At 34.1% G+C, this 72089-nt stretch overlaps 3 protein-coding genes across 3 annotated transcripts; 2 read left to right on the forward strand and 1 right to left on the reverse strand.

Moving 5' to 3' along the window:
* Window positions 1-4726: 4726 nt before the first annotated feature.
* LOC138327118 (uncharacterized) lies at window positions 4727-5659 on the reverse strand. The gene has a single exon (XM_069273101.1). It carries the CDS (start codon window positions 5657-5659, stop codon window positions 4727-4729), a length of 933 nt encoding a protein of 310 aa, XP_069129202.1.
* Window positions 5660-8138: 2479 nt separating this feature from the next.
* On the forward strand, window positions 8139-17206 carry LOC138328041 (heat shock 70 kDa protein 12A-like). Its single transcript, XM_069274629.1, has 5 exons — window positions 8139-8256; window positions 9128-9490; window positions 10450-10680; window positions 11208-11328; window positions 16373-17206. The coding sequence occupies exons 2-5, from the start codon at window positions 9146-9148 to the stop codon at window positions 16990-16992; spliced, it is 1317 nt and encodes a 438-aa protein (XP_069130730.1). The 5' UTR covers window positions 8139-8256; window positions 9128-9145; the 3' UTR covers window positions 16993-17206.
* A 34202-nt stretch (window positions 17207-51408) lies between these two features.
* LOC138328042 (homeobox protein CDX-1-like) lies at window positions 51409-58480 on the forward strand. Its single transcript, XM_069274630.1, has 2 exons — window positions 51409-52156; window positions 57383-58480. Exons 1-2 carry the CDS (start codon window positions 51655-51657, stop codon window positions 57856-57858), a joined length of 978 nt encoding a protein of 325 aa, XP_069130731.1. The 5' UTR covers window positions 51409-51654; the 3' UTR covers window positions 57859-58480.
* Window positions 58481-72089: the final 13609 nt, after the last annotated feature.

Below are 72089 nucleotides of genomic sequence, written 5' to 3' on the forward strand. Positions count from 1 at the left end.
GATATTCTCAAGACGTAAATCGGTACCACAACACCAGTTGATGTTATGGAATACAGAATTAGATTTATAAGAATTGTTTACATATCTAGGTACAGAACATAATGTTAATGGTAGCGTTTTTAAAGAAAGGGAAAAAACCTGCTGAACATACAATTAAATTGGTGTTTGCTATTTATAAGAAATAAAGGAATGTATCTCTTCCTGTTCATCTTAAACTGAAAATATTTGATTCACTTGTAATGACAGTTTTAGTATACTCATCAGAGGTATGGGGATTTGAAAATAAAAAAATGTTGTAGAAAAATTCAGTTGTAATTTTGTAAAACAATCCTGAAGTTAAGAAAGTGTACAAACAATTTCATGGTCTATGGTGAGCTAACAAGTTATCCGGTTTGAATTGAAGTTCGGATACAATGTATATCAATCAACTTGCTGTTTTACAAAAGAATAGTTACAAAACTTGTTAAAAGTAGACCAATTGACCAATTTATTCAAAAATCACGTGGTGATATTGATAAGTCTTCTAGAGGACAGACATATTCTATATTTAAGACATTTTGTCATAGAAAAGTACGCCTCTTGTCTTTCTCTGCTGCAAACGATACTTGTTAACTGATACTGTGGTCCCTGGAACTTGATGACAATAGTCATTAAGAATGGATATTTTCATTAACATCAAATTAACAAGGAAAATGCTGAATGTGTTATAAAATCATTTGACATATAACATCATAGGAAATATTAGAATAGGCTTCCAAGATTTTAGTATTTGTCTCTTATTTTACACCTTGGTGTCCAAGGAATCCTCAAAAGTCCAAACTGGAAGGAACACCAGCCAAATTTATTTCTTATTGTACAAAACTACAGTAGTATTGACCTTAAAAATAAATTTCTCCTATCATCAAGACCGAGCCATTTAGTACTTTCAGTACTTTGATTTATCTTTTCTATTTATTTCCCATTGAAGTTGTTTAACTTAAGTTAGTCATTACCATGAGGAAACCACTTTGATTTATTTGATGTGTGTAATATTCTGAATCAGTTTAACTTAAATGATGGAAATGGTTTGTTTTGTTCTACACACCGTGTGATACAATTGTACAGTGTATGTACATGTACATATTAAGCAACAGTTCTCAAGAGAAGTACTTCCCACTTGGATCATAAAATATAAAAACAAAATCTGAATGTTTTTTTGATGCTGTGAAACAGCATTTTTAGGTACGCTCGGCGAACCTGTTCACATTTAAAAAATAAAACCGCTCCGCGATGAAAATTAAATGTTGTTTTGTTGATGGTATGAATAAATCGAACCTCAGTATTCAAAAATACAAACATTGAATTTGTACATACAAATGCACCATAGACAGTGTGTTTTAAGTGTTCAGTTGGGACTCTATAATTTTGTTCTCCCTACGCGTCATGTCTACTCCCAAAAATGACGAACAACGCCTTCTTCGATGTCTTCCTCTGCGGCAGACTTTCGGTCGATTTTGGATTGTGTATGTTTTTTTTCAATTTTACGTAATTCATGCTACTGATCGATTAATGTAATAAAATGTTAACGAAGATAATTGCAAATGAAAAATCTTATAAAGTTTCTTAAGTTTTTTTGTTTTGGTTGCATTGACGAACTATATCTGATGATATTGTTGCGCAGTAAAAGTGAATAGTTTTGAGTACGAGTATTCTCCCTTGTTCTGGCACTGGGAGTTGTGTCTTTTGTTTAGTGACAACTGCGTTATATTGAAATGGAAAAAAGTACTAAATTTATCAACATAAACTTACAAAATATAATGATAATACATATCTACAAAATTAACTTAAATTGCCGTGTAATGTACGGTAGTCTTACGAAGACTTGCTAAAGTCCGATGCATTGCATGAAGTTTTCTTGATGTTAGCGTTCTTATGAATTCAAAAGAAATTTGAGTGTTTTAAGTAACCAAATAATGTACCTTTTATTTAGCAAAGGTATCTGGCCATGATTTATTATTAATCAAAAGTCGGCAAAATAAAAATCACTATAAAATGTTCTTCACGATAATTTGTCGCCAACCAGTTAACCGTTTGGCTTACGAAGACTTGCTAAAGTCCGATGCATTACATGAAGTTTTCTTGATGATTAGCGATTAGCGTTCTTGTGAATTTAAAAGAAATCTTAGTGTTATACGTAACGAGATAATGTACCTTTTATTTGGCAAAAGTATTGGGCCATGATTTATTAGTCAAAAGTCGTCAAAGAAACCAAAACATATCCGGAAATGGTAATATTTCTAATGTTACATTTTCCCGAAAATATTCTTAAATATTAAGTGGATATTAAGATACGCATATGTTAATTTATATTATTTTTTTGTCTTTGAAGAGACATTGATGAAATTGATAATTTAGTTATTAATAAAGAATTATAAGAAATGATACTCAGATTCTGACCGGTTTTTGGTGTTGAAATCGTTATTTCAGAAATACATTGTAATTTAAATATAAAATTTAATTCGGTTATTTCAGGAAAATGAGTCATTCAACTTATTGTTCATGAAACAACTTTAAATATCATTAAATAAATACGGTACACCGTAAATATCTTTGGTTAAACTCCAAAATTCAACACTGCATACTTAGTATACTAAATTCAATAGTTAAATGAAAAACCAATTTCTTTATTCCTTTGTTTGAGCCCTTCATTCACAGCATCTATGAGTGGCCTTGACACTTTGATTTATTCAGATAATTCGATGGTCAGATAATGTAAGACGAAGACAAAGTTGAGCAAGTTTCAGGGTTTTCAGGGGTTGTTGGATTTCTTGATGGGTCGCTCATACGCTTGGCATCTGCAATAAATGGTGATATCGACTATTTTAACAGGAAGGGATTTCCCTCAATGCAATTGCAGGTACAAAGCCAAAACTGTAAGTTCTTAACTATACAAATTATTTCGACTATGAGTAGATAACTCCAGTACTATTATAAGACCCTTCTTAACAATGCATTTAACTTTGATGTCTAGTTTTGAACTGTAAAATATGTATTCAATTTTATAAAAACACGGCATATCTCATTATGTAGATTTTAAACAAGTTCATTGCAGTATCTACAAGTATATACAAAAACCAAGTAAAACGAGTAATTAGTGTTTTCTATTTGTTGTAGGTACCAGTGCCTATACAGGATGGCCAGGCTGTACCCACGACGTAAAAGTGTTGCGCAGTTCTAAGTTGTTTGCTAAAGCTGAAGGAGGAGAATTATTAAGCATTGGGGAACATTTATTTGCAGACAATGCCTATCCACTTAGGAACTGGCTTATAACACTTTTAAAAAACGATGGTAATCTTGCACCACAACAAAAACGCTTCAACAAAAAGTTTTTCTGGGCTAAAGCAGGCAGTAGAAAGAACTCTTGGTCATTTAAAAGGTCGTTTCAGGCGCCTGAGGGAAATCCCACTTCACAATCCAGAAGAAATAAACAATCTCATTATAGCAGGTTGCATTTGTCACAATTTAGTGGGGGAGGAGAAATAGGTTCCCATGTACCCCTCTGCCAGTTTTTCGAAACATGGTTTTTTATGACCAGTATGATGTCTAGTTTCATTTTATGCTTGTTGCCATTGACAACTAATGTGTCATGGGGGTCATATGGCGGCCATCTTGGATTTCGGGTATCAAAAATGGCCAAAATGACACATTCGCAAACATGCGCATAGATAGAGAGCCAGACAACATTCAGAGCAAATAAACACATTTTGTGATATAATTGAAACATGCTGAATACGATTAAATCGTAATAATGATGTTACGTCTTCTCATTTTGGTAAAATTTGTGTATTCTATGTTGCGACGATGTATCAAGGCATTGCACGTCGTCTCCAGCTTCTCAATACAGCTTGGAAAATAAAGATAACAAGTACATCATTTTTGTCTGTTTTACTTAATCACACGATAAAAAACGTAACAGTGACATGATAAAAAATGAACTTTCTGTTGATGACAAGAATAAAAAAATATTTGTCTTTGAAATGAAAAAAAAAATATAATTGTAAAACTTGTCAACACTAGAAAACAGTCAATAATTGGGACATGAAAACAGTTTCAATTAGTGGTATCACTTGTATTTTGCTTAAATTCGCGCTAATACAGGTCCAGCATTCTGTCGAAGCATTGTTTTATTTCTTCATGCATTTTTTGCATGTTCTCTTTGAAGCTTTCATACTGACTCTGCATACAGTCCAGTACATCGGAGGATTTCCTTTTGTTACATTCTTCTTTTTAGATTTATTTTCTGCTTCAGAGTGTCCACTTGTGCTAGGCTGGGGTTCATCTGCATCAGTGTCTAAGGTAGATGATGCCCTTGTACTAGCTTTGTTGCCATATAAGTTGTCAAAGGCTGTTTTATGTCTAAAGTAGCGACTTTCAGAGCCGGAAGGGGCGTCGATTATTTCTTTCCATTTCTTTTCCAATGCGGCCTACATTGTACTTATTTAAAAACCTGTGGTGGGGTGATAATGCAATTTATTGTTTTCAATTCATCTGTAATTTTTGTCCAAACCTTTTAATGATTTCGATTTTTGATAAAATCATCAGGCATTCCATGCCTTAGAAAAACTAATTTGTCTTCTTCGTTGTCTCTCCATACATGAAAAGAATTGAGACTGCTTTGTCTGGTAGTGCCACTACTTTTTCCAGTGGATAAGTCATTGCTGCTTTGTCTGGTAGTGTCGATACTTTGTTAGTCCAGTGGATAAGTCATTGCTGCTTTGTCTGGTAGTGTCGCTACTTTGTCCAGTGGTTGAGTCATTGCTGCTTTGTCTGGTAGTGTCGCTACTTTGTCCAGTGGTTGAGTCATTGCTGCTTTGTCTGGTAGTGTCGCTACTTTGTCCAGTGGTTGAGTCATTGCTGCTTTGTCTGGTAGTGTCGCTACTTTGTCCAGTGGTTGAGTCATTGCTGCTTTGTCTGGTAGTGTCGCTACTTTGTCCAGTGGTTGAGTCATTGCTGCTTTGTCTGGTAGTGTCGCTACTTTGTCCAGTGGTTGAGTCATTGCTGCTTTGTCTGGTTGTGTCGCTACTTTGTCCAGTGGTTGAGCCATTGCTACTTTGTCTGGTAGTGTCGCTACTTTGTCCAGTGGTTGAGTCATTGCTGCTTTGTCTGGTAGTGTCGCTACTTTGTCCAGTGGTTGAGTCATTGCTGCTTTGTCTGGTAGTGTCGCTACTTTGTCCAGTGGTTGAGTCATTGCTGCTTTGTCTGGTAGTGTCGCTACTTTGTCCAGTGGTTGAGTCATTGCTACTTTGTCTGGTAGTGTCGCTACTTTGTCCAGTGGTTGAGTCATTGCTACTTTGTCTGGTAGTGTCGCTACTTTGTCCAGTGGTTGAGCCATTGCTACTTTGTCTGGTAGTGTCGCTACTTTGTCCAGTGGTTGAGCCATTGCTGCTTTGTCTGGTAGTGTCGCTACTTTGTCCAGTGGTTGAGTCATTGCTGCTTTGTCTGGTAGTGTCGCTACTTTGTCCAGTGGTTGAGTCATTGCTGCTTTGTCTGGTTGTGTCGATACTTTGTCCAGTGGTTGAGTCATTCCGGCTTTGTCTGGTAGTGTCGCTACTTTGTCCAGTGGTTGAGCCATTGCTACTTTGTCTGGTAGTGTCGCTACTTTGTCCAGTGGTTGAGTCATGGCTGCTAGTGCTTTGTATGGTGGTTGATAAGTCAGCCTCAGGTGTGTAAAGTCTGACACTTGAGGATGTTATCAAGCTTTCAATAAGACTCAAATTCACAGCTGAATCTGTTAGTAACAAATAAAAAGACCAAGTCAGTAGAAGAAATAATCAAAATTACTGTGTAAAAAATACGACCGGTCGTTAGCAACATTAGACAGGTGGTCGTTATGCACAGTGCAATTAAATAGTAAAAACGCACGGGGAGTCTAAAAACCGGTCGTTATAGACAGGTGGTCGTTATAGACAGGCGGTCGTTAGAGCAGGTTTGACTGTAATGTCAAATGACTTTCCCTCTAGCTAAACCAAGTACCTTTCTGTCTTAACGTGTCTCTGTCTTAATCATGTACATAAATGATGTCATTAAATAAAAGGTAACCTTACCTGTTGTTGATGAACAAACAATTTCGCTGATGTACTTTGTATAGGTCACTTGGTACTTGATGCCCGTTCTGAGACACTGAATTTATCTTTCACTTAATGATGCCATTTAATATCCATGTTACGCATTTAAAGTAATGTTCATCAATAGTTTTTTCCTTACATAAACAAACTGTAAGTATTAATTGTTATAAACAACTATCTTAAAGATGCTCCACCGCTGACAAATGGTATTTTTTCACTATCAAAAACAGGATCAGACGATTTAGCATTTTTCTTCAGTTACAATAGTTACTTACTTCACACCATTACCACCATTGAAAAGTTTGAGCTTCTAATTTTACTTCAAGTTAAAGATATGAAAAATAATTAATTGCATCCCGAAAAAATTCCGTGTCACTATATCCGATATTGAAGGACGTACTGAATGCGCATGCACCAAAGGCGAAATAAATTATTTTATATTATTTTTTGTGTTAATTAGACATATATATATACGATTAAACACCAATTATTGTTCAACTGAGGAATATTATTTATGCTTTGTCGGCGGTGGAGCATCTTTAAACTACTGGTAGTTTGAAACTAATTGTAAACTGAATGTAATTAACAGACATTTTTTCATTTCAAAATATTTTTATTAAAGCTGACAATGCATGTTAAAAATATGCATTTGAAATTTTAAAAAAATATATATTAACGAAATTTTTTTTTAATTGTTTGTGAGACATCCCCTAGTTATGACAGTGCGGTATCTAAGGAAGTGGCAGCCATTTTTCTTTTGCTCTGCTTAGTAACCTTCACTGGCCAACCCCCTATATAAAGCACGGGACACTTGACACACGTGTATCATTCTAAACATGTCTTGTCTCAGATACACATGCCCCGATATTGCAAATAACAATGTCAAATTGAAAATAAACACTGCACTCACCTGACAATATTTCATTGAAGTAATAGATGAATGTGTTGTCAGCTATATCCCAACATATGTCCAATACAACTAATAAAACAATTCAATATACACTAAGTTTTACACGTACATGTACAACGACACGTGTGTGTCCTTGCTAGTTGTCGCTCGTTCGGGTCAGGTACGTAGTCACGTGTATATGGTCAGTTGAGTGCATCGGGTACGATGATATACGTGTAGATATGTGGACGGATTATTGTTTGGATTTCTATTCACTTGCGTTGGAATTTTATTTTGAGAAACATCTAAATGACAACTTAGAGGAGTTGACATGTTTTCTTGCTGAAAAAAGTCCCATATCATTTTACAGGTGAGGGTTTTGTTTACCTATTTGTAGGTGATATAACCTGTGGACTGCTAGGTGTATAGGTACATGAATGAGCGCACGTGTGTCGATTCACGCGCTATATATAGGGCCGGGGTCGGTGAGTCGTCGGAATGTAAAACAAAAATGGCTGTCCTCAACCGGGGAATGTCTCATAAACGATTCTTGAAAAAACGAGTATACTTATTTAAAAAAAATCATTTTAATAATTTTAACTTGCATTGTCAGCTTTAAATCGTTAGATTTAATAGGGATTGGGCAGCAGGCTATGCCTATATAAGCCCTCTCCCTGTGGATACATACATGTACATCTCAAAATCATATATATAATAATATATAATTAACAGACATTAGATTTAGTATATCTTTTCACATGTCCATTGAAACAACAATATGAAAATTCAAATGTATTTTGATTATATACGTGCGCTTCGTCCGTTATTGTTTTGCAATTGATAACTCCCTGTGAAAGATGGGCGATCACGATGGGAGCACACGCCCAAGCAAAATACGATATTTGTTTCTCTAGATGTTTTGTATCCTGGTCTTGTCATATGTTTCAATTTATCACAGATACTGTGATGAAACATGAGTTATGATACACGTAATATAGACGGCTCCATTGATATAAGTATTTAGTAGTGCAACATAAATACGAATGAGGGAGTACACATTATTTGGGAAATTCTATGAATATTACTCACCGTTACTCAAATAAGAAATAGAAAGACGCTATGAAGCTTCTAGGAAATAGATATCGGTCATGGGTTATATTTCCGTCGTTTGTAAAGATTTTACCAAGGGGGATAACACTGTGTCATGCGCAAACAAAACTTTTTTAACATTATCATATTGCCAAGACGCTGTTCGTGTTTCAGGTAAGAGCTTGCTTGTCAGAAATTTGGTAGAAAATATAATTGTTGGTTAATTACTGTTTGGTAGTTAAGGAATGTTAAAAACTGTCTCCATTAGCAATATATACATAACTCGGTGGTAAAATTGTAAAACAGTAAACGTAAAAATGGCATGAACATCGATGTACATGTACTTTAATGTATTCAGTTTAAAATACAACAAATTTTATCTATAGTGTGTGCCCACAGTGTGTGCAAACAATCGTTGTCACGATCGCTGCATTTCAATTGTATAGAAATATCTCACGAAACAGTTATATAAACAATGAACATGTAATACAGTCCTTTACATCGGAATCGATTGAATGGCCGACATTATCTCGATACAAACACAACGTTTTATTCAACATTCTACCACGGTACAATACAATAACGGATATGTATGTAGTATTAAATTACCTACATTGCGGTTTAACCGGTGTTCAATAACATGTCATTATCATGCAGGTAGCTTCACATGCTATTCAAACAAACGTAGAAAAAATCAAGTAAGTTCATCACAACTTGCGTGAAATACATGCACTGACGTCTTTCTGTACGTTTAGATTCAGTTTTTTTTTTCTCTATCTGACACAATTTCGTATATAACAAGAGGTCAAGTGATCGTTGATTGGATCCAAATAACACATCTTGAAGGAATAGGATAATGTAATATTCATTTTTGTGTATCCTAGATTTTCTATCATCCAATCATTTGTAACGTCTACTGTGGATGAACATTTTATATAAATCATGGTATACCAGATTTCCTTTTGTAGATGTCTTTTTTATATTATTTATGTAATTCATTATTATTTCGACCATTTGTAGACTCAAACTTTTGAATGAATTGTAGCTATTTGGACTGTATACTATGGCAACAGGCGGACTATCAAAGTACTTATTCGTAGCAGCCATCGATATTGGAACTACGTATTCTGGGTACGCATTTGCATCTACAAAAGAACTGAAGAAAGTAAAGGACTATGGCCCTACTCCAATTGAAACCATTGTGTGGAACTCAGGGTCAAGGTCATTGTTATCCAGTAAAGCTCCGACTGCTTTGTTGCTGAAACCAGATAAAACATTCCAATCCTTTGGATACATGGCTGAAAATGACTATTCTGATCTGGTTAGTGAGGAAGAAGACGACGAAGGACACTCGTACAAGGATTACTACTACTTCCACAGATTTAAAATGGATCTTCATAACAATCAGGTAATTCTTGTGAATGTATTTGCAGTTATGCGTCCAAAACTGTTTGCTCGATGATTGGCTGATAAAACGTTTTTTATAGTAGGCACTGACTCTATAAGGTCGGCTGGGTTACCGACAGATTAAATAACGAATATACATGTATAGGCGTTAAAGTATACAAAACGAATTGTAAAACGTTGATTTTGATTATATATAATGTGTCATAATAATTAACACTCGAGTTTATATCTTGAAAAAAACATTTAACACCACCAGTTAGTGATCTATACAGTACTCAGCTGGGAAAAGGCAAGTGTGCGATTTTCAACTGGGACAGGAGAGTTATAGTATGATATCCATGATACCACTAGATTAATGAGATTTGAGAGACCAGGGTCGGCATCATTAAGAAATAAAATCCTCAGACAAAATTAAGAATTTACTCAACTTAGTAAATTACTCAAATGTTCCACAATAAAAATAACTTCAGAAATTTCTCAGCTGAGTAAATTAAAAGGATTATTTTGAAGAATCTATAAGTGGCTGTGAAACTCTTCTGTGTTGTTGTAAACAAAACATTGTCTTCTGCAAGCACCCGTCAGCTGTGCACTCCGGTTGGGGTGTATTTTGCGGCATGTCAGCACGAGACGCAACACGAATATATACCACAGCCTCCTAAAACAGTGCAGACAGGAGATGCCGTCTAATAGCATTTTACAAGACGTTTTCCTAACCAGCAAACTAACGGAAAAATTTCAGTATATACATATTTACAAGGCTCTCAAAGAAGTTTTTCTGAAATCTGGTATATATATATATATATATACTTATGTATATCCATTATGCTACTGATACCTATTAGAATCATTTAATTGATAATATCATTTACGTGGATACAGTGATGGACATTTAATAATTGTTAGGTCATGCAGTCAGGTTGTTACGTAACAGTCTTTTAACTCAATGAATTTATATTTCAGAGCGTTAGAGAGACATCTAAGATGAAAGATGTCACTGGTAAAGATCTTCCTACCATTGACGTGTTTAGCCATTCAATCAGGTTCCTTAAAGACCAATTATATGATACAATATGTACTAGAAAGGAAATAGTGCGTGGGGAGTTGAACGAAGGGGACATTCAATATGTACTGACTGTACCGGCTGTATGGGATGAAAAGGCTAAAGAGTTCATGCAGAAGGCGGCAAGAAATGTTTGTAATACTCTCTGTTTAATTTTCCTCTTTTGTTTCATTTTTTTAAAGCTGACAATGTAAGTTAAGCAAGTATTGAAATGAGATTTAAAAGAAGTATTTTTAAAATTATTTATCAGACAATATTTAACTGTTGCGGTAATTGTGGTTTTTTTTCTACCAGCATTCTGATGCGCATGTGTTTATGACTGTCCATTACAGTTAGGATATTTATTTTGAGGGGTTTATCCCGCGTTTGCATGTTACAATTTATCAGTCCTTGAGGTATATGTTTCGCCGTTAAAAACAAATATGTTAAAGTAACCAAACAACATAACGCTACAATCCTAAATGGTACATTAATATGAAAATATGAATGAATTTTTATATTGGTATAGGCCCATACCTTACTAAAACTATTATTTTTTGTTCCTATGTTTGAGAATCACTTTTTACTTTGTATAGCATGAAAATTGAAAAAAATAAACAAATTTTAAACTTTTAACATTAAAGTATCAACTTAAAATCAATCTTCATATTGAATATAGGCCAATATTGCAGAAGAACATCTGATGATTATCACTGAACCGGAAGCGGCGTCATTGTACTGCCAGCATATTGACAAAGACATCAGCCTATTGAATACATACCTGATGGTAGACCTCGGAGGTAGGTAGTACTAACTGTAGAACACATACCTGATGGTAGACCTCGAAGGTAGGTAGTACTAACTGTAGAACACATACCTGATGGTAGACCTCGGAGGTAGGTAGTACAAACTGTAGAACACATACCTGATGGTAGACTTCGGAGGTAGGAAGTACAAAATGTAGAACACATACCTGATGGTAGAGCTCGGAGGTAGGTAGTACAAACTGTAGAACACATACCTGATGGTAGACCTCGGAGGTAGGGAGTAAAAACTGTAGAACATATACCTGATGATAGACCTCAGAGGTAGGTAATACAAACTGTAGAACACATACCTGATGGTAGACCTCGGAGGTAGGAAGTACTAACTGTAGAACATATACCTGATGGTAGACCTTAGAGGTAGGTAATACCAACTGTAGAACACATACCTGATGGTAAACCTCGGAGTCACATGTAGGAAGTACTAACTGTAGAACACATACCTGATGGTAGACTTCGGAGTCACATGTAGGAAGTACAAACTGTAGAACACATACCTGATGGTAGACCTCGGAGTCACATGTAGGTAGTACTAACTGTAGAACACATACCTGATGGTAGACCTCGGAGGTAGGTAGTACTAACTGTAGAACACATACCTGATGGTAGACCTCGGAGGTAGGTAGTACTAACTGTAGAACACATACCTGATGGTAGACCTCGGAGGTAGGTAGTACTAACTGTAGAACACATACCTGATGGTAGACCTCGGAGGTAGGTAGTACTAACTGTAGAACACATACCTGATGGTAGACCTCGAAGGTAGGAAGTACTAACTGTAGAACACATACCTGATGGTAGACCTCGGAGGTAGGTAGTACTAACTGTAGAACACATACCTGATGGTAGACTTCGGAGGTAGGTAGTACTAACTGTAGAACACATACCTGATGGTAGACTTCGGAGGTAGGTAGTACAAAATGTAGAACACATACCTGATGGTAGAGCTCGGAGGTAGGTAGTACAAACTGTAGAACACATACCTGATGGTAGACCTCGGAGGTAGGAAGTACAAAATGTAGAACACATACCTGATGGTAGAGCTCGGAGGTAGGTAGTACAAACTGTAGAACACATACCTGATGGTAGACCTCGGAGGTAGGGAGTAAAAACTGTAGAACATATACCTGATGATAGACCTCAGAGGTAGGTAATACAAACTGTAGAACACATACCTGATGGTAAACCTCGGAGTCACATGTAGGAAGTACTAACTGTAGAACACATACCTGATGGTAGACTTCGGAGTCACATGTAGGAAGTACTAACTGTAGAACACATACCTGATGGTAGACCTCGGAGTCACATGTAGGAAGTACTAACTGTAGAACACATACCTGATGGTAGACCTCGGAGGTAGGAAGTACTAACTGTAGAACACATACCTGATGGTAGACCTCGGAGGTAGGAAGTACTAACTGTAGAACACATACCTGATGGTAGACCTCGGAGGTAGGAAGTACTAACTGTAGAACACATATCTGATGGTATACCTCGGAGGTAGGGAGTACTAACTGTAGAACACATACTTAATGGTAGACCTCGAAGGTAGGAAGTACTAACTGTATAACACATACCAGATGGTATACCTCGGAGGTAGGAAGTACTAACTGTAGAACACATACCTGATGGTAGACTTCGGAGGTAGGAAGTACTAACTGTAGAACACATACCTGATTGTAGACTTCGAAGGTAGGAAGTACTAACTGTAGAACACATACCAGATGGTATACCTCGGAGGAAGGAAGTACAAACTGTAGAACACATACCTGATGGTAGACCTCGGAGGTAGGTAGTACTAACTGTAGAACACATACCTGATGGTAGACCTCGGAGGAAGGAAGTACAAACTGTAGAACACATACCTGATGGTAGACCTCGGAGGTAGGTAGTACTAACTGTAGAACACATACCTGATGGTAGACTTCGGAGGTAGGAAGTACTAACTGTAGAACACATACCAGATGGTATACCTCGGAGGAAGGAAGTACAAACTGTAGAACACATACCTGATGGTAGACCTCGGAAATAGGGAATACAAACTATAGAACACATACCTGATGGTAGACTTCGGAGGTAGGAAGTACTAACTGTAGAACACATACCAGATGGTATACCTCGGAGGAAGGAAGAACAAACTGTAGAACACATACGTGATGGTAGACCTCGGAAATAGGGTATACAAACTGTATAACACATACCTGATGATAGACCTCAGAGGTAGGTAGTACAAACTATAGAACACATACCTGATGGTAGACATCGGAGGTAGGAAGTACTAACTGTAGAACACATACCTGATGGTAGACCTCGGAGGTAGGAAGTACTAACTGTAGAACACATACCTGAATGTAGACCTCGGAGGTAGGAAGTACTAACTGTAGAACACATACCTGATGGTATACCTTGGAGGTAGGAAGTACTAACTGTAGAACACATACCTGATGGTAGACCTCGGAGGTAGGTAGTACAAACTGTAGAACACATACCTGATGGTAGACCTCGGAGTCACATGTAGGGAGTACAAACTGTAGAACATATACCTGATGGTAGACTTCGGAGGTAGGAAATGCTAACTGTAGAACACATACCTAATGGTATACCTCGGAAGTAGGAAGTACTAACTGTAGAACACATGCCTGACGGTATACCTCTGAGGTAGGAAGTACTAACTGTAGAACATATACCTCATGGTAGACTTCGGAGGTAGGAAGTACAAACTGTAGAACACATACCAGATGGTATACCTCGGAGGAAGGAAGTACTAACTGTAGAACACATACCTAATGGTAGACTTCGGAGGTAGGAAGTACAAACTGTAGAACACATACCTGATGGTATACCTCGGAGGTAGGAAGTACTAACTGTAGAACACATACCTGATGGTATACCTCGGAGGTAGGAAGTACTAACTGTAGAACACATACCTGATGATAGACCTCGGAGGTAGGTAGTACAAACTGTAGAACACATACCTGATGGTAAACCTCGGAGTCACATTTCGGGAGTACAAACTGTAGAACATATACCTGATGGTAGACTTCGGAGGTAGGAAGTACTAACTGTAGAACACATACCTGATGGTAGAGCTCGGAGGTAGGAAGTAAAAACTGTAGAACACGTACCTGATGGTAGACCTCGGAGGTAGGTAGTACTAACTGTAGAACCATAGCTGATGGAAGACTTCGGAGGTAGGAAGTACAAACTGTAGAACACATACCTGATTGTATACCTCGGAGGTAGGGAGTACTAACTGTAGAACACATACCTGATGGTAGACTTCGGAGGAAGGAAGTACAAACTGTATAACACTTACCTGATGATAGACCTCGGAGGTAGGTATTACTAACTGTAGAACACATACCTGTTGGTAGACCTCGGAGGTAGGAAGTACTAACTGTAGAACACATACCTGATGGTAGACCTCGGAGGTAGGAAGTACTAACTGTAGAACACATACCTGATGGTAGACCTCGGAGGTAGGTAGTACTAACTGTAGAAAACATACCTAATGGTAGACCTCGGAGGTAGGAAGTGCTAACTGTAGAACACATACCTGATGGTAGACCTCGTAGGTAGGTAGTACAAACTGTAGAACACATACCTGATGATAGACCTCGGAGGTAGGTAGTACTAACTGTAGAACACATACCTGATGGTAGACTTCGGAGGTAGGTAGTACACAGTGTAGAACACATACCTGATGGTAGACCTCGGAGGTAGGTAGTACTAACTGTAGAACACATACCTGATGGTAGACCTCGGAGGTAGGTAGTACACAGTGTAGAACACATACCTGATGGTAGACCTCGGAGGTAGGTAGTACTAACTGTAGAACACGTACCTGATGGTAGACCTCGGAGGTAGGTGGAACACAGTGTAGAACATGTATGTTGATTGATGATACAACTGAACATTATACTTTTTTTTTTCGGGCATGTTCTATATAGGAAACAACCAACTAAAGGATAAAATACCTTCGAAATTGTTCCCGTGTCTACAAGATTGCGCCCAGGATAGAATTTTGATCTGGCCACTGATTGGCTACTTTATTAATTAGTATGAAATCTAAAAGTATTATTCTGAGATAACAATGATATAGAATTGGAAATCCAGGTTGAAATTCAGGTTCAAAATATCAAATTGGATTATAAATAGGCAAAACACTATGATTTCATGATGTTTTACTGCAAACTGCACCTTATTTCAAAATGGTTACCCTGGGTGGAGTTTGAGCTGAAGGACCCAAGCTTTTTTTAGTGTTATATGACACAATAGCTAACTGATAGTCAATTGTTTTAATAATACATTACAAAACTTTAACAAACTTTAACACTGTGGTCTATGTAAAATTATTTAGTTGATTGCTATCTATGATCAATTATAATTCCATTTTCCATTTTACTGTGTATTTTTTTCTATTAAGACTGAACTAGGCATATCTTTCAGTTAGAAATACATTTTAAGATAGAGAGACTTAATTAATTGGTTGCTGATTTCTTCTCACCTTATGCGATTCCAATCTGTATCAGAAAAAAATGTGGCTAGTTGAGGCAAAACGTCGAGTAGTTCCAATGATTTCATGAGCATTGGAAAAATATTGAAGAACCGGCAGACACTTGGTTTGACTGTTGACCGGCGAGGATAAGCTGCGACAAGTTTAAGATTGCGCACGACGTTGTATGATACAATGATACAAATATGTTTCTGTACTATTCAGGTATCAAAACAGTTGTTTCTTGCCTAATCACTCATATATTGTCAGTTTATGACATATGGACACATATAAAAACAAAAAATATAATCAAACTTTTGAAAACGTAATATGTCTTATATCTAAATATGATAGCCCACACACTGTTTACCTGTTTAATCTACATTGTGTATCAGCATTTTCTGTAACATTTGTCAAAGTCAGAAAAAAATATCAGATCATTAAGTGATTCCGTAGTTATCCGTATCACCATCCTATCAATACCACCTATATCCTCCAAATGAAATACATTTATTTTCTCTGTAGGAGTTTTTGACGTAACCATAATTAAGAAAAAGTCTTCCGAAAAACAGAGAGAAGTCATGGAGATTCTTCCTGGTACATCTGGAGGGAATTATGTAGACCATGCATTTGGACAATTTCTTTCCGACATTGTTGGAACACGAAATCTAGATACATTTAAAGACCATTATATGGAAGATAACATTGACATTTGCCGTCAGTTCGAAGGGAAAAAGCGTTGCTTCGCCGCAGGAAGTAAATCAAACGAGAAAATGGTATATATATCTGTTCCTCGTGCTCTAGAAAGCTTAGTTAAAGCAGACAGAAGTCTGAAAGGGATGGACATTGCCATCAAACGAAGCCCCTACGCCCAACAGATATCATATGTTCGCCACAAATTACATATTCCTGAATCAACGTTCAGTGGATTTTTTCAGCCAACCATTGATTGCATCATTACACTCACGGAGAAAATGTTCTTCGGTGATAACGTCATTGACGCCGTAGTATTAGTTGGTGGGTTTGCCGAGAACACGCATGTGCAAACTTCCTTTAAAGAGAAATTTTCGCGGTCAAGAGTATTCATTCCCGAGGAAGGCACACTAGCTGTGTTAAAGGGGGCCTCCGCTGTCATACAGATATAAAATAAGTATCCCCCATAGGATATGTATCCGGATGCTTATCCTATCCTTCCCTAAAAGGTCTATTTTCTTTGATGAAAATATATATTGTGCTGCTAGGTAGACCTTACATGTAAATGGAAATAGTCTATGTAAATAATAAATATTTTAAGGACGCAGGCAGGAAGTGCAAATCACTTCTGAGGGAACGCATATTAGAAAATATAAGAAAAAACAATCTTTAACATTCAATTTTACAAACTGACAACTTCGGTTTGCAGCAAACATTTTTTTAACCCTATGTATCCGCGTGAATGCGATGCTTTGAAGTAAGCATATTATGTAATTGAATTATTCACACGCTCTTATGACCCGACGAACGTAATCTTTATCCGGTAGAAGTCCAGTGCTATATATCGCACTTTATTTCATACGTTCAAGTGATTTGTACCAGCTTCCTATATAATCAGCGGACCAAAAAACGGAATATCTGTTACGGAAAACATCTTTCTCCTCAAATGGGGGTTTGGGACAAGGAAGAGTGTGAATATGTAAATAAGAAATAAACAGAAAATTCGGCTCCGTCATTTCCATAAATTGCATTTTTTACCTTTGCACAATTAATGGTTACACAGACATCTGGCTGCCCCCTTCTGGCCTTGCCTTCAGTCACATTAAAAATGATAAAAACATAATCACATTAAATTCATTCTCTTCATAACTTTTAGCAATGTTTTAGTACATAAACTGTATATACCAAAGAGTAACTTGTTGCTTTTCACCTATGGGTGAAAAGACCTAATGTTTTTGTTCTGTTTTTATTATTCTTTTGCATCCGAAGTTAGTTACAAGGGTTCTCCGAAATTGTAAGAGATACACCAATGAACATGAAACTATATTGTATGGCACGAGGTGAAGTTGCGACAGCATACTGTATGTTGGTCGAAAATTCAATATGGTAACTATGACCTCACTTCCGGTTTTAAACCTGGGCTAATATCTCGTTAACGAATTAACGAATTACTTTCATTTTAAAAGAATTGTTATGTAAAAATAAAAAACCGAACAAACAAGTAATATAACACTTTAATGTAAAACGTTAAAGTTCAAAAATGCATTTTTTTAATTGAATTGACAAAATCATTAAAAATAAATTATCTTATGTTATTTTTTGTGTTAATTAGACATATATATACATTATTAAACATCCATTATGGTTAAAATGATGAGAATCATTTATACTCTGTCGGCTGTGGATGCTTTCGATATTGACTTTCATCACATAATCTCATATGAAATGATCACTCATGTAAGATCCTATATATCTGACATACAGGTTGGGGTATGCATATATACTACGGCATATTAGACTTAGCACACAAATGTTTTATGATTCTTGTTGAAAGAAATCTAATAAAAAATATGACTGCCATTTCCTTGGGAACACAAGTAATTGTAAATGTAGATGATATTTGAAATCTTATGCTTCGTTATAATTTCACACTAAAGTTAGTGATATACAATGTATCTTGCATTGTCAATGGCGAACCAGGTATGAACGGAAGTACATGTACATATACATAAGAAGAAGACCGCATTTGTGAAGTTTTCATTATGGCTGAAGCTTAATTAAAAGTATTTATATATATATAACCTCATCTTTTTAAAGATGCTCCACCGCCGACAGAGCATAAATGATATTCATCACTTGAACAGTAATTGGTGTTTAATCGTGTATATTTGTAAAATTAGCACAAAAAAATGTAATAAAATAATTTATTTTGCCTTTGGTGCATAAGCAATCAGTATTTCATTCTATATAGGATATAGTGACATGGAATTCTTTCGGAATGCAATTAATTATTTCTCATGTTTTTAACTTAAAGTAAAATTAGAAGCTCAAACTTTTCAATGGTGGTAATGGTGTAAAGTAAGTAACTTTTTTAACTGAAGAAAAATACTTAATCGTCTGCTCATATTTTTGATAGTGAAAAAATAACGTTTGTCAGCGATGGAGCATCTTTAAAAAAAACCATGTTTATCATTTGCTTTCCGTGTATTCATGTAACTGTGTTGTGGCTTGTTCGCTCTATTTTTCATTTTATATTTTATTGTTTTTATGATCATTTTCTCCTCCGAAGAAGTACGTTTGATGTTGGTCGCACAGATACAAATTAATGTATGCGATCAGAAACGTACATACATAATATAATAATACACGTGTAATATATGTTTCTAATGCTATCCTAGCTCAGATTACTGCATGTACAATACATGTACAAATGTATGTACATTCGTACATTGTATGTATGTACATACTGTCTAATGCACAAGTTAGTGTTACGAGTTAATGTTCTTGCTTTGAATTACTTCCATGATGTCTTCCAAATTACCTGTATATTAAAATTCCCACACCGACATACACGTATATATATATATATATATATATATTTTACACTTGCTAGGCTTGGTCACTATACGCTAATACTAGCCGATTGTGTTTACCATAACTGCATGGTAACATTGAACTTTGAACCTGTGTCAGGAAATGTTCTGTGCAACGTAAAAGGACTACTTTTTTTAAAAAAGAAACATGGCTTTGTTTACATTTTGACGCAACATTACGTGTTTATTGTTGTTTTTCATAGAATTTCGGAAAAATGTAAACAATATATACATGTTTTATATTTATATATGATTCAAACAATTTTTAAACTAACAATTGTATAAAGAAACGGAAAAAATATCCCGACCGGGGCGACGTGCTTTCATTTTTGTTAAAAATGATGGGTGTCAAATGTAAACATTACCTCTGTGCCTATGTTCGTCCTACGATCGAGTCTTTGGGGTGGACGGGTGTGAGACCCTCTGATAGAGGTCAGGTATAAACATATCCTCTTGTCTTTGTTCTTTGAGTATTTAATCATGTGTATTATAAAACATGCACCGCTAATAATCCACGTGTTGACAGTTCCGCGTCACCACAAATACATTGTATCACTGTAGTGCAACTAGTACGGCAACGATGTTTTGATCCGTTTCCGGTATCGCTTCGATGTACGAGTACCGAGCAGGTAGGTTCAAACTTTTAGAGTTTAAATACATTGCGCATGGTGTTACAGACCGATATTCAGCTCAAGTATTAATTAGATATCCTACCTTGTATTAAGATCGTGATTTTACGCAAAGTACTCCTATTTATCATACAATTGTGACACTTACATACAGCTTGATGCGAGTTCCTAGCAAAAACTTCAAGTTTTCATCTGAATCTTGCTTATTATCCAAGATATTCACAAAATATGACTGATATACAAATTATTAGATTCATATGTATCAATTTGATATGCGCTTTGCCATATTTGATGAAGAATAAAGAGTGTTTGACCCATTGTTTACATCGTTGTGTCAGCCTTTGCGCAACGGTTTTGATCGATGATATTGCGAAAAAGTGTACGGTTTGGAGTTTGAGATTGCAACGGTTTGGTATTATTTATATGATGGCATTTCCATGCGTAATATCATCCAACCGTAACGTATTAAGCACAGGGATCTGAGAATTAGTTACAGTTTATATAATTATTGACCCGCCAGAGTGCCCATAGACTATTTTAGACGTTTTAAGGACCTAGATAAAAAGAAATCAGTAAAAATCCTATTCTACATTAAACACACATAGTACAATGTAGAATAGGATGTTTACCGATTTTTTATTTAGACCCCTAAAACGTCTAAAATGGTCTTTGGGTACTCTTTATTGCGTATGCGTAACTCTATATACTTAATTATATCGTTTTTATGCCCATCATTACAATGCCTATAAGGTCTCTCAAATCCTTTGATGTGGGACTAAGGAGTTTTTACTTTAGAACACTTTTGAATTTATGAAACTTTTTATCGAATACCTACAAAAACTATTTTGGGAGAATTTTAACGGCAAAATTTGCTGTAAATATGCAATAGAGTCGAACATCTGAACTTGCTTGTCCCGCCGTCCTCGAATCCTAGCGTAACCACACGGATCTGAGAATAAGCTTTAGTTCATTTCAATATGGACCAAAGAGCCCATAGACCATGTTTACACGTTTGAGGGGTCTAGATAAAAATCGGTTAACTCACATTCTACAAAGTACGTATATATTGCGAAAGGTGGAAAGCTCCTCAACACAAAAAAAATCGAAGAAAAATCTACCACGCCTGCGCTTTAGCGGCCAAAAACCATACTTTTAGGAAGTCTTAAGAAACAGATTACTGTCGTTGGAAAGAACGATACTTTTTGCTTTTAAAATCGTATAAAATGGTCCATGGGCACTGTTTTGGATGTACATTGATACAAACTTTATCTAATTATCAAACTCTTGTGGGCGTAACGTCTTGGTTTCTTGATGTCCCTTCATCGTTTTTGAAATGACGTCAGATTGAATTTCGTGCCCGTTAATAGCCGATATTTATATTGTCACTGTACATGTGTACAGTACCTATGTATGGCTATTAAACCGGCAATGTATGATAATTCTCATTATTAACATTGGCAGTTACATGTAGATTTTGGTGTGCTAATTATTTCTTCAGAGTTCAAGAGGTCACATAAACACTGAGTTTAAGTCAATGTGAGAATTCGTTGAATAATATCAATGTATTCTTAAAATTGAAGAAGTATATATATCTTTGTATATTTGGTTTATCGGCAGTCAGATACTGTCATTGTTTAATCGGTTGCTGATTACAACACACCAGAAGAAATTCCCCAAAAATCATCAACTGTTTATCAAATAGTATTCTTACTCTATACAGACGTATAAACGAACGCGTTTTATTATCAAACTTAAAGGCCCACTACCTTTGCGGAGCAAATTTTATAGGTTTCTTAAAAACATTAATAACATAAGAAAATACCTATCGATGGCCTAAGATGAGGTTACAACACCAAACAAATGCAAGATTTCCTGCGTAATATATGAAAACTGTGGAGATTCATTTCGCTGTTTTGCCGTCTGGCGCAGTAGTATTCAACTACCGCGCGGTAATTAGGACGTCGGCGGGAAACATAAGACGACCCGCGTTATGAAAATTAACATTTTATTTATTTTAATTATTTTGTTCAGGAGATGATGATGAGTGTAGTATTAACGGTAAGTTAATAACTTTTGCGACTCTACACAATTATCGATCTCGTTTTACATTCCCATTTTAAAAATTAAAAGCCGTTTCGGAAAGGTAGTGGGCCTTTAAGCTTTTTTTTCCCTTTATAACTGGAACGACTAGTGATTTTCACTAGTGTAATTAAGCATTCGTTGTCATATTTTGACATGCATTGGTGTGCGACATAAATTGGTTGTTCTCGCATATCTATCATGGTGCGGATATATGTTAAAACACAGTTAATGATATACATCATGTACATGTATATGTATACATTTCTATTATGGTGTGCTAATTCGCACCAAGTATTTATAAGTATATTTTTTAAGTCCTTGTGCGTGCCATTTGATAAGTTTTGTTTTAATTAAAATAGCCGATGTATGCAAAAATATGACATGAACAAGGTTACTGTATATCAAGCGCATTATGGGATAAACTAGTATACCCATTTCTAGTCTACTACAAAATTAAGATAGCTTACACGTTAAATATTACGTCTAATGAATTTAATTCTAATAATAGTACACAAATTGGTCCATTTTCATGTCACTATCTGAAAGAAAGAAATCCAAACCGTACACTCACTTTTGTTTTAAACTTGTGTCTCAACCGTACACTATTGAAATTCGAAACCGTTGCGACACTAGTCTGACATCGAACACAAATTGTTGAATTTCATATGTATTTTTAACATTATTGTAAACATATTACATACCAATGGAAACGGAAAAGTCTAAAGATTTCCAATATTGAATCACAGTAAAACTATACCTCAATATAAGTCGGCAAATCGAAGCTGAACGAAAAATCTAGCTGTGTTTTCTGTCATGTGTGATATTCAAATGCATTTTTTGAAATATAAGAAAACAGAAAATAATATATTTTTTGGTATGGTTGAAACTTATCATACTCTTCAGCAATCACTACATACCATGAATCATGGTATCATCCGTAACGCCAGCAAATCAGTGATACAAAGCACAGTACCGTGGTCTTCATGTCGCCGAAGCGATACCGGAAACGGATCAAAACATCGTTGCCGTACTAGTTGCACTACAGTGTGTATCCATCGAACACAAGTGAATTTGTTTCATCTATCGATGGCGATATGGATCTAAGCGTAGATTATATGATCACATGGCTCCCAAGGATGTAATATCGTCAAGTCAGACGACATCTCAAACACATTGAGCTACTTGAAAATCGGTGTTTTCACAACTTTGGCAAACTAAAGTGTGTAAGCGTGCGTCAGCTTCGCCTCGCTGCACAATAACGGTCACCGAGTTCACACATGTGGCCGTGTACAAATTCTTTATGTTATTACTCTATATATTAACTTTTAGCAACATTGAATATATATTTAAAGTCCTGATCTGATTATATAAAATTATCTCCGAAATTTACTTTGTTTGTCATGTTTATTTTACACTAAAATATTGAACTTTTTTGTCGTCGCGGATGAATAATTCTACCTTACGTGAAGCGTCATCATTCGCTGTTCAATTGAGTAAGCTCCTCCCACTTTTGACCGACTATTATTGAATAATTACGTCACTTTCAAATGACGATTTTGTTGCATAAAATATAAATAAAAAGTCGTGTGAGTGTAAATATAGGGATTGGATTTCGTTTCCAATCCCTAAAATAAAAACGTTTCCAATCCCTATATGTATACAATGCACAATGGCATCTTCTAGTGGCGAGCCTCGCTCTCGCGTCGCTGTCCTGTATAGCTGCCACAGACTGTCTCTAATTGAGAGCACCTGTCTGCAAAGGAGGCCACACGTTACAAGACGATAGTCGTAAAATAAAACAACACAATACACAAATGTTTCATGTATTCGTTTCTGTTAAAATTGGGTATAACTTAAACAATCTTTATGGTGCGGTAAAATATATACATCTAATTAATCTCTGACCACATACATTTAAACTGTTTGAGAGCGACACTAGTGATATGGTCTGAGGTCAGCGACAGCTTCTCGGTCTCGATTCAGGACAGCTGGAACATTTGCTGGACGGACATGATGATAACGAGGCTAGCTCTTCGTCGTCGTTTTTTATTCGACATTCAGTACATAATAATATGTGTACCTGGGCGCAGGTGTACATTGTTATTACATAACTATAGCTTGCCAAAACAGTGAGGATGTTTACTGTAAACAACGAAGGAGATTTCTCAAATGTTAGCTGTTAGGTTATTTTTTTAAGATTTAAATTTACCTGTGCGTGCTTTTTTTCACTATCAAAAACAGGAACAGACGATTTAGTGTTTTTCATTAGTTACAAAAGTTACTTATTTTACACCATTAACACCATTGAAAAGTTTGAGCTTCAAGTTAAAAACATAAAAAATAATTAATTGCATCCCGAAAAAATCCGTGGCACTATATCCGTTATGGAACGAACTACTGATTGCGCATGCACCAAAGGCAAAATAAATTATTTAATATTATTTTCTGTGTTAATCAGACATATATAAACACGATTAAACACTGATTATTCTTCAAATGATGAATATCATTTATGCTCTGTCGGCAGTTGAGCATCTTTAATTGTTATGTTCTTGTATAACATTGTTTTATTACAACTAGATTTCAATTGTCAAATATGCTAAAAAATTAAACAACTTCTTATGAATAACTAAAAGGCCTAGACACCTGATATTTGGCCTGTGGCATGCTGGGATGAAGGGCTACCAAGTTTGTTCAAATGAATGACCTTGAACTTCATTCAAGGTCACAGGGGTCAAAAAGGCTAAAATCTTTAAACGACTTCTTCTCAAGAACCGAAAGGCCCAGGGTACTCATATTGGGCCTGCGGCATGCGGGGATGAAGGGCTACTAAGTTTATTCAAATGAATAGCCTAGACCTTCATTCAAGGTCACAGGGGTCAAAAAGGCTAAAATCATTAAACGACTTCTTCTCAAGAACCAAGGGACCTAGAGAACTGATATTTGGCCCGTGACATGCTGGGATGAAGGGCTACCAAGTATGTAAAAATGAATGACCGTGATCTTCATTCAAGGTCACAGGGGTCAAATAGGCTAAAAATCTTTAAACGACTTCTTGTGAATAACTAAAAGATCTAGAGACATTGTATTGGGCCTTTGGCATGCTGGGATAAAAGGCTACCAAGTTTGTTCAAATGAATGACCTTGAACTTCATTCAAGGTCACAGGGGTCAAAAAGGCTAAAATCTTTAAACGACTTCTTCTCAAGAACCCAAAGGCCCAGGGTACTCATATTGGGCATGTGGCATGCTGGGATGAAGGGCTACTAAGTTTATTCAGATGAATAGCCTAGACCTTCATTCAAGGTCACAGGGGTCTAAAAGGCTAAAATCATTAAACGATTTCTTCTCAAGAATCAAGGGACCTATAGAACTGATATTGGGACAATGACATGCTGGGATGAAGGGCTCCCAAGTTTGTTCATATAAATTACCTTGACCTTCATTCAATGTCACAGGGGTCAAAAAGGCTAAAATCTTTAAACGACGTCTTCTTAAGAACCAAAAGGCCCATGGTATTTACATTGGGCTTGCGGCATGCTGGGACAAAGGGATACCAAATTTATTCAAAAGAATAGCCTAGACCTTCATTTAAGGTCACAAGGGTCAAATAGGCTAAAATCATTAAACGACTTCTTTTGAATAATATAATGCCTAGAGACCTGATATTTGGCCTGTGGCATGCTGGGATGAAGGGCTACCAAGTATGTTAAAATGAATGACCGTGATCTTCATTCAAGGTCACAGGGGTCAAATAGGCTAAAAATCTTTAAACGACTTCTTGTGAATAACTAAGAGATCTAGAGACATTGTATTGGGCCTGCGGCATGCTGGGATAGAAGGCTACCAAGTTTGTTCAAATAAGGACCTTGAACTTCATTCAAGGTCACAGGGGTAAAAAAGGCTAAAATCTTTAAACGACTTCTTCTCAAGAATCGAAAGGCCAAGGGTACTCATATTGGGCCTAAGGCACGCTTGGATGAAAGGCTGCAAAGTTTGTTCAAATAAATGACGTTGACCTTCATTCAAGGTCACAGGCGTCAAATAGGCTAAAATAAATTAAACGACTTCTTGTGAATAACTAAGAGACCTAGAGACCTGATATTGGGCCAGTGACATGCTGGAATGAAGGGGTACCAAGTTTGTTCAAATGAATGACCTTAACCATCATTCAAGGTCACAGGGGTCAAATAGGATAAAATCTTTGGAACGATTTCTTCGCAAGAACCAAAAGGCCCAGGGTACTCATATTTGGCCTCTGACATGCTGGGTTGAAGGGCTACCAAATTTGTTCAAATAAATGACCTCGACCTTCATTCAAGGTCACAGGGGTCAAATAGGCTAAAAAAATTAAACTACTTCTTGTGAATAACTTAAAGACCTGGAGACCTGATATTGGGCCAGTGACATGCTGGAATGAAGGGGTACCAAGTTTGTTCAAATGATTGACGTTTTTTCCCCTTTTTTTTTAAATCTGGTCAATATTAGTCGATAATAGATCAAACTGAATTTTGCTTTAGTCACACGTTACGTGGTTCATCGAAGTATCCCATTTTGTAGTGTAAAACTTTAGTCTTTCTCAAGGTTCATATGCTAATGCTAAAACAATAATTCTGTATTTATGATTTAAATGATCATATAACGTACAGTAGAAATTCTAATAAACAGACTAAAACATATTCTACGCTTACCTTTATTTTAGTCATCGTATCCATCTTGTTTCTTCGACAGCTTTTCCCACAATTCATCCCATATCAATGCAGACGCAAACCTGAACGAAATCGGGCATTACAACCCTCGTTAGCTCCGGTTGATGCAGACGCATCAGCATTTTTATCTCCTTACGCAAAAGATTCCACGCTCTTATATAGTGCACGGGGTTACTATTTAAGATGACCATGTCAACAGTCAATAGTTGACTATTTAGTATGGAGCATGCGTTGTTATTCATTAAGATGCAATGATAGAAAATCTTGACGAAATGTTCTGTTCACACAGAAACACATATACATATGTATATATGTTTCTGGTTCACAGCTGGTATAGTTCTTATGATAATTCATTTTTGAAGAATGATAATTTAAATGCTTTAACATTCAATGTAAACGATAATCAACTTCATGGTATTCATGAAAGGGCCACTAGGCTACCTTCCAAAACATAAAATAAAAGTCTCTTTAAAACAATTATAACACAATAAGATTGATAATGATTACCAAAGATGAGGTTACAGCACTAACGAAGTCTTGCCATCTGGCGCAGAAATATATAACTAACACGACGTCGGGAAACATAATACGACCTGCGTTATGAAACTTAACGTTTTGTTTATTTTAATAATGTTGATCAGAAGGTGTAGCGAGCCTTTTCCTAATTCTAACAAGTTTTCCGTCTAACACACACTATACAGATATGCATGTAGATCGACATGTACTTGGACAAGTTGGTGAAATACATAATATACGCATAGAAACAAGCATAACTTTTCGTTTAAAACTGGACTTTATTTTAGCGCATACAGTTCTGTAAAGCCTAACTTTGTTTCAGCATTTCCAATGCAACGGTCAGTTTTATGATCAACTAGCTAACAGTACTAGTTAGGCTATATATTACGGCAAGCCAATTTAACATTTATTGAATGAGGTATATCCCGTCTTTAATCGAATTATATAAGATATTGTAACGCACAATCGCGTCACGTCCGGATTCTCTCGTCAATATAACGAGTCGTAGTCACAGACTACTACCCTTGAAGATGTACGTAGGACACTATGTCAGTTGGTACCAAATACCAGGAATAGCTGTAGAGGTTCTGCACCCCGAAGCTTGTCAACACAGCCTTTAAGGCTAGAAAGGAGCTCAGTTATCTCCTCTTTATAATAACTGTCACAGCTAACAATAGGTCAATATTTGGTAGAATGAGAGACTATGTATCTCAATAGCTTCTCATGATAGAAACTCAATGCAAGAACAACCAGTAACTCCAATATAAAAGACAAATGTTGATTATTGATAAAACAGTATAAATTCACAAGTTAAATATTTACAGAATACTCTCACATTCTTATAATCACTCCATAACTATGATTATACAACAGATCAATCCTAACTATTCCAACAATATGCCATATATTCCAAATAACAACAGGTCTAGTTAATTTTAAAGGATGCCAATAACGGTTGGTGATGCCACCAATTCCCCTCTTCTGTCCACACTTGGTCAATTATATCGGTGATTACACCGAATGTCCACAATACAAACACGTGTACTAACGCCACGCCCCAATGAATGTAAATAAACATTAGTGAGGATACCAACTGTCGACCGACTCTCTTGAGATCTAAATTATTCCAAATATACAGTAAATAGTATTGAATTAATATCCACAAGACTAGCCTTTTGCCTAATCAAATGTTTCCTAATAATTATAGAATAATTCCAAATATTGACCACGGCGACACAGAACCCGTGTGACCCGGAGCAGATTTAATGCAAAACTGATCTCCGGCGTAGAAGTCCGCTTCGATCTTATCCCTCGCCCCGCCCCTTTTACCATATATGGAGCATCGTATCCCAAAACGTATCCCTCGCTCCGCCCCCTTTGACCATATTTGGAACATTGTATCCCACGAATGTATCCCCGGACCAAAGCACTCCGTTTCCCCAAGACAATTCTTAGTGCCGCTATACAATATAGTTATAACAAATACATTCCTAATAGACCTATAGTAAACCATCTTAATCAGAAACATCGTTTCAATACTTATAATCATAGTTATAAACTATATCTAAATATATTTCAGCTCATAAAACATGCCAAAATAGACAAATAAATAAGTATGTCACTGGTTCACTCGCTCCGCCTTTTCCGAGAGTTGACCGAGGAAACGAGATGAACGCTGCCAACCTTCGCCAAATACGGCGCTATTAAACCTTTACTGAAAGAAAGATTGGAACAGTATGTTTCTGATAAGGTATTGTTACAGTCTTAGCTAAAATATAATCTTAACTACTAAACAATATCTAAAACCTTACATTTTCTCTCCAGTGAATGTTCACTCTTTATAGCCTTGTTGCCGTCAATGACAACAAAGATGGCGGCGATACTAAATTTAGTACGACTCGTCAAAACTACATAAAATACAAGTAAATACAGAAAATCGTTACAATTTAGCGGAATCTTAGCCAGCATGACACTTACATCTTGTTCTCACTATTACATGTTCACATTTACAATGGATAACGATATAAACTCTCAGAATACACAATTTACACACCATACAATGCAGTCAAACATCAGCTGAGCTGATCAACCACAATACTCGTAAACAACACCGGGTATTAGATAACTAATAACTATAACCGGATTCTAGAATAACCATTACCAGTACATAAATGCAATATAGAGCATAAAAGATGCTCTCGATATATTCAAATAATGAATTTACAGGATAATTTTAACATTATGTAGCATTAGAAACTTTCAAGTTCTTTCAAGTTTGTCAATGTCTTTTTTGATATAAGGGTCCCAAATTATTGCACCATACTCAAGGATGGAGCGCACCACTATCTATATATGATACGTTGTAGAACCCGTTTCCGGTTTTTTACTCAAACGGTAGAGAAAGGATCTTACAGGGCATGTTTAAAAGCCTCCAATGTTGGGGCACATACTACCTTTTCCTCTAAGTGGTTCCAGTCAATGACTGTACGCACAAAGAAGGAATTCCTGTATTGCTCACAGTTGTGTGTCGGTACCGTGAGGGGTTTTGAATTTATGGTGACATTTTTTTCAACAACATTTGTGGTGATGTGATTTTCGTAATACTTAGCTTTGATGTTATGTAGAAACAGTATGATTTATAAAAATCCATGCAAGTGTCGTACAATATCATAACGATTTTCTAACTTCGGTACAATATCTTATATATATATTAAGAAAGAAAAAAACAAAAGCAAATTTGCGATCGATCTCTAACGTTTTCCCAGCTGCCGCTGTTCTTCAGGAGTATTGATGTGATAAGGCAATAACACAAATAACAAGGATTGATGACGTCATAGTAAACAATACACTATATTTCCAGTCTACTTTCAGTTTCCCGTTTGATCTATGTTAAACCAGATGGGCAATATCACGCTATGAACTCCAATCTGGTCAAGCGTATGAATATTTTAACGTTTCCGCCGCGTCACGGACAGTGTATACAATATATACTTACGCCTATACATAACGGTCAAATAATTTAAAAAGTGGTTTTAAAGTTGTGTGGTGTATGAAATCTAATAGTATTATCATGTTTACAAAGTAGCATGTATTAAAAAATATCATCCCATAATTTTCACTTGTTCGCTTGTTTCAAACCGTTTTGTGTTGAACTATATTCAGAAGCTGATGATATGGCTGTTCCATTTATTAAACTTGGTGACGTCAACACAACCGCAAGCGGGAAAATTCAAAGGATATACATGTATAGTGTTCAATTTTAATAATCGTAATGGAAATATAAGTAATAAACTGTTACCAGATTGGACATACAGTTGATATGAAGCCCATCCGTCCGAAAGATAAATATTCATGGCGCCCTAACGGGCGCCATTCTATTTATCTTCCTTCCGGATGGGCTTCATATCAACTGTATGTCCAATCTGGTAACAGTTTATTGCTTAAATGACGTCATAATATACACATATTAGAAGTCACACTTACATACATGTATTAAACTGAACTATTTAAACCTGGTTTTAATGAAGCTATTAAATTCGATTCTTTTCCTTCTCTGTCAACAACATTCTCAGTAGATTGATAAATAGGAATAACATTAAAAACATCACTAGCAAATGTATGAATGTGCTTACTGACATGAAGAAATCAGGTCTTAATTTGTTGTCTGTGTACAGTAATCCGTTGTCGCAACTCATTACCAGTTTGCCCAATATAGAACAGCCAACTCAGAACATTTACCACATACAAGTGCATATATAACATTTTTTGATCGACAATTCATGTTTGATTTAATCTTGAAATTGAAATTATTCTTAAAAATAATACTTGCACCTTCTAAAATAATTTTACAAGTGCCACATTTTGGCTTATTACATTTAGACACACAGTGGTTCTGTTCTTCCCATGAAATTTTGAAGAGCATAATTGTCTTTTGAGGTTTTTAGGTTGTCGTTTGCTATTGATTATAGATTTTTTTTTCAAATATATGTTTTTGTTGTTGTTTCTTATCCAAAAAAATTATTCAATAGACAAGAAGGACGCAAATTTCCATATTTAAATAGATTATTTTAATCTTGAAAATAAACTTTCAGCGCTTTCACATTATTTACAGGTATATTCGTCATTTATTCATCATTTCCTCTCAATCATTCATATCCATTCAAAAGAAATTGATATTTGTAATTGTAAATAATTAATTTACATCGTGTAGATATACCAGGTAGTTAATATTACCATCAAATATTTCAGGTAAGGGGAGCCAACTCTAATATAAAAATTCGGTAGAAGGGAGACTACTCCGTATCACCTATTCTGACATTCTATTTCAAATTGATATAAATGCTTTCTTACTTTTAATAATTTCAGTGGTACACACATATTATGTAATGTTATTTGTTAATATGTACTTTTTCTTTTTTTTTACATTTTTAAATGTAACTTCTAATCAATTCATAAGTAGTTTTAAGGAGTACGAAAAACACAATAGTAATAAAATTGATATCAACAACACGGGGTGCTAACTCTCACATATACTTGATTGATAAAATAGAAATTATAAAAACATGTAGTTCTTTAAAGTCACAAAATCTATCAATTCCTTTTTCACATTTTCTTTGATTTCTATGTTTTCGGAAGAGTTCGGACAGACGTTACGTAGTTACGGTAGTCACATGACGTTCTCGGCAATGACGTTACCATGTCGGCTAACTTCGGCTTGTTTGACTAAGTGGGATCCACCTAGCGATGTTCAATATTTATTTGATTTTTATCAAAATATTCCAAAATCATAATCGTTCATCTTGACTTCGATTAAGTCCTGTCTCTGCATGATTTACAACAGGATTTTTTTTCAACATTCTTCTAAATCATGAAAAAAAATAAGAAGAAAAATACGGATATTGGGCCTTTAAGTAATTCTTTTAAAACTTGAAATGCTGATGTAGGAGAAGTTGATTTGTTTTGGTGTTTTTTTATATTCCTGATCTTCCATATAACCCATTTAGTTGTAATTATGACTGTGTTAGATATTGCATTTTTCAATAAATTATCAGTGCAGTCACCGAGCACCATTTTCTCCTCATCAATAATCCATGTCATATTTGCAGTGTCAAAAATTTCATTATTGTAAAGAATAGCATGCATTAAATTATATCTGTTTCATCTTATCATCCGTTCTCATATACTTTTCATAAGTTTTGATAATTGGAAATATATCAAAATTATTTGGATTAAATGTGGAAACTGATTTCTTCTGGATAACTACATGATTTTGAAAATTGAAAAAGTTCGTTCAATCTTCGTTTAGTACATTGATGTCGCTAACGATGGTAACCAACCTAGAAGCTAAATTAAAAAGTATATTTACCTTTATATGATTTGGATGACTTGAGTAAAAATTCAGATAATTATGAGAATCGGTAGGTTTTGAATAAATATCAGTTGAAATATGGCCATCTTCAATCTTGACAATATAAAAACATTCAAAAAATGGAAGTGAATCATGACTACATTCAATAGTAAATTTCATGTCCCTGTGTAAAGAATTAAGTTCTTTATGGAAATTTTCTACGCTGTTTCCGGAGGCCATATTATAAAACAATCATGCAAAAATCCCAAGAAGTTTTGTTTTAGAAAATCGCAATAATCTGTGCCTTCACTGTTTTGGGGTTTTTCATACAACTTTTCGAGATGATAGCCTAGAACCAGAGTTGCATATATTGGTGCACATTTGGTTCCCATAGCAGTTCCTTTTATCTGTTGATAAAATTTACCATAAAAGTAAAATACGTTTCTGTTTAATATAAGGTTTAATGATTCCAGAATGAAGTCTTCATCAAATCGAGAATCCATCTTTTCTGGACATTTCCTGAGCCAAAACTTTATGGCTTCCTTTCCTAAGTCAAAGGTAATATTTGTATAAAGGTTGACGACATCAAATGATACCAGTTTTGAACCTGGTTCAGTATTAATAGGTAAATGAGATAAAAAATTAAAATCGTCTTTTATGAAACTTTTGACTGAAGAACAAAGGGGTTTAAAGATGCTCCACCGCCGACAAATGGTATATTTTCACCATCAAAAACAGGAGCAGACGATTTAGTATTTTTCTTCAGCTACAAAAGTTACTTACTTTACACCATTACCACCATTGAAAAGTTTGAGCTTCTAATTTTACTTCAAGTTAAAAATATGAAAAATAATTAATTGCATCCCGAAAAAATTCCGTAGCACTACATCCTATATGGAATGAAGTACTGATTGCGCATGTACCAACGGCAAATTGAATTATTTTATATTATTTTTTTGTGTTAATTATACATATATATACACGATAATACACCAATTATTGTTCAAATAATGAATATCATTTATGCTATGTAGGCGGTGGCGCATCCTTAAGTATAAGGTCCAAAAAATGACTAAGTCTTTGAGTAACACCTTCAGGACCACCAACAATCGGACGAAATTTCAAATCATTCGGATTCTCTATGCCAATTAATTCAGAATTCTGCTCTCCGATAGCATTCGATATTTCAACACTTTTGTGAATTTTTGGGAGACCATAAAAATAGCATGTTTAACTATCAAACTTTGTCAAGTAATCTTTCTCTGTATCTGATAATCCAACTGATCGATTATTAACAAGGTCTGATATCATGTCCTTAGTGTCCATATCAGCGTGTTCTGTAGTTTCAGAATAGAACTCATTGTTTGATAACATCTCTGATACTTTGTTACAATAAAAATCGCTGTTCATAACTACAACTGTTCCGCCTTTATCTACCACCTTGATAACAATACACTTATCATTAGCTAATGATTTCAAAGCTTTTGTTTGCTTAAAAGAAAAATTGCTTTTAGCTTTACGAGGCACCATAGGGTGTTTTTAAATGCTTCCATACTTTCTTCTAAGTGATGATTTTCACTCTTAGGTTGGGTTCCAATTAGTTTTATTACGTACCAAAGAATCGTCATCCTCATCATTGTTTTCATCATTTGAAAAGAATTTCTCACTTAATCTTAATCTACGACAAAATTGATAAATGTCATTTTTAAGCTCTGAAGTATTTGGTTTAGCTAAAGGACAAAATTTTAATGCCCTTACTTAATACTTCTTATTAAAAAAAAATAAGCTCTTACTTAATACTTCTAATTAAAAAAACCTTACTTAATACTTCTAATTAAAAAAATTAAGCCCTTACTTAATACTTCTAATTCTACCGAATTCATTTTTCTCTGATAGATTTCGGTAAATTGTTTTTGTTATTCTTATAAAATATTTAAGGTATCTGATAAAATATATAAGATATCGCATATATTATATAAGATATCTTATATAATTATTATATATTATATAAGATATCAGATATCTTATATAATTATTATATATTATATAAGATATCTTATATGATTTTATAAGATATCTTATATTGTATATAAGATATCTCATATTAAAATTAAATAAGATATCTTATATAATTGAAATTTCGTTGCTATGTAAAATATCTTATATGGAATGAGATTTCGTAGCATTTAAAACCAGAAACTAATTTCTCCCTCGAGCATCATACGGAATACTTCGGAACACATCTTAGAATCGTTCGCAATATGCTACATGTATATGCAACGTGAATATCGGGAAAGTGATGCGGTACCAGCAGTAGTCGTGTTCAATTTGAATATTTAACAACATGTCGTGTATGTCGACCATAATTTCACTATAAAAACTCTTACTGGCAAGCAATTTGTTTATCTATACGTGTGGTTTTTTTTTTAAATAAAACCGGAAACGACGTTGATTGGCTGCCGTTTGCGTTACTAAATGTGTATACGGCGGCCATTACAAATGTGTGAAATAGAAGGGTCTCGGAAGTATTTCATTGTGCAGAGTTGTTTAATTTCATAAAAGGATGTTAAATGGGGGCAGTGGAGTACATAAGATCCCAATATATAGGTATGTGTACGTTTTCCCGGCATTGCATGGACGATATACTAGAAATATGCCGCTGACGTAGCGTAGGCCAAATCTGTCCTACGATTTAACATTGTTAAGAGGTACCGCGAGCTGACTATATATTAGGCAAAAAAAAAGAATAAAAAAAAATAAAATTAAAAAAAAATAACAATATAGGCAGGTTTAGCGGACTAGGTAGCAACTAGCATAACTAACTTTTCGCAGAGTCTAGTAGCAAAAGGGCAACTACTCTTCTAGTCCTCATACGGTCTTTTCTACCTGATACGGTAGTAGTTAAAAAGACACGGGATACTCACTACTCTCAAACTGGGTTTTGTTTTGTTTTGAAGGACTGTTAATGAAACTGAAAATGAAGCCAGTATTAAAATTCGAACAAACTTATTTCTCAGTATTAATTGGCAATGGATCCTTTTAAGGAATAGTTTACGTCCAAAAGAATCGTTAAAAGATATTGTGAATCTACATTTAAGGCATAAGTTAGGGTCTGCTCTGGTGAAAAATTCTGATGTTTTCTGAACCTTTTTCTGATACATATTTTTGGAAATAGGAATTCATTCCAAAGTTTAAAATGTAATAAAAATGATATGATGGTGTGCTTATTTTTTTAGCTATTATGAATCAAAGATCATTATTTGACGTAAATTTTGATTTTACCGGAATTTCACAGTTTGGAGCTCACATACGACAAACTTAAGCAAAATTTTGTAAATTAATTGTCTGATAAGTATGAAAATTTGCAAAATTGACAAAACTAATGTTTTCTTTAAGAAAATAATATCACACAGTCAACTCGTTATTTTTGCTCAGAACAGCTGTATATGTTACCACTTCCCCCTATATTTTGAAGATGAAAATCCTCGGATTTTTCTCACTATTTTTCGCAGATCTAACGCTTCACAGAAAAAGTTCAAAAGAAATAATTTGCCGTTCCTAAAATCATCATAGAAAAAGGGGGTCAGTGTGCTTGATTTTTGTCCCGAAACAAAAAATGTTATTTTTAGCATTTCTTGCGAAAATTCCAATCACTTTTCTGCATTCAAATGCAAGGAAAAAATAAATAAATAAAAACATTAGGTTATGGTTCCAACTTTGAACACTTATCGTTTTCTTCTTAATGAACCTAAAAATAGCAAAAATTAACTTTATAGCTAAAAAAGTTTTCGCACCGGCGAGTTAAGTAAAAATATTGAAGTAAAAAAGGGCGAAATTTCAGCTCTATACAAAATGTTAAAAAAAATTACCTTTTCAAAATGGCAGCAAAATTGGTCATTTATAATATTAGTGTATGAAAAATTCTACAAACCATAGAAGTAGAAGTTTTTGACATATTGTCTATATTACAACTTCCTACAAATTGCGACAAGTCGTTTTTTGAAAATCACAAAAACTCTTTGATTAATGATGAAACGAGACTTCAACGAGACTGAAACCTCACCTGGGCAGACTACCTTTCCGAAGTAAACAATAAAGTTTCTTAGAATAACAAAAAAATATATGTATCGATGGCCTAAGATGAGGTTACAATACCGTACAACTGCAAGATTTCCTGTATGATAAACTATGTTAACAGTGAAGATTCATTTCGCTGTTTAGCGATAGTCAACTAACGCTCGGTAATTAGGAAGACGGCGGGAAACTTAATACGACCCGCGTTATGAAAATTAACATTAATCTATTTTAATCCAATTGACCAAAAGGTGATGACAGGTGTATTTGACCGGTCAGTTAATCAATTTTGCGGCTCTACAGAATTATCAATCTCGTTTTATATTCAAGTTTTAAAGATTAAAAGCCGTTTCGGAAAGGTAGTGGGCCTTTAAGGCAAAGCCTTGGGTTCATTTGTTTAATTTTTTTATTTTTCTAATTTCTTTTAGTGTAGATTGTCCCTTTATATCAATGTTTTTTTCCATATTACTCTTACTAAACCAACATACAACATCTTTAGTTCCATTAGTATAGAGACTAAACAAAATGTCGGTGACCTTAAATGCAAAATAACTAATACATTTCGGGTTAAGAAAAGTTGTAAACCCTGTAAAGCAGATTACTAAACCATAACTTTGTCCACATTTAATATGAATACGGAAAGTCGCTGATCGATCGCCATTCTGGCCTTTCAGAGTGACTTCCCATCTTTTTGCTCCGTCAGTACTGACGGAGTAGAACAAAGGAAAAAACTGATAGATCAGAATGATCACAGTCCCATGATTGGAGCAAGGATTTGTAAGGACGAAGGGCACGAAGTGCGAAGCACTTCTAAGGTAACACATAGATGAAAATATAATAAAAAAATTCAATCTTCAAAATTTTATCCTACACACTGACAGCTTCAGTTTGCGGCCGCCATTCTTTACCCACTGTAAAAAACTCCATCAGGGTAAATGCGATACGAAGTCAGTTCAATATATTATTAAGCGGTTCAAACGCTTTTATGATCCAACGAACGTATAACTTCATCCCGCAGAAGCTCAGTGCTATTGCTCTTTATTTACAAGTGTTAAGTGACAGACCGCATCTTCCAATATCTGTTACAGAAATAAAAAAAAAATCTTCTCTTATGTGGATTCCCTTCGCAAATGGGGGTTTTCAGACAAGGATAGAGTGTGAATATATGTATTAAAAAATAAATAGAAAAATTCGGCTCCATTCATTTCCATCAATTGAACTTTTTTACAGTGCACCTAATAATTATATATGCAACGTTGCTTCAACAGTGTCTTATTGGAATTTCTTAGCTGGCCAGACATCCTTTACATACACATGTCAAACATGAACCACATCTAAAATTGAAAAATAAATAAATTAATTAATTATAATTTTCGTATTAATAACTTTGGGAAAGTTTAACTAGGCATAGAAATGGAAAGGTTTATCCTAAATATTGTTGTTTTGTTATTAATAATTAATATTTTAAAATCTTTATTAACTATCTTGCAATGGCAATACGGGAAATATAAAGTGACTTGAAACCATAATAATGGGTAAATGTAGTGGTTATATTAAATAATCACCAACATTATAGATAGAGGTACATGTAGCTTTTTACATAGGCCTACTGTAGCATTACAATATTGTATGATCTACGTTTTAGGCAAATGTAATCCCGCTAAAAAATGATCAATAGTTTGAGATATTTGATTCAAATTATTCAGAGTTCCCGTCCTAAACACCTCGTTATCTACATCACATGTAAACTGTAAAGCGTGCCATATGTCATGACGACACGTGAAACTGTGACGTGTTAGGCAGGCTACTTCACGTGGAGGTGAGAACGAGGCGCGGTCCGCACGTCGTAAACACGTCAGGTGTGACACACGAGCTCGGTAAACTGTGACGTCACAGAGCAAGAAAATGGAATGGTTCAGAAACATTTAACAATTAACACCAAGGATTTATAAGTGTTTATACATCCTTGGTTAACACAAAATACCAGGAAATTGATTATGGTATTTTCTAAACCCGAAAAACAAACCACAGAGATTTTTGGCAAATTAAAATTTTCATAAATATACACAAGTGGGAACATCAGAATTGCAACATGAACAAAATGTTATTGTTTACAGTATGCAGTACTGGAGTGCCCCAAGGGTCAGTAGTTGATCCATCAGCATTGGAGTTATTTTGTGTATTTTAAAAATCGCCCAAAATAGCGTACCTCAAGTTTCAGTAGCCAATCCGCTGTTTTTTGTTGTTTTTGTTTTTGTTTTGTCTTTTCGGAAATCAGACAGAAAAATATCAAAATATTAAATAAAATTGACTTATGCTAATTTTCCTATTTTTTCTAATAGCCTGTGATATTTTTGTTCAAAAGATTTAAGCACTTTAAGAGAAAGAAAGTTATTGGAGTGCCCGGAAGTTATGCAATACAGGCAGCGTGTCAGGAGATTCCTATAAAGATTTCTATAGAGAAATCGTGACGAATGTAAGCAGACGACAAAATAGGCGAACGATAAACGGGTATGTGTCGACCTATAGAAGTTGGGCTTGAACGGGTATCACATCACAAATCCGTAACCACAAACCGAGAAATAAACTCTTGTGGCGAGGTTTACTACTTCCGCTTACGTCACAGAGCAACTGAAGTCAAACCGCCATCTTTTTTGTTCTTGAGTACGAACAAAATATCATAGGATTTTAAGCACGTTTCTGGTATTTGGGTTTAAATTTTACGATCCTGCGAAAAACTGAAACCCGTTGATAAGAAGGAAGTTTCACATTAAAAAGTAGTTGCCTGTCCCAGATTTTAACCCGATATTTTAAAGTGTGTCCCTATTATTGACACAGGGAATGAGAGGAAATGTTGATACTGTTTTCATCTTCTTCGTTCCTTTCGATGATGAGGCTATACTTTCGCCAGAAGTGTACATTATATCAAAGGTCATCAAAAAGTGGTTGATTTTTTCATGATGGTGGTAGCGTTATCCATCTTGATATTCATAAATGAATTAGATATAAATAATCTGTTATTCATTTTCCCTTCTCCGACAGACCCATTTTTATTCTTTAAAATGTATCCATTGTTTGAATTCCTTCAATCTTGCCAGAAAATTTAGAAACTATCTAAATCTAAATCTTACCCATAATTCTTATATCTCAGTCTTTTCCTTTCACACATATTCTGTTGTTTTTATTATTAATTATATACTATTTAATCACCTATTAAACAAGAACATAAGGATTTTTTATATTGTTTCACCAGTAACTAAAATTAATTGATTTGCACTCCCTTGAAAAGTTTGAGCTTTTTATTTATCTTCAACGTCATAAAATATTAAAACATTCCGAAGGAATTTCTTTGCACTCCGACTCTTTATTGCATGGGTACTCATTTGCAAAAACATGTTTATTTGTATATTTTGATTAGACCAGCATATATTGCATGAATGTCATTTATTCTCCAGTTACTTACTTTTTATAGCGCTCTTACGACATTGTAGTTTTGAAAAGACATGCACTTCGTAGATAATGAAGTAGATACATTACATTGTACTATCTAAATCTGACTATTGTAAAACAGGTTTTATATATCTCATAATTGTTCCTCACGGGAGAACCTTATCAAAATCGGCATGACGTTATTTTGAAGACATTTGATGTTCATATGTGGTATTAGCGTTAGATCGGCCTCCCACGATTTACATAATTGCTATCCCTCCCACAATTTACCTCCATTTATAATATTGTATAATGTCTTGTGTACCTGTACAGTGTCAGTTAGCTCAAAGTAATAAAGAACTTGAAGGTAATAAATGTCATACCTGTATACCTGTGTTAATTAACAGGTAAATGAGGTCAAGGTGTTGTTACTCGTTATCTCCTACCTGGGGGTTGATGATGACAGGTAAACTCATTTACATATCGGTAGCCAATATACAGCTGAAACACCAAGTGATGAAAGGTTCGATGTGAAAGACGAGGACCTGTCAACGTGCGGTTGTGCAAGAGTTTTCAAAGACATAAATGTCAATTTTTGTCTCTAAAAGAAAAAAAAAATCCATTGTTTGTTAATTTGTTTTGCTTTGTGTTGAGACAATATTTCACTAATTAAAATTGATTAAAAAATGAAAATTATTTAAAAAAAAAAAGACTTTCGTATACAATCCCCATGAACATCAATATAGTGTTGAATAGTTTTCATCTCTTTTTCCACCATTACAAAATTTTGCTATTATAATGTATCATAATTATTGTTCAACAACATTTTCCCAATTAAGTAGTTCAACCATACTCAAGTATTCATATGTTTAATCTAAATTTGGTTTTATTTTTGTAACTTTTTCAAAAAGATTCTGAAATATTTATTTTTTTTATTTTTAAATAAGTAAGGGGCATAATCAATTATTGCCACGGGACATAACTCATGACATACTGAAAATGTATTTCTTGTGTTTCAGTTGTGTATTGTGAGGTGTGATATGCCAAAAACGACTATGTTTCATCTACTTGCGATCGCACCTGACAACTGATGGACAACTTACCTGTGGAACAAACTAATTAACTCACCTGTTGACATTGTTCTTCATACCTGCCACCGTATTTTTTGTTAGTTGGGATGAAATTGCACAGTGTCATATTGATGTCATCGGGATACCATGTCAGTGTCTCACACAGAATTTTACACTAATTCCAAGAGCCATGTTTCCATATTTTTCCGTCGGTCTGAGTAATTATAAACTGTAAATGTATTTAAAATTCAAATCTGCATTTAATTATAACGAAGTATTTAATGAATAAACTCATAAACATGTTTTGAAATATGATAGATATTGTCATAGAATTATTTATATATCTGGTATTGTTGTACGTACAAAACAAAAGGAAAATAAATATGTCTTAAAATCGGCAGACTTTCCATTGAAATGATGTGTCAGTTGGTAGTTCAGTCCCTATTTAAAATATAAATAATTTTTTTTTTGGTTAAATTTGTTGTTTATAAGATAGTCTTTAGAAAATTTAGATAAAGTTTATATTTTATTTTACTTTAATTTTATTTTTCCCTTTTGCTCCGACAAGAAATGAAATTGAATTGTCAGAAAATTATTGAATTTTCGTAAAATATTTTATACTTTCTTTATGACAGTTGGATTCTCCAGCAGAGCTAAATAATGAGGATTGATTAATGGATTATTATATTGAAAAACCACAATGATGATGATGATCGATTATTATCGCAGATCATACAGGCCCGACCCCCCAGGATGGTCGGTCCCGGGGGGTCAATCTTGTTATCTGATAGCTACACGTGTTTAACTGTTCTTCACTAATTTATACGTCTGGTGATGACAAGTTTTTATTGAAAATAAATTCTGAATTGATTTAACTGTTCTTCACTAATTTATACGTCTGGTGATGACAAGTTTTTATTGAAAATAAATTCTGAATTGATTTTAACAAAAAAGCTTGAATAATAATAATAATCAAGTTAAAAATAATGCTGTCAAAACTTATTGATTGATGCATTAAGTTAAATATGAAACCATTCAAAATTAATATTTTTTTCTGTATTCTTTTGTTATAAATCAATCTTATTTTAACATTGGCTATTACAATCTATTTTCGCCTAAATCCATCTCATGCGAATGAACAAAAAAAAAATATTAAAATAAAAACCAATATTCTATTGAGAATAATTTTCCGTAAGAATGTTTCATATCAATATTAGTGTTGATAGCGGATGCTTGCGCCGTTTCCAATGATGTTGGAATATACATGCATAAATATTAGTACAAAACATTGAAAATAATAGTAGCATTATAACGTAACCCTGTCCTATTCATATTAATTGTTAGTTTTCTCACCGCGAAAACAATTATAAAAGGTGAAACATGCAGTTGTAAGAGAGGTTTTCGGTTTTATTGTTCTTTCCGACAAATGAAATATTACCCTTATAAACCATCGATATCAGAACGGACGATAGTTAAGTATTTCCCTGTTGAGATAAATATAGAAATCGATGATAGCATTTTATAAAGTTATGTATGTCAAAGTCAGCAATGGTGTTTATCGGATCATATTTCATAATCATTTTTGTAAATGAGTGGAAAAATATGATAAATTTAAATCTTCATTTGGTTTGTTCTAATTTTGATCTGCAAATGACCAATATTTGTAACGGTCAGTGATATTATTTTGTGAAAAAATCATATGAGATAAAATACTACATATTGTATGTATTCTGTGCGATTGTTTGCTTCCATCATTCCAGATAAATTTATGACTGGCGTAATAAATATTTAGCCAAGACAGGTGTAACTTTAACAGAAAACTTGAAATTCCTGTCGCCTTGCAAATCATAAACAAACAACGAAATAATCGTGTTACAATGTTTGATACAAAACAAAACACTGTTCACACTGTTCGCCTCTAATAAATAATAGTTATAAACATTACTCGTTTTTCTTTAGATCATATTAATTTTAAATTCGGTCTCCTCATTAAAATGTAAAATTTCAGTAACTAAATAGTAATTGAGACATTAAAAAAACGGCCCTATAACTTTGAAGTTTCGCCAACAACTATGGTTTACCTAGGAATAGTGTTATTAAATCAATTGCAAGCTATTTTTAGCATTGGAAATTGACCCAGATATTGTCGGTTTCTAACATTATCGGGGGACTCGGATAATCAGTTATTGAAACAATGCGCCAAAAATGTGTGTTACCAGGATCACAGAGACCGCCCCGTCGGGAATGAAGATCCCGGGGGTAAGGATCTCATCAGTACACGTTTTATTTGTTTCTACCAATTAATATGTCTACAATCAAGATTTTCAAGAGAGAAAGACAGAAAATGGATAAAAATACTACAGCTACGTAAAATCATTCAACGTATTGTTAAAAGAATATCGGTTAATTTCTAATTAAAAAGTTTAATGTCAAACAAGTAAAAAGCAGAGATGACATGAATATGAAATAGATATAATTTAATTAGCCTAGAAGTTAATAAGCGATCTACATTTTTGTACCTGTCGCATATATTACTTCAGGTGAGTTGTACAGGTGTTAGCCTCTGTATCAGTGACGTCAGCTTAATTTCATCAAATATAATATAATAATTTCAAATGAAGTTTCCTTATTTGCGTATCGATGTTTAATTAAACTGCTTTAGTTTGTAAATAACCTCAAAAAAAGTTTATATTATAAATAATAAACTATGTCCACTTTATTTAGCATGCAATTTAGTTCCATTACCATTTCGCTTATTCACGTTTTTTGGGTTTTTTTTTTCATTTTTACGTCGATATTTTCCGCAAAATCAAATTCCGTCAATCAAATATTTGGATTGCCTTATAGAAGTAATTGTAGATGATTAACAGCGGACGAACCAACAAATTTTGTTATAATCATGAGACGTCATAGAATCAGTATTGAATTTATTGAAGATTTCGTCAAGGGATTATCGACACTAAAACATGTGATATAGATTATCGATAATCTATTATATCCTGCTGTGTGATAAACATATCATAGAGCCCGACCCCTCGGGACGACGGGTCCCGGGGGGTCGGGATCTGTATGGGTTGTATATTTGTACGATTTTATCATTGTATGTACTGTACATGTGTTCAGCTGTTCTTAACTAATCAGCATGTCTGCATGGTGATAAGCAAACTCAGCGAAAAAAACATGTGCTTAATGAAGACAGAGATTTATATCTTTATAGATAATTATATTTAAATCTCTGATGAAGAGAGAAACGTAATTGAAAATTCTTAAAATCGACCAAATTTCACATTTGTGAGGAATGGTCGGTAGGATAAACCGAGGTATCTTTACTCAAATGTATTGAGTAATCCAGTTAAATGTCGATACGTTTTAGGATCATAAAACGATACACCATAGGACATCGATAAGTCCAATTTTATAATCTTTCATTTCAATTGGTTCAGAATGCGGCTGTTACAACCGTAATCTGTAATTTCAGGTGAAGTATATAATAAGGTAATTTTGTCTCAATTAAGATACATATGTAATAAGAAAAATTGTTTACTATCTCTAAAAATATTTATATCTAATAAATAATTTATAATTTTGATCCTGTTTTTAAGTTTCGAAAATATATTTTAATTGTGAATGGTTAATTGAATAGTCGGCAGGGTCATCCCACTGTCCCACTGTAAGTAACACCTGTACCAGTGATTACAGGTGAGTTGTACAGGGAACCTGTCAGTCAAGATGTCAGCTTCTGTATCTGTGTCAACACCATCTCGTCAAATATTTATTTTGAAAATAAAATGATATTACTTTCCCTGCTTTAGATATTTCATCTAGCTTTTAGATACCCCGTTTCTCTTAAAAAGCGTTTCAAAAATAATCAAAGTACAATATGAATAGTCTTTCCTTTGATGTTACATCGGTAAAATTATCGATACTCATTACAGTAATTATATGCAGTTTTAAACTCAGTTTTGAAAGAAAATAAAGTCCAGGGATTATCGATTAAAGCATATGGATTAGCACCAGTTAGTAACTAATGAATATGTTTTATGGATCAGAGATCACAAAGCCAAAGCCCGGGCCCCTCGGAACCGAAGATCCCAGGGGTCCGGCGTATTATCGCTAAGATCTGACCACTACACGAGTTTTGGGTATTGGTGACTAATTTATAAGTCTGGCAAAAGAGGTCTCCTTTAAATAATAAAGAAAATCATTTTTGAGTCGGGACACAAACAAATTATTATTGAAATATTGTACAATAGATAAATTTTCAGCTAATTAGAATTATTCCAAGACATGTGATTACGATATCATGAGCAAATATTGTATGACATTTAAATCAAAGAAAAATAACAAAATAAATATATGAAAATAAGACGATAGTATGCAGTATAATATATCACTCAAGAAAGTTGTGCAAGTGACGTTATTTCAATGGCTTATCCCCCCCCCCCCCACACACACACACACACACACGGGCGCGCAAACCACAACACCTCGTGCCATGCGTACATGCTGTTTACCTGTGAATTCAGGTGAATTGAACAGGTAACGTGTCAGTCAAGATGTCAGCTTCTGTATTTAAGATGTCAACATCGTATCTCTAATAAACAAAACGTAATTATGAAAAAAATCCCCCCATCCCAATTTCCAGATAATTTACTAGTAACAATATGTCTATAGATTTGATGGATAAGGAATTTCTTTGTATTCAATCGAAATAACTATGCCATTTATCATTTGTCTTTTGTCTTCATATCAATAAAATAATATGTAGATTTTAAATAAAAAATGAGAATCACGGATATGTATCCCTTTCATGTTCCTTCGTTTAATTACCATTTATTAATTATTACAATCATCATTAGCAGGTTAAACTTAATTTTGTATGAAAACGAAATCCAGGGATTATCGAAGTATAACATATGGATTAACAACAAACATCATCTTTGGGCATATGCTTTATGGATCAAAGATCACAGTGCCCGACACCCGGAATCCGCGGTCCCGAGGGGTCGGGCTATCATCGCTAAGATCTGATCGCTACACGTGTTTGAATGTTGTCGACTAATTTACATGTCTGGGTCTCCCCAAAACAATCAGACAAAAATATTTTATTTCAGACATAGAAAACTTATTTAATTCAAATATACTTTTTAAAAAGTAACATCAGTTAAAATGTTCTTTTTGCGTGATATTTGTAATTATGCATTGTCTGTATTGTGTCGCTAACCTTAGATGATACACTCCGTGAAAAAAAAATGAAATTAAATTGATAGATTATATGCAGAATTTTATTCCAATTAAAATTGAAGTAAGCACAGCATCATACTAATGTTTCATTATTACAATTCAATACATACAAAATCGTTTCTTCCCAGTACGGTGAAACTTTGGGATTCATTAGATTTGGCAGTAAGATCTTCAGAAACAGTTTCAAAATTTAAAATCCAAATCAAACGGAAAAAGACTGTGGCAAGATGGTCAGTTGGAAACAGAAAAGTTGACATTATGCATACAAGACTTCGTCATGGTTGCAGTGCGTTAAATGCTGATTTATTCAAAGTTATTTCAGTTTTATCACCATCTTGCCGTTGTTTATTTCCTATAGAAAAGGCATTTCATTATTTTTTCCAATGTGACCAATTCAATGACCACCGTGTAATACTTATGAGAAAATTGTCTATGTATAATACGAATATTAATTTGAAGTTGATACTTAATTGTTCTGATACACTTAGTCCGAAAAATAATGAAAGCATACGCCTGACAATTCAAGAATATATAAGAAATACTCATCGCTTTGTCTGATCTAACAACATTCACTGATTACTAAATGATAATTGCTGGCATTTCATTGTCAAAACTTGTTTCATGATATTTTTTTCTAAAGAACATTAATGCCAAAATTTATTTGTAAGATATTTATTGTAAAATCATTTATATACCATTTTAGATTATTTATAAAATTAATATTCAATTGATAGGAATTAGTCACGTCATGAATGTCAAATGTTGAAACAATTTTACATGTAGCTATAAAACGTGGGTGCTGGTATGGCTAAACAAATCAAAAGTGACTACCAATAATTGTTAATGTTTGTTTGTTTCTTTTTTCTTTCTTTCTTTTACATATAATTTGATATACCAGTATTAATGCTGTTATTGTATGTTTGATTATGTACCATCATATACATTTGTATGGGAGCGGGCAATTCTAAACTGTAAAACTTGTGCCTATTTCCTTTTGAATTAGTTCAAATAAAATATGTTAACAACATTTAAAGTGGAGGAAATATCGTTATAATTAATCTACAAGAATTTTGACATAAACAGAAAGCAAAATAGTAAAAAGAGAAAAGCGTAATAAAAAAAAAATAAAAATCATTGCTAATAAAACCAGTGGCTCCAGAAAGCTAGCGTCCTCTGCATACCTAAAGACACATACAAGCCAAGATTAATTAAACGAATTTAGTTTAAATATATTTTAACAGAATGTTAACTCTATATCAATAGTGAAAAAAAGCGAAATGAAAACAGGGTTTATAATAAAAAAACCATTGCAATTAAAACCATTGGCTCCAGAAAGCACGCGTCCTCTGCATCCCTTACGACACCAGGCATAGAAGACTACAGATCAAATGAATATTTAGTTTAAAGTATATCTTCTTTTTTTAAATATGATAAAATTAAGTAAAAAATTCTTTTAATTTTCAACTAGAATGAATACTTTATATGGTGGGTATCCTTCAATTCAAGACAAATTAAGAAAATATTTTAATATTTCATAGAATTTTATTCTATCTGTCGAGTTGGTCGTGTGTAATCTTCCCCTCCCCTCCTACCAAATTATACTCCCTTTAGTGATATTCCTGACTGTATAACTGACATTTACCTGTGATTACAGGTGAGTTGTACATGTAACGTGTCCGTCAAGATGTCAGCTTCTGTATCTGTAATGTCAACTTCCTATTGCTTTAAACAAAACTTGAATATGACAATATTTTTTTCCATTTTCGGTAAAAAAATTAGATTGCCTTTCCCGATAGTAGATTTAAAATTTATGTATTTGGAATTAATACTTTTTATTAAAATGGGGAAAATTACCCCAATTTCTCTTAATATCAATAAAATTGTTTTAATATTTTGGTAAAAAATATGATAGTAATGGGTCTCCCTTTGATGTTTCATGTGTAAAATTATCAAGTAATTATTACAGTAATTATAAACAGTTTTTAAGCTACACGTTGAAAGAAAACTAAATTCAGGGATTATCGATATATAGCATATGGATTAACAAAAAAGCATCTTAGGGCATATGTTTTATGGATCAGAGATCACAGAGCCCGACCCCTCGGGACCGCGGATCCCAGGGGTCGGGCGTATCATCGCTAAGATCTGATCACTACACGTGTTCGAATGGTGTCGACTAATTTACATGTCTAGCGAAAAGGGTACCCCTTTAGATAATAGTACAATTTTTTTTTAGTCCAGCCACAAACTTTACTCTTAATATTTTTGTTAGTTTATTTAACAAATATACTTGTTTGATTAATTAATAACCGTTATTTAAACTATTATTAACTTAAAACTCAAAATAATCTTTAAATTCAATAACTAAAACCCAACAAACTATGATATTTCATATAATTTGCCTGTGTTCCTGGCGTTTACCTGTGAGTTAGTCGAGTTGTATAACAGGTACCGTGTCAGTCAAGATGCCAGCTTCTGTATCTAGGATGTCGTATCGCTAATAAACATACCGCGATTATCAAATATAGGATGACAGTTTATGTTTTATTTATACCGAAACATATATACATAGTTACATGATGTTTGTACTTCGCCAAATTTTGTGTATACGGAATCAAGATGATCACCGCCGAAGCGTAAACGATAATCATCGTTTGAACAATAACTGATATTTTTATATGTCTAATTAACACAAAACATATAAAAATAATAGTTTTGCTTTGGTGCTTGCGTAGTTGGTTATGGACGCAGTTAATTATTTTCATTATTTTTATCTTGAAGAAAAATTAGAAGCTCATTTTTTTAATGGTTGTAATGGTGTAAATTAAGTAACTTTTGTAACTGACATTTTTTATGCTATTTGGAAATGATTCGCTTTGATTTTCACCGGTAAGATTATCGAATTAATTATTACAATAATTACATGCAGTTTTCAAATCATTATTTTGTAAGAAAACTAAATCCAAGGATTATCGATATAAAGGCATATGGATTAACAACATCCAGCAGCTAAGGACATAAGTTTCATGGATCAGAGATCATAGTGCCCGACCCCTCGGGACTACGGATCCCAGGGGTCGGGCGTGTTATCGTCATGATCTGATCATCACTACACGTGTTTGAGTGTTGTCGGCTAATTTACATGTCTGGCGACTAGATGTTGATTTTTTTTGTCAATAATTGAAATATTAGATAAAATTATCTTCGTTACAGTTACGATCAAATCAAATATACTTCAACATTCAAATGTGTTCTTCTTTCTTTCGCATTTCCGATAGGGTCCCGTCTAAAAATATCAAAGTAATTTCATATATAACTTCCATAGGCTAGACTTCATTCAACATTTTTGAAACATAAAACGCGAAAAATGTAAAACTTAAAAGTTCTCCGTTTCAAAATTGAAATTGAAATTATTTGATGTTTCCACATCAAATGTTAGTAACTTTATGTGTCATGCCGGCTTATAGAGAAAACAAAGGATATACCAGGTACCCCTTACATTATCTAATTTATGGGAAAATTTTATTGAACTTTCAAAGTGATCGTACCGATATGAATCGTGTGTCCGTATCTACGAGGAGGGGCAGGGATCCGTATCTCGTGGGAGGGGCGGACACATGTGAAGGTTTCATTGTTTGGAAAGTGACGAAAGTTAAACGAAGATTATCGGAATATTTTATTTCCGAGCGTCTTATCTACACTGAAGTAAGGTTACCTGAACGTTTGATATGGATAACGGATATTTGGTTAATTAAACATTAAACTGTTTCATCTAATCTGAGTGTCAGGGAGATTTCACCAGAACTAGTATGAAAGTTAACTATGAGTAGAAATTTTCAGTGCTGCAAGACATTGTCCTAAAATACTGTACAGTGTATTTATAAACAATTGAAACGTAATCTGCAGCTTGCTTTTCTTTTGAAGTACTATTTATACTGACTAAATCAAATATTCAACTTTCTTCACTTCTCTTCAGCATACTCATGTTATCGATGTAATACATATTAATACGTTCATTTGATTGCTTGCTAATGATGACCTTATTATCAGATATTAATTGCCTGAACCTCGGTATGTCTTGGATTAGGCATTCTGTAGATCAACCTCCGTAGAGGTTATTATCTGTATGATGTATGTGTAATCTAGGGTAATGATATTTTAGGTACCCTAGTACGGGGGATGGTCAATGTGTGACGTTGAGGTGGCGGGGGGAGGGGGTTGAGGGGAGAGGAAAGTAACTGACATCAAAGCCTTAGACATATCATGTTTACACAGAGAGTTGTGAAGTAAACATTCTGAGCTATCATCGTCTTCAAGTTAACGTCCATAAAATATCCATTTACTGTCATCACCTCCTGAGTATCGTGAACGCTGGGACCGGGGTGTACATTTTATAGACTCTATCGCGATGTTTTCATCTCTATTGATTTTATTGAGTTTTAAGTGTTATTAAGCTTTTACTAAACCGAAAAAGTCATTCTTAAATATTAAAGAACGTTAAAAGAACAAAATGAAAATAAAATCTTTTAAGTATATCGATTTCTAATATTATCTGATTTATTCATAATACAGCGCTTTACTAGAAACCGTTACGATAATCCATTTGTAAATAAATTGTTTTATTAGCTAATCCTTTCTTTTCATCCCAAAGCTATCGGCTCTCATTCACTTGTACATAACTGATATAATTTGGAGCTGTTACCTGGCTGGAGGCGGGTCTTAGCCAAACTACAAAGGCGCCGCGTATTGACCTTTCATGCGACACCTACCGTCTCGTCCAATCAGAACGCGCGAAAATGCGTACCGGTACGATGAGGGCGGAGCTTGGCCAAATATGGACCTTCACTTACCATAAAGCACATGCGAGCATATAAATAGTCAGATGCATACAGGTGTATGACAACACACGAGTAGATGAGCTCATATAAATAACACTGAACAAATTAGCGGTTTGTAAATCAAATTCGAAGCCAAAAATTGGAACCTATTTGAATACATTGGGAAGTAGCTGGATATCTGAATTGGTCGTCACAACTTCATTTGTTATTTCTGTATACTATTGGAACCAGGACGTTCTTATTTTGTTGTGTATTCCATTCGGAGTGTTCGGACTTTGAGTATTTTGGACTATTGTGTTTGACGATGCCTGTGCTTTGCCAGGAGAGTAACATGTTTCCCGCCGGTCGCCATCCTTCTCCTGTTCCTAACTACACCTATGGACATTTCCACGGATACCAGGGAACGCAGTACACATCCCAGACTCAGGACTTTTCCCAGTATGTGGATCCTAATGCAGCTTTCCAGCAACAGTATTACGGGTCCGGTACGTCCATGGCCCGACCCCAGGGAATGGATGACTGGATGAACTACTCAGCGATGCCGACAACCACCTCTGCCTCTCTCAGTCCACAGTCTATGCATTATTCCTACCGCCCCGGGGGTATGGAATACAGCCAGCACTCCGCCGCTCCCCTGCCCCAGGGGAACCAGTCTCTCACCATCCTTGGGAGCCCCCCACAGTCCGAGGGGTCCCCGACATCCACAACATCGTCCGGGAGTTCCGGGTCACCGTCCAATAAACAGCTACGACCCCCTTTCGACTGGATGAAGAAAGCATCGTACACAACGAGTACTCCGAGTGCAGGTAATTATAATATTCCATATATTATTTTTGCCTTTTGCTTTGCAGTTTTTAATGCAACCGCTTTTGAATTTTTTAATCTATAAAACTGTACTAAAACGAACAAAGCTATTTATGTATTAGCATCATTTAGATTAATTTCATCAAATATATATAATTTATGACTCCTTTAATAAAAACGTATGCCAAATTACTTGAGGAATATAGTATACTAGGATACTTAAGAAATGGTTAATTAATTAAAGTTACTAAAATAGAAAATTCAAAACAATTGTTTTTATGAGCTGTCAATAAAATTGTCAAATTTTTCAAAAAAATAGTGCGATTATAAATTCAAAAAGGGATTTTGAACATATTGAGACTGTTTGAATTACTTTTTTTCGATAATTAGTTTAGTTTTTATTGTTTTAGATAGAATGTTAAAAGTGTATTTTTCCCTAATTGATTAACATACATTTTCTCTGCCTATTTTGGTCTCTGATCAATTCTCTGGCCATTTTTTTCTTCTACAAACAAGAATATCGCAGACTAGAATTAGATTTTCTAATCAGCGGTACGATCTTTGAATGGTCAGTCTCTATTTGTTGTGGGCAATCCCGGTAATTCCGGATAATCTTAGAATGACCATTGACCACCCAGACCACCCGTTACCTGTAATACAGGTGAGACATTCTCTTAATTGGTACCGACAACGAAGTTTTTGTTATAACAATCGTACCTCGAAATATAACAAATAGGTGTAGACAATACATAGACGTTTTCAATCCCAAACAAAAGTGACATAACACCCATGTTAGGATTCACTAGGCCTATTCACGGGGGATTGATTTCCAATCTATTTCTCTCGCTCCGGCCAGTGGTCAACAATGGACTGACCGTAGATCATAGACACCTACACTCAGACGTTAATTTGTTGGGTTAATTCGCACTGACCATCGCATATACTGACCCAATCACCGGTTAATTCGAGCAAATCTCACATAGATCTATTAAACACTGTCGGCTGGTTTGATTTCAAATACACAAGCTATTTTTTCATACGAAAATAAATTGAAAGGGATTGACGTTTTTCACTTCATTGAACACGAAAAAAAAAATACACCGATTAAAACAAACATTTCTTTATTCCTATTTGACGCATGTTATCAGTCGGCGAACGTATTAAGATATTAAATAATTAATTGAAATAAATTCATGAAAAATATTCAAATTGAATTTAGAGAAGTAGCTCAATTATGAAAAGTAGAAATTTCCGAAAAAATACATATAAAGTTCTAAAATAGATGATATATTTATCACATTTATTTCTACTGTAAACTATTTCTTAAACTATCAACTCCGAAAAATTTATTGTGAATGACGGAAATATCTTTTATAATTTACTCGTGTTGGTGTTTATATTGACTTTTATGTAATTAAGACTTGGAGAGTCGTTTTGTTTACAAACATTTTGTTGATAGTTTGCTAACGGCTCGTTTTATGGATGGAAATAATGACAATGATTGTAACTGTCAGGTTGTAAACTTATAAATCTACTCGGAAATGTACCACGGGATTATAAAACCCTAACAGATATATTGTAGCCGGGTAATAAATCTGTAAATACATTGGTCCCGTTACCATCAACTCCTAATTAACAAGCCAAATAACGTGACACAATATCCGGGATTTTATTACGTGGTTACATTTTTGATTCCGACAGACTTGTATACAATTGTAACAATTTAACGCGCGTATAAGAAAAAAAATAAAATGTATTTTTTTTAGAGATGCTCCACCGCTGACAAATGGTATTTCTTTCACTATCAAAAACAGCAGCAGACGATTTAGCATTTTTCTACAGTTACAAGTTACTTACTTGACACCATTACCGCCATTGGAAAGTTTGATCTTCTAATTTTACTTCAAGTTAAAAATATAAAAAAAAAATCATTAATTGCATCCCGAAAAAATTCCGTAGCAGTATATCCAAAATGGAATGAAGTACTGATTGCGCATGACCCAAAGGCAAAATAAATTATTTTATATTATTTTTTGTGTCAATTAGACTTATGTATACACGATTAAACACTAATTATTGTTCAAATGATGAATATCATTTTTGTTCTGTCGGCGATGGAGCATCTTTAACATTTTTCAATTAGAGAGAAAGCGATAGCATATGATTTTTCAAAATATAAGATTTACAGTCAAGTAAGATGCTAGTCACAAAAATCTATTGATATTTAGAACTTTTTGTATTTCTTTCTTAGGTGCAAACGCATTTATTTTCTTATGCTAAGAGATTTAAATAAAACATAACTAAGAATTTTCTTCCTCGATACATCAACAACAATTAGTAAAAAAAGGTTACGAAGGGTATTAAAAATCCGTCTACCCGTGAAAAGCCGTGTTATAAATTAGTGTAACCTTTAATTAATTGGGTACTTTATCTATTGAAATTGAATTCCAATTCTACACGAATGTGTTAAGTATCAATATCTCGTAGTTATTAAACATCGCCCAGGACAAAGACAGCTGCAAACGCTATCAGAATATAGCTTTTCAAATATCGTGAGTGTTTTCACTGAGGATCAAGTCGTGATAACAGGGATTTCATACTCGTGAACTCGACAATATAAATCAAAGAAAGGATTCGACAGAAATGTGGAATCGCTGTTTAACTGCTTCGTTCTTTTGGTCATTGGTGAATAGCCGAAACACATCAATCTCGTTTTTGGATTACTTTGGACGATAGCGGGCGAGATTTATCCGTCCGTTGTTGGAAAGATATTAGAACAGACTTCCAAATGAAAATCCTCGGATTGTGTATCGTTCATGTATAGAAGTTTTATTTTGGACATATCTTTAAAACTTCTGTGATCTGTCTAGGCGTATTCATGACAAAGATTATGCAGATGTTTGTAAGGTGTTGAGTCCTTATCGGAGTAGAACAATGGTCGGATTCCGGAAAGAATGGTCCGGTGGGGGAGTAGGATATCGTTTGATCCCCCCGGATTTTCGGGGGGCTGAAGGTGTTGAAACTTCAAGAGAAAAACGATAAATACAGTTGTTCAGATGAAAAAGCGAAATACGAATGGAGTTAAGGAAAAATACCTACATATATAACTTATCAATCCTTACTTATTTTCATTGTAGATAGTCTGTCGTTCATTTTGTAAAAGAGAAGACACAAAGAGTGAATTGAAATTGTCAAAAATAAAAAAATAAATGAAAAAATGTCGTGAATTTTAATTTACCTCTTAAACATTGAATTCATTCCAAATTCAATCACTGTGAAATAATATTCAAAACTATTTAATGAGTATCGCTGGGTAAAAATTCGATTTTACCACCCGAAAGTGATGTACATGCATTCAATGGGGGATTTTGTAGGCGCTGGAATACGGTAACATATGGTCATATTTACAAATAATCAATCGGACTTAGGCATAATTTAGAGCTAACCAAAAACCCAATGCATTTTGCTTTGTTTTATAGATAAAAACATGGAATAAAAATAAAGATACTTATTAAATTTCACCCTTAAAACAATTAACTGAAAGCAAAGAAAAGATTTAAAATAAATACAAATGCATAATTTGGGATGAACTGTTGTAAATTCGAAATGATATTTTCCGGAAACGCTTGTTATGCAGAACGGTTCCGGATTACTAGCCTTCCGGAGTCGGTTTAGACAAGTATACTTACCCACGATGGGAAAACTACAGGGCATGAAATTCCACCCAACAATCAAAGACGTGGTTTTCTCACCACCGCCACCTACCGCGAAGTCCATTTAATTAGAAATTAACCACAGTTCGGCCCAGAAAGGTGGACACTGCTACAAATTGTCCGTGCTAAATTTCGACCAGCTTTACGTAATAGCTACTACTAACGACCGTGGGATGAGCAGCCGAAATATCCCCTGTAAATCTTAAAGTAATTAAAGGGGCAGTTTGAATGAATCATCAAAGGGATTTCCAGGGAAATATATTATATTTGAAAGTTTCGTTATTTTACACATTTGGCCGATTATTTTGCTGTTTAAGTTTAGTATATTTCTAATATTCTAAGATTTATCAAAACCTTTCAAACATTTAGTGTTCCTATTCTCATGCCTTCGCAACTAATACCATAACGGTGTAAACAACTTGTCCAATTCAAATAAATGTTTGATGGGTAAAATATGTCGTTTTTTACACTTTAACTGATATAAAACCATTTCATGTGATAATGGTCAAGAAGATAATATCATTTGTCAAGTTTAACATCTAAATCTTAGCAGTAACTACGGGCCACGCGCTATCGGACACACGATAGAACACCCTACAGGTGAATATCAGCTAATTACATTTGCTTAGGACCAATTTACACTATCGGTATCAATGGTCAGTTGATTATTCGGCCAATGTCCAGTGTTAATATTTTAAGGTTTTAATGTGAAGTACGTTCCGAGATCTTTATCGCCGACTGGCCGCGTGTCCCATAGGGACCCTAACGCCACTTATTCCGTAACTGGTCAGTTCACGTACGTCCGAGAAGACATATTTAACCTGCTTGACCAGGTAAAGTCCAGTCTCGCAGGTCCGAACATTTAATTAAAGCTTGCCCAAGGCACTTGAAAACCAGAGATGGAGAATCGAAAGGTCTCGCAATGAATCGACTCATCTCGTGTGGTAGAATTTCCGATCTTGCGCAATGGCCATGTCTTATCTTAGGAATACTTGGAGATAAAGGGAGGGTATTGTCTACAAGTAATCACCTAGAGACCACTAGACATTCGTTGTCTAGGTCAGCATTTCAGCTTGATTAATCAGGAAGCTATTCTATAGTACAGGGGTGCATTATACTAGGAAAAGGGACATAAATTATATACAAAAAACATTTCTAACCAAAAAAACCAAAGTATACACCAAAAACCATAAATATTGTTAATGTCTCCAGTAAAAGATTTAAACTTAAATGAATTCACAAATGTAATAAATTAATGAGAAAATAAGAAAAAAGATAAATAAGTAAGAAATTAAAAAAAATATATGAAAAATAAGTGAGAAAGTTAAAAAAAATATATACAAAAGGAAATGATGAGGAAATTGCGTTAAATTGTCTAATACCAATACTTCAGATGTCTTGTGATTTTTTTGTGTGTTATTAATTTAATATCAATTGTCATGTACGTCACTATACATGCAGTTTCGATAATATCTTAAACAAATGTATTCATAGTCCTTTATTTATATTTTTCAGGCAAGACTCGAACCAAGGACAAATACCGTGTTGTGTACAGTGACCACCAGCGCCTGGAGTTAGAGAAAGAGTTCCACTACAGCCGATACATCACCATCCGACGGAAGTCCGAACTGGCTCAGACGCTTGCCCTCTCGGAACGTCAGGTCAAAATCTGGTTCCAAAATCGTCGCGCTAAGGAAAGGAAACAAAACAAGAAACGCGAGGATGGCGGAAAACCTTCAACGGAAGTAGGACTCCACAACGAGGGTATGGGTGACGTCCCAGGCATGTCACTTCCGCTGAACAACATCCACATCAAGTCCGATCCCAGTGAAGACTACTGCCAGTCAACCACACACATGCAGGACCAAGGTCAAGGTCACATGATACACCCCACGTCACCACTGCACGTGAACACAACACGAGATACATCACCGCTGCACGTGCCGACGATAAAAATGGACCCCAGTGAACTTGTGACGCAACATGCGTGATGAAGAAGTACTGAACATTAATTGTGCAATTTGTCTTTACTGACCATCAGAATCACACCGTTGAGCTCACAAAGATCACTGTATTCAATAGTGAACATTTCGGTTCGAGAGAACTAGTAAACTAAAGAGCACTAAAATTGAACTATAAATCCCAAGTGAACTGGACAATAAAAAAGTACTCAAAAGGTGTGACGATTTTGAGGGTGAATGGTGATTTCAGAATACTCGGTGTACATATGTTTGTAGACTGGAATAATAGTAAAATAATATATTATTGTACATATCAGTTATACATTATTTTAGCATGTTGACGTGACGTCATGCGAACACGTGACTATGGAAATTTGAATAAAGAACTATGTTATCTAAACCGGAAGTGATAGTTTCCCTAGGTATCTTTTTACAACAGAATCAGAATGAACGAACTGAGAAATGGATAAATGCATGATTGAATCATCGATTGATTGAAAGAAAGAAAGAATGCATGAAAGAAAGAAAGAAAGAACGCATGAAAGAAAGAGAGAAAGAACGCATGAAAGAAAGAAAGAATGAACGAACGAATGAATATTTTATATGTTTTTCTCAATTTGTTGATCATATATAATAAACTCAATTATGTAAAAAAAAAGTAAATTATTGTTTTCATTGTGAAGAAATACGGTTTCAGAGAGGGTTCTCAGAAAAAAAGATATATGCATAAATCCATAAATAAATACTTCAAATGAAATTGTAAAACATCCTGAAATCAATTTCAATCGCAAAATCCTGTTGGAAATGTGCCTGAAAAAAGAATTAGAAGTTAAACATTAGTCAGCTTTCTGCAAAAAACGAATCGATATGTCAAAATTTTTGATTTGAACAAGTCGAGATCGATTTCGTGCGATATTAATTGAGACAAAGGTTTGGTGTTTGGGTGTGTGCGGCGTAACTGCCCCAGTGTTTGCCGAGTTAAAAGGATCAGAGATTATTTCGGTGGCCATTCCCTGTATTGGACCCAATATGAAACATTGAAACTATGCAACAAGTAATTGTTTTCCATAATCAAATCTACATAACTCAGACTGTGTACATATTACAATAGGCTAAACGCCGCTTTGATGTTTCACTGTACATAAGGGAAATGTTTGGTGTAACTGCTATGTATGACGGCGATAAGTTAAAGGGGCGCAAGTCTTGGCATTAATTTTCAATTGATTGCTCGTCATGCTTTTTAAAACAAAAGGCACATGACATAAATCAATTTGTAAGTAAATATTTACAATTAAAAGCAAATATTTTATCGATAGTAGTTCCGAAGAATAAGCGTTTCTATAGGTATTTTTTAAGAAGATAATGTATACTGCATTCGCTGTGTAGAATTTTCGTGGTTGGTGTTTATCCTCGAAAATAAAAAAACAACGGTTTTTGTTCATAGTTTATATACGTCATTTCAAATGTAATGAAATAGAGTTACAAAAAACCAAATATGTATCTCACAAATTCTTTAATCCTCAACGGTCAGAATATTGTATAGGTTTACTTTGCATTTCGTCATGTAATCATCAATGATCATTTCGAGACGAACCGACTTTTAAAGGAGAAGGGAAGCCAGAGTGTCCAGAGGGAAGAAAACCTTCGACATACGGTCAGTTCCTGGCAACAGCCTATTATGGATTTCGAACTCGTGACTCGGAGGTGGAGGGCTAGGTTTAGAATGACGGGGTACCATAAGCTTCCTTGAAAATCTTTATTACTTTTGTATATAATAATTGTATAATTTACCATACGATATAATGAACCGATCATATATTGATGTCAAAAGCAAATATGAATGATTGAAATACTAAAAGTATACTAAAAATAATGAACAAGGGTAAAAAAAAAGAATAATTATAAATACAATGTACATTTATACAAGATTGTACAAATCAGCAGGGTAAAATACGGCACCCTGTCCAACACCTCGATATTTTAAATATATTATAAAAGTAACTTAAACACAGGAAAAACATTATTCTAAGCAAAGTGCCGAATGATTCATCGTCAATGTACACCATAAGAATCTAAGTCACGAAGGATTATTGATAATCTCAAATGCAAATCCAGAAGAAACATCGGAATGCCGAAACAATCATAAATGGTCTACATTGAGCACACAGTGGTTTATGAAAACAATGATTTTATATGCCCGATTCTTAATTAAGGAGTCTCTTTTTTTCAATATTATACGAATGTTGGAACAGCCGGTCAATTGATGGAATTCGGAACATCTGGCTTCAATTTGACGGGAAATCAGTCAAATTCAGAGAATACGCAAAATAGAGTTCTACATTAACGTTATCTTTTTTTCATCCTTTTTACACAATATTAAAAAAAAATATTTGCTGATATATTATTTAAGATTAACATTATATTCATACATGCTATATTGAAGATTTGTGATACAGATACCATAGGACTAATCGGATGCGCATTCACACTACTTGCGGAAGTCAGTGTTTCGGCGTGTGTATTCTTGCGCGGCAACCACTGCGTTTACCCAAGTGTAAACGATTTTGCAGTTGGTATGGTTATATAGCAAAGGGAAAACGGAAATGTAAATATTTTGGTTTGAATTCTTCCTTTTTCATTTTTTATGATAGCATGATTCAGCATTAATACTACAATAAAAAAGGTAATTGTAAACAGTCCCTTTGCATACTTCCGTAACCTACCCGATTCATAATTACTCACGAATATTCAATATCAAATATCTGTAAACCAACTTTATTTCGAGTGCGATTAAATTTTGTGGGTATAAAGTCACCACAAAAGTATACATAAAGTGGAAAAACGTGTAATTTATTTAGTTTAAGGTACCTAATGCATTAGGTTTTAATTGTGGTTTGAATACCACGCTGATATAAATAGCTGCCCTATACAGCCATGTATTTTATTTGAGTAAAGCGAAATATTTTATGACGTATCAAACAATTTGATATGCCATTGCTAAATTGTTTTGGTTGTCGACGATGAGACAGTAAACGAAACGCTTCCTCTTCAGAAGCACATGGCTTTTTTCTCTTTACATTTAGTTGGTTGGCTGATTTGATTAGATTAACGTTCTATATAAAACCAGAATCATTAAGGACGGCCACACATTACGTGCGGCGTGTTTCATGTGTGTTTTGGGAGACTGCAGTATGTTCATGTAGTGACTCTTTGAAATAGTGTAACTTTTGTCGTTTTGTTATCGTGTGGTTTTACATAAGTATGATGTTATAAACACAAAACAACCACACATCATTCGGTCATATTATACTGACAACTGGTAACCAGTCGTCCCACTCCTTTTTGCTGAGCGCTACGCAGGAGCAATAACTACCACTCCAACGATAGCACCAAGGGTCCTCCTCACAAGGGCGATTATGCAATGGAGACAGTAGGTACAATTCTAACGTGCTTCCTGCACGGCAATTTCTACAAACCTGTATTTTGTATATGTTAAATACATTTTTAGCTTTTTATTTGTTCCTACGTCAGAATCCGTAATTTTTTTCACTGTTTTGCACATCTTATTATAATCTTGTATTGTAAATCATAGCGTGTTGTAAAGAAATCTTATTTAAATTATTAGAATTATGGAAAGAATAATACTGCGATTTAGACCAATAATTCAAAATTAATAACGACCCTTTTAGGTAATATTCATATTTTTTAAACTATTCTATATGTTATTTCCCTGAGTGGAGACGGTTTTCAAATTTACATATAAAGATTAAAAAAGTAAGTTGCTAAATGTTTGCGAATCTTTGACCTCATTATTAAATACTGATGATATTTCAATTTAGCGAAGCTCCGTCTTTACTTGATGGAATAACATCAACTTTATTTTGTAAGTATTGTATACCTATTTTAAATGTAATACAAGAAATATTTACGATTATTTATTTATAAAAAAAATAGGTCACATTTTAGTCTATCTTTAGACAGGTAGTTGTGTTACGCTTCGTCATATAATGTGACGAATGGAATAAATGAAAATGAAATATTAGCTGTTTCTGTTAAGACAAAAATTGCAACGGACATTTATGAAATATTGTCGTATCAAACTTTGAGAATTCGAGGCGTTCTCATTGTCAATTAGGTGTAACAACACTTTATTTTCTGACCCAGCAAGATTTTTCACAGCATTTTTATTTCTAGTTCATGTTGATCTTATAGTTTGGAACACATAAAATGAATGATTCTTTTATTTGAATTATAAAACATGCCGTAAAATGGTGTAGAGACATGCTGGTATGTTTGCTATTCGCCAAACCCGCAATACAGTGTTTGGGTACGAGTTTGCTCGGCACGATGTTCAGCAGGGAATTTATTGTTTTATTATCTTGGCTTGACACACCTAACTTCATGAATATCCAATTTATGGGGGGTTCGAGAGGCAAGATAAGTCTTGGATTAAACCTGTAAGTGTAAGACTAATACAGTATGGTTCGGTGTCCAACTGTTTCACCTCCTTGTATCGGCCGTACGCTGATGGTACGAGTCTTTGAGGAGCGTTCGGAACTGTCATAAAACTTGCGTCACCGTTAACCCTGATCGAGCCGTATCGAAAACTGTAAACACTACAAGATACACACACAAGGGTCCGAAACTGATACCATGATCTTTGATGTTCTAGCGTTCAAGATTTCATAATGTTCTTGTATACACTTTATTTTATATTCAATAATTTAATGTATGCTCAGACATGATCATTTGCGGAGTATCTGTATGGTTCGATCACAGAATATACATGTCTTTACATTGAATATTACGAAATTTAAGATATTTCAATGTGTTTTCTTGCTATATCATGTGTCTTTAAAGATGCTCCATCGTCGACAGAGCATAAATGATATTCATCATTTTAACAATAACTTATGTTTTTTTTTTGTGTGTGAAAATGTGTCTGATTAACACAAAAGAGCATATATAATGTTTGTTTTTTTATACTTTTCGTACATGCACATTCAGTACTTCATTCCATATAGGACACAGTGACATGGAGTTTTTTCGGGATGCAATTAATTGTTTTTAATATTTTTATTTTCTAAAGTAAATTAGAAGCTCAAACTTTTCAATGGTGGTAATGGTGTAAAGTAAGTAACTTTTCAAACTGAAGAAAAATAATAATTTGTCTGCTCAAGTTTTTGATAGCGAAAAAAAACCAAATTCGTCAGCGGTGTAGCATCTCTAAGAATACATTGTAAAGTTGATACTTTAAACATCTTTTCACGAGAAAAAATACCACCCATAAGGCATTTATTGAATAACCATATTTCATTCGAATTATCATCGTTTTCTTAATACTCTATGAAAGAGCGATATTTTTATGCCATTGTTTATTCATTATAATATTTAAACAAACTGTGTTTGCGAAATAAATTACTAGTTACATTTGTATATGGTGTAGGGAAAGTAATTTCGAAAATATTTGAAAAGCTGCCAGAAAACCACCTATACTATATGGCAGATTATTTTATGTTATATTAATACACCAGATCGTGACTTCCGCCTTCTCCACATATGTTCAGTATAGTGTTGTTTTTGTCTTGACAAATGTATCAACCAGAGAAGGTATGTGAACGGCAAACGTATTTATTTTATAGCAAATCAAGGTATTTTAATTGTAACCTTAAGTTATCATCAGTTTATTCAAGATTTCAAGTCATTTTCAAGTCAATTAACTTATTTTGAAGTTATTCATTTTTTAAATTTATTTTCAGACTCATTACCAGCTCAAACTATTCTATCATATCGTCTTCAATTTCAGAACATTTATTTGTGCAAATGTCAGCGACAGTGGAAATCGGGCAACAAGCAGAGCCTATAATGATTTCTGCCAAATCTCCTCTTCAAGTCATACTCTCTTAAGATCTAACTGTAGATGATTTGTTGATATTGTTTCTTCATGATTTGTTGATATTGTTTCTTCAAACAAATATTCACGTAAACTGTTATAACATGTGATCTACTCAGGTCGAATATATACTACATATATCTCCTTCGTAAATATCAGGGAAATGTGTTATCTAGATATTGAAATACATGTATCAAAATAGGCTGATATATTGTGACAGAAGCCAGCTCATACAGTTCAAAACCCAACGATTGCATATGACATTTTAAAATTGAATTCAGTTTGACGCAAACCAAATATCATTTTATTTCAATGGTAATAGTTATCAAAGTTGTATGTTAAAGATGATCCACCGCCAACAGAGTATACACAATACTTATAATTGAATCGTGTATATATGTCTAATTAACATAAAACTACGAATACAATAATTTGTTTTGCTTTTGTTATCTGTTCAATCAGTACCGCATTCTATATGGGGCATAGTGTCATGGATGTTTTTCATGATTCAGTTAATATTATAAGTACTTTTATTCTGAATTAAAATGAGAAGCTCATTTAGACCAATATTTCAATGATGGTAATAGTGTAGGGTAAAAGTAAGTTACAGTTGATACTAAGCAAAATACAAATTTGTCTGTTCTTGTATTTAATTAATAAAACTTACCATCCGTCGACATGTGGCGCTTTTAATTATGTACACTTAACAAAATAATATTGTTGGTTTGAACTAATATGAACTTCTTTCTTCTGTATTTCAGAGTCACATAAGATGCTCCACCGCTGACAAATGATTTTTTTTCACTATCAAAAACAGGAGCTGACGATTAAGTATTTTTCATTAGTTACAAAAGTTACTTACTTTACACCATTACCACCATTGAAAAGTTTGAGCTTCTAATTTTACTTAAAGTTAAAAATATTAAAAATAATTAATTGCATCCCGAAAAAAATCCGTGGCACTATATCCTTTATGGAAAGGAGGACTGATTGCGCATGCACCAAAGACAAATAAATTATTTAATATTATTTTCTGTGTTAATCAGACATATATATATACACGATTAAACACTGATTATTGTTCAAATGATGAATATCATTTATGCTCTGTCGGCGATGGAGCATCTTTAAGATTAGCAAGATATTATTATTAAGATAATTGTTTCATAAATCAATAATACGTAATTAGTAAAATATTAGCTACATGAAGAATGACACTGTAAACTTCAAAGAGCTATTGCTAAAATAAGAAGAACAACAATTATGAAATCTGTTGGAGAACTGTACAGGTAAATGTCATAAGCGATAATCGATATGAAGGATTTTTCTTTATAATGGTTTGAATTACGACACATGAAACACCATTTTCCTTGAATAAATAAACAATGCGCTGTGAAAAGCCACAACCACACATTATAAATCCGTATTACAAAAAGAGCGAATTATGCGGTTGTATTAATGTCGATCATCAAAAGATCAGAGATTGGATTTCTTCAAATTTATTCCCTAAATTACCCCTGGTAATTCATTTTCACTAAAGAATATATGGCTATAAGAATTGTTCTTAATCATGTTTGAATTGCAGCTGCAAATAAAACTAAGCACAAGAAAATCCCTTTATGCCTATGGATGTGTGCTTTTTACAAGGTACGCGTACCATAAAGTGTTGTAAAGCTATAGATGAAATGGATTTATGTTCGGACATCATAGGACCAGCATGGGGCTATAGTTCCATTATAACCCACCGAGAAATATGATCATTACGCTCTATAAAACTCTACTACATATATAAGGACTACGGTTAGAGTCCGCCAAAGCAGCCCAAAACTTCTTCACACTAGCAATGTTTCATTGGTGCTGAGGTATTTCTGAGTTTTGAGAAAATAGATGTGTAAAGTTTCTTTTGTATTTTTTTTTTTAAAACTTGAGTTTTGATAATGAGGAACTTCTCAAAATATTCATGTGTCTCAGTCAGAGGAATATAAGTTATTTCTTGTTCTGAAGGATTATCTCTTTACTGTGTATTGTTTTATTCTTGGATTATATCCTGCATTGTGACTTTCCAGAGGAATGTGGTAAAAGACCAGTTAGATGTGGAGTGGATTCTTATCTCTCGTGACCGAAACAGGATGTAAATATCAACAGGGAGTGTGTGGTAGAGTCATGGGCGTCTTGTGAAATAGCCCCAGGCTTCACGAATCATGAGATTAATAAAAGGTTACTAATACATGTGTAACGAAAAAAGGTTGAAAGCGTACAGTCTCTTGAATTCACCAACTGTTTGTTTATTTACTCAATGAGTGATTCGACTGAGCATAAACAATTCTCATCATTTGAACAATAATTTGTGTTTAATCGTGTATATATATCTCTAACTTACACAAACAGACAGTATAAAATCATGTTTCTTTTGGTGCATGCGCAATCAACACTTCGTTCCATATTTGACATAGTGGCACGGAAGTTTTTCGAGACACAATTAATTATTTTTTATATTTTAATCTCGAAGTAAAATTAGAAGCTCAAACTTTTCACTGATGGTAATGGTGTAAAGTATGTTACTTTTAAAACTGAAAAAATACCATATATTCGTCTGCTCCTGTTTTTGATAAAGAATAAATACCCTTTGTCAGCGGCGGAACATCTTTAACTAATTAAATCATGTCTTCTCTGGAGTTGGACAAATTGCAATTAGTTAACACAAATGAGAAGCAAATATATAATCCACTATCAAATCGGATGAATTTTCAAATTCTGTGTGTTTTGAAAGCTTTCTAAGGTAAAGGTTCACATCTGCAATTCCAATTGTGTTGAGCGTATTTGTTGGTACCAAATTTCAGTTTTAATCACCTTTCTTCAACAATATGCTTTGTCTTTTCAATGACTATCAAGTCTTAAAAAGATGTAACACGTCTTTGACTCTATTTTTAATGAGGTACCATTTTTGTGTATCCTTTGCCATGATCCCTATAGTATAGGGGCTAATGGGCGCTTTAACAAAATCCTAAATCATTTATCTTGAGGTATCAAGGATGTTAAATATGTATTACTTTTCATCTGTAAGAAGAATATATGTACAATTGTTCAAATATAATTTTCAATATTTTTGTCCGCAAATTCAACAAACAAAATGAATGCAAATGCTTCAGTGGAATAAGTACTAATTTGTTTGTCTTGTTTTTGATGTTTAAGATGAAAATAGATAAGGTACTTTTTATCTACGAAAATTTGATGGTTGTCGATAAAGGAAAATTATTGTGTATACATTTTTATCATATTTTCAAATTAACGGTGAATTCATTTGTACAGACAACAAAAGCCTCAGCTTTGTTAAATCAAAAATGTTTGATTCGATACCCAAACGCCATGATTTGTACTAAATGTTACATTTATGTACATAATTATTCAATTCAATTTTCGAATATGGAAACTCATTCTGAACGACGAATGCTATTTGATATCCACATAGTTTGTGGAATTTCTCTGGTAGAGTACAGAATATGTTTACTGTCCCTGGGAAACGACTTTAATTTCCAAACTGTCGCCAGCCATATTTAGAGGATACTTGACTCCTGACAGACCGGCGAGTTTTCCCAAGACAACGTTGACTTGAAGGACATAGAATCGAGGTTTGAGGCATGCGAAATTTTCTTATTCGTCACAGAGGTAAATAAGGGCGAGGGACGAACGTCGCGGGATCGTAACTCACGCACCACTCAAAGTCCAAGTCGAGGGCATATGCTAACACTATAAATTATTTACGACATACATAAAATGTGGTAAGTTTGTATTGGCAGTTTTATATGCTTCACGATCTGGCAGGTTCTATTTGTCCCGTCCATTGATGTGTGTTACCTCACGTCCGAAATACAGTGTATTAGGTCGCTATGTTAACTAAATCTGGTGTTTAAAGTTGTATGGTCTAAAACTTTCGCTCTTTTTGTCATAGTGAAAACTGTGTATGCGTTATACATTTTTTCCCGTCTGTTTTCCACTTTAATTTTTATAAAGTTGCAGCACTGGAAGTATTTTTAATTATAAAAGTAAAAAATCTTTTTAACTTGTATACGTGAAAAATAGGCTCGAAAGATGCCGAATCATTCCGAACTCTTCCGAACATCGTCGCGACAATCTCGAAGTAAAACGAGAGTTGTGAAACCAAGAGGAAATGCCAACAATTAAACATGAGGTCGACCTCAGCAGACTCAATCTACAAAGAAAAAATAATGCTCGCACATTACAATATTTGATACACACAATATTTTACGGCAATATGTAAATTGGATGTTTCAAATACTCAATCTGTGGACATATACCAGCATGATTTGCTCATATAAGCCAGAAGGAAAACGTAAACAAACACATGTGCGCTTACGCTTGGCTTACGTGCAGGCCGTGTCGATCGTCAGCCATGTGATACGATTCGGAATCCGACAAAACCCGAAGTCACTGAACATGGCGGTGATTAAAGGCGCTTTATTCAAAACAAGGAATATATGATCACTAGATTTCGGCTCTCTTATATTGCTTTTGGGGAGCTAAATCATCGAGTTACATGTCAATGTTTAAATATCAAATGTTTAAGTTACATATCGTTACAGTGAAATTAGCAGCAATATAACTTTATTAATAAATGTTTTCTGCCTTTGCCTCAATGTTGCACCAAAATCTATCTTCTTAGTGTCAAATTCTTGATAATACGTTCGAAACGAAATGTTTCGTCATTACAATAACATTAACATATTCAACAACATATACTGGTATTTATATTCGATCTTATGTATTGTTGAAGTTTTGATAATGATTGCGTGAACTGTAAGAGATTAATTAATTGTGCCAATACCAAAATACAATTGTCAATGCATTAAGTAATCAAGACAAAAATATAAATATATACATATACATATATATATATAAAATATAAATATAAAACATAAACTTTATTTATTTTACATTATTTTACATCGATTACGAAACAAGCTATACAACTTATGTAAATCACTCTCGATGGCCCGGATGTAAACGCGCGAGAGATCTTAGTGTGGGAGGAAACCGGAGTGCCCGGAGAAAACCCACGTGATCGGGCAGGTGACCCCTAACCTTTTCACGTCCGTGCCGGGGATCGAACCCCGGCCGGCTAGGCGAAAGGCGAGTGGCTTAACCATAAATATACATACACTGCATCGTATTTTTGTGAAGACATTAAGTATACCATCGTGACAATGAGATCTTGTTTTGGAGGAAGAGACATTTACATTTGAATATATTGTAGTCTATCTTTTTCAATAAAAAAAACATTCCATTTTTATTGAATGATCCGCAATGCTTGTAGCAACATATATAAATGTCATAACATTCTGATATACATTGGATATCACTGTTTGAGATTTTGATTTATTTTAGCCTTATTCAATCCCTATCATTTCAAAATATCATTTCATCTTCCATAAACATTGTTCATCGTATTTTGAATGATGACGAGAAACGAAGGAGGTGATTTGCTTCTTAAACTTCTAACAAAATGTATATATCAAAACAAAAATTGTTACGGTATAGGGTGGATATAACATAGACATTATAGAAATACATTCGGTATGTACACCGTTAAATGTTTTATTAGACTTTATAATGTATAAGACGTATATAATTCTGGCGCTTAAAGGATGGTGATTTAATTTTATCTTCATCATAAACGATTTGAAACATACATGTACACAATCTAGTATCATAGCTTAATCGTACTTAATTATCAAAAAGACCGTCGTATACTGTTAATGCATTTCAAAATGTAAAAATGGTGACGAAATATTCATTGTTTGAAATAAGATGTGTTTGTTTAAAGGATATAAAGTGATATTTTTATGAGATAGATTCATTTAAATATTCCTTGTGTAAGACAATCATTTACGCATTATTGACATGATACAATTTGATAAATAATGTTCTTAAAGATATATGTGCCGTAATTTTCAAACTCACGGTGCAAGAAGAACTGTAAATATTTTATTCACCACCAAAAGTTACCGACATTTTGAGAATTACAATACTTACATTGCAAAAACGCACACCTAGTCAGGCTATTGTGGTTTACAGTTTCAAATTTCACAGTGTTATTAGTAATTACAAACTTCAGGTATGTTTCCACCTAAATATACATAAAGCATAATAAGCAAGAATGGTACAGTGCACAAATTTATTGTTGTAACTCATGTTTATAAGGCATCATGTTTGTCTGGCCATTTGAATCATTTTCACAGCTGAATTCATCAAACTTGACCGTTTTATAAAGATTACTGGAGAAAAAATAACATGTGAAACGTTTTACCCACTTATGGCACATATAACTTTTTAAAGATGCTCCACCGCCGACAGACCATAAATGATACTCATCATTTGAACAACAATGGATGTTTAATCGTGTACATATATGTCTAATCAACACAAAAAATAACATAAAATAATTTATTTTGCTTTTGGTGCATGCGCAGTCAGAACTTCATTCTATATAGTACATAGTGCCACGGATTTTTTTCGGGGTGCAATTAATTATTTCTAATATTTTTATCTTGACGTAAAATTAGAAGCTCAAACTTTCCAGTGGTGGTAATGGTGTTAAGTAAGTAACTTTTGTAGCCGAAGAAAAATACCAAATCGTCTGATCCTTTTTTGACAGTGAAAAAATACCATTTATCAGCGGTGAAGCATCTTTAACAAAGTGTATGTGAATATATAAACTGGAAAGAACAACTTTCCCCATGTTAGAATCTGTTAAGGTTATAGAGGAAACATTTTCTGTGATTTTTTGCTGTTTCATTTTAGGGTTCTGATCATAATAAGGTAACAAACATTTACAGCTTAATATAGGAATTTTATAGCGTCTGAAATCATATATATCATAAAGTAGTTCTATTCACAGCATGTAAACTTAAAATATTTTCTTGTTTTGCAAAATGTGTTGTTACATGATGTAATATTTAACCTGCATCGTAGAAAGGTGAATTCAGTACCCTACTTGTATTTGTCGACTCTTGAAAAATAACACCATATTTAAAATAAAATGTGCCGTATTTGGGAGAAATGATTTTTTTACGTGTTATTTTTTCTTCATTAATCTGCTGAAAACCATATTATAAAATATTATAAATATTAGCTACAACACAGAAATTATGTACTGTAAAATTGTTGTTTTTATGACTTATATATATTTAGATGAAATTTTTTTTACAGAAATCTATTCACAGTTACTAATATTACTGTGACAATGCAAAATGAAACTGTAGACCGAAATTTGGCTTCATTGTCTGACCGTAGGTAAAAAAATGTACTTATTTCACTTCACTATAGATGTAAATATAATGATTTTTTATAGGACTGTCGAAAATCATTTTCATCTCATAATTATACTTGTAAATTAAAACGGGCGCATTGAAATAATCCTCAAAATGTTGGTAACGTTTGGTAATGAATGACCTATTAAAAACTTTAATTTGTGAGTGTGAAAATTACGGCACTTATAACTTTAAGACAGTTATTTATTTCCTTCTGTAGTCTACTGTAATAAAGGTCCACTTACGCTCATATGTATTTCCGAAAACACCAGGAAAAATTCAAATCTTTGGCTACTTAGCATTTTTACGTCATACACAAATTTATAATATTGTTCAAAATTGATAACAAATATGGTCAATATACAATGTAGTGTAATGATAAATCTATGTAAAATCGTGGATTTTAATTTGCTGGTAATGATAAAGATATTGTGGAATGGTTTTGAAAGACGATATATCATATATTATTGTAAATTTAATTTTTGATATGATTGCTGAATTGTGCAATTAATACTGGTACCAGATGGTAGAAAGACCACCACCACAAGCGAGGGGTTATATAAGCGTAAATCTTGGATAGCGCAAATGGAAACAACCATTATAGCAATGTTACAAATAAAAATTAATCCAAATATTACTTTACTTAAAATTTTTATTTGTTGTATTCTTAAAATTGTCTTTATTGTTTTGATAATTAATTATCATATACAAACGAGTACAATACTGATTTCTTGTGTGAAACAACAGCATGATCATATTGTTAACATTAGTGAATACACAAAGCAGATAAGAATACAAATACCGGGTATGTTCGCATTGCACTAGTAACTGATATGTAACCAATCTTTGATGATTTATCATTGCATTGTTTAATTAATTCATTACTGATATCATTTTGTTGTGTGGTCTTTTTAAAAGCTCAACGTTTTCTATTACTATGAATATACAAGTACACTTAAGCCTTTCCAAAACGAATTACTTGTAACTATAACAATGAATTGTAAAATAATTGACACCTTATATTGATAGTAATTATAGTA

The sequence above is a fragment of the Argopecten irradians genome, chromosome 7 (genome assembly GCF_041381155.1).
Source record: "Argopecten irradians isolate NY chromosome 7, Ai_NY, whole genome shotgun sequence".
Lineage (NCBI taxonomy): Eukaryota > Metazoa > Mollusca > Bivalvia > Pectinida > Pectinidae > Argopecten > Argopecten irradians.

What these genes read in the sequence shown, in the direction of transcription:
- LOC138328042 (XM_069274630.1), top strand. Translation starts at nt 51,655, where the DNA reads ATGCCTGTGCTTTGCCAGGAGAGTAACATGTTTCCCGCCGGTCGCCAT. An exon ending in AACGAGTACTCCGAGTGCAG is followed by an intron (nt 52,157 to 57,382) that starts GTAATTATAATA and finishes TATATTTTTCAG; the next exon opens with GCAAGACTCGAACCAAGGAC.
- LOC138328041 (XM_069274629.1), top strand. Translation starts at nt 9,146, where the DNA reads ATGGCAACAGGCGGACTATCAAAGTACTTATTCGTAGCAGCCATCGAT. An exon ending in TGGATCTTCATAACAATCAG is followed by an intron (nt 9,491 to 10,449) that starts GTAATTCTTGTG and finishes TTTATATTTCAG; the next exon opens with AGCGTTAGAGAGACATCTAA. An exon ending in TGCAGAAGGCGGCAAGAAAT is followed by an intron (nt 10,681 to 11,207) that starts GTTTGTAATACT and finishes TATTGAATATAG; the next exon opens with GCCAATATTGCAGAAGAACA.
- LOC138327118 (XM_069273101.1), bottom strand. Translation starts at nt 5,659, where the DNA reads ATGACTCAACCACTGGACAAAGTAGCGACACTACCAGACAAAGTAGCA.